The following is a 59,743-nucleotide window of genomic DNA, read 5'->3' as shown; positions in this document are numbered from 1 at the left end:
ATTGCAAGATAAAAATTTGGTTTAATATCTAGTGTGGAATAAAGTTTTAAGAACCGGTTATATGATATATTTACTAATGGTTTTGTAGCGGCGCGTAGCCTACGTAATGACGCTGTTCGATTGCAAAAGACGTCTGCTGTCCGCAGTTTATTGATATATTGATATTCACTAGTTAGGTAGTTTTATTGGTTTTTAAATTTCTTTTAACAATTAAAAATCTTTTTTCTTTTTTAAAACACACTCAATAACGCAAATAAATCCTTTAAACAAACACTTAAACCAAAGAAAACAAAAGACTTCAAAATGAATGAGAAATATTCCCTAGTTAGGGATTAGTAATTGGTGAATAACGAGCCATTTCGGACACAGCCTATATGGGTTCGTGGCAGTGAACCATAGTGCATAGAAGAGTATAAAGCATTACGGTTGCCTGTCAGCGCAAAATCACTGATCTAGGTTACGTTGATAATGAATTAATGAAAATATTAACGCCATTTTATTATATCGTAGAGTTGTGACAGCATGCACGAAATTACTAAGAAACAGACACTGATATCAGAGGATGACAATGAAATTTAGCAACACAATAAATTTAGCAACCAATAAGTTAAAAGTGGTGCCGAGAGTGACAAGTAATTGGAAATTACCAGAGAGAAAGGGTATAATGCAGTATTTAATCAAAGCTAACTTGTTTTCGAGCTAGCTCTCAAAATCGTAACGTTCTTGAATATTCATGTTAAATATATTGATATCAACTTATGTCCATAAAACTTGGCTAGGGATCTACAACGTAGCACCCTGTAAAATGACTTCCCTTGTACCATGTGATTCTTGGCAATTCACCTTCAACATCTTTGTTTCATTAGCGGTTCGCAGTCATCAGGGAATTATGGGTATTCCCCACTCTATTGTGTAGCAGCGACTCCATCTGGCTGATCGCCTGGTTTCTAGGAGTCTTCTGAATACATGCAGGTGGATTTGTGTCGCCTAGTACTCATGTAATAGTTTGGTTGCTCTCAGTGTGGATTCAGTGGAGTTCAGGAGCCTTAGAAATGGCTTTGTTAACCTTTCCAGATTTTGTAACCCTGTCCAGACTGATATCTTGATATTTTTTTCTCATTACTTCTGGAATTACATTTATTTCTCCTAACATCGTGGCATAGTGTGCTTCTAGAGATTTTGTGGTGACTACTTCACTCTGATGGTAAGGTTTAATCTGAGAGAAGTTTCGATTCAACATGGCCAGCTGCAATCAAGCCTGGCTGTGCTCACTCAGTGGAATCAAATCAATTAAATTGTGTTAACTGGTCGAGTAACTAAGGAGGCGTTTACTTTTTCCGCATGGGTGTTTGATAACTTTGCTGAATGTAATTATTAAAAAAAAAAAAACCTATATCCAATATTACATTTTGTCTAAAGATCTGAAACCATTCAATAAGACAAATATGCAATAAGAGGAAAATGGGCAGATAATGTTTCCATCACACTGCACAATAAGAACCATTAGAACACAAAAGCCATACAGTTGTTTAATTTCTTTATTGTCCAAGTACCTTTTAAAAGATAACTGTACAAGTCAGCACACTGAAGTATATCCATGGTACTAAATATCCAAATGTGCTGTTGGCTGAAGACACATGAAAATGTACATATTTACACAAAGGCATATCCAGAATGAGTTTATGCAGTGTCACTTAAAAAATGATAACCAACAATGCCATTGGGGGGGGGGGGGGGGGAACTAGACCCTGGATGCAAGCAAAGCCTCTGAAATTTGGGAATCGCATAAAAGACAAAAGAGATTTTAATATAAAGGCACTCCGTGATATACATTTACAATACAGCCATTTTACATTGGGATAGTCACTTAAGGGCTTTCACAGTAATTCTGCCATTTCATTTTCCATCACCTGTGACTAAAACCAACAGCATGCTGAAAATTACAATCCAATACAGAGACTGGAGAAAAAAAAAAAAGAAAAAAAAAACCTTGACAGCTTTGCCACATTTTTATTCAGTTCCTATTCTGATATTTTTGGATATTGAAGAGGAATAAATAAAGTTGGCATTATCAGCAAAACAGCACTTTTTAAAATGTATGTTTTAGTCACAGAAGTTCATTACTAGATGTTAGCTTTGTACAGACCTGCATATTAGGAAAAAAAAAAAATCAGTCTAAATAAATACAAAAATAGCATTTGGAGAACATTAAAATTTCCCTAAGTAGGATGCAGATATAGCATGTACCCCCGGTGATTTAGCACTCGTTTGATATCCTAATATTTCCTGCATGTCATTTCCCTAAATGCATTAAATATTATACATTCTACTGCTGACCCCTGTAGAATAAAATATATAGTACGCCATTCTCTTCACCTTTTGAACTGGGCTTTGAATTAGAGGAATATGACAGAAGACAAAATGAATTTATGCAGATATGCAGTACACAGAATCATGAAAATAAAACTTAAAAACAAATTAACTGATTACAAACACTAAAGTATTTAATGTATACGGTGCTCTTTGGTGTTTTATGATCCAGCAAAAAAGGTAGATTAATTTATACTATAGGTTAAATTTTTTAAACAAATGTCAATGTCCTCAGGCACCCAAATTTAGCCAAAACAAGTTGAAAAACGTAAGACTTAAGATCATTCAGTCCTTTTTTAATACATTAAGGTATGTGTAAACATGAATCGGATTTAAAAACCAGAACAACCACACATTTCACTAAGGACCCATTGCTCAGTGATCCAGCATACAGATGGCTTCTGTACAATGACTGATCAATCCTTTCTCCACACCACTTGCCAACTTCCCTAGATACACTTCACCTTCACAACCTGACATTTTCTACATTCCAGTCCCTGAACAAACAGAGACTCCCCCCTCAAACTCTCGAATTGTTCGGTCATGGTGAAAGCGCATACTTAATGTGTGAACAGCAATGTATACTTCCCAAGGACTACTCTTAAATATTGCTAATTTTGGTATTTATTTGCTATAATTGGCATGTTTGAAGAATGGATTCAGGGCGGTTTTGTTTTTGTTTTGTTTTTGTTCCCACTTTTGTGGAATACATTCTTAGAGATTTCCTGCTTATCTGCATGGATCTGCTTAGGGTAAATGCACTAAAGAATACCTGAATAGGGTACCTTCTCCATGCATGTGCCCCATTGGCACCAGGAAGACTGAAGTTCTGTGTGAATGCAACAATCCAAGAAACAAAATTCCCAGCGAACATTTACCACACCGAGGAAGTGCAGCAGTTACAGTCATATCCTGCTTCAACAGAGCAGGGAGGCAGGTGTTAAGATCATATTCACACAGCGGTTACCAGGACTTTCAGAATTACAAAGTGAATGGTGGTGTACCTTTACTTCCAGCAAATGGGACAATATTGGCTTTTGTGAGGGTCTTGGAGGTTTACAAGCACTTGGGAAAAGCCGGGTAAGTGAAAGGATATAGTGGCAGATGAAATACACACAGAAATTTTGGACACTTCAGATGAGCAGTTCAAAACAAAATAGTGACTGTGAATTGGAGCTGCCCATCCACTGAATGCACAGGGGTAAAAACCAATAGACTTTTCAAAAAATACTTTCATATATATAAACTTTTTTCTGTTTTATGTTTAAACAGAGGGCCTGTACACATCTGGTAAATTTAAAAGTACCTGTACATATCAAAATTACACGAAAGTATTGTTACATTACAAAGGATACTTTCCTTCTATTACATCATATCAAAAATATGCAGCTGTAGTAAACAGATTCAAAGTACAATTTTTCTAGTACAACTTTACAATGCTACATTACAGAGTTAGAAATATACCAAAGAAAATATAATGCTGCATCATTCCTTTTTAAATTGTCATTTTTCAAATTTTCCCACAAGAAGCAGTTTCCGCTGTTAAAGCACCATTTATTCTCCTAAGCACTGAGCAGCTGGTAAAGAAAAATATAACCTCTGTGCAGAAGTGGAAGCCTCTAAGTCTGTATTGGATATCCCACAGTGACACTTTCCAACCTCTGGTTCCTCCAGAATGTTCCCCTCCAGTTTACTAAGACATTCCCGGTTTCCTCATTCCATTTGACAACCCCCCCCCCACCCCCCCGATTTCCACCGGAACACATTCCCTTTCGCTCATCACAACATCTCGGCCCTCTCCAACAGGGCATTTCTTTCAGTGTGCCTCCCGCTTCACTCTTCAATCAATTTTTTCCACTTTCCCAATGATTTTCTCCTCGAAGATGGGCAGGATCGCATCATCTTCACGTACCTCTTCGAACACAACACCACAGTCAAACTCGTCGCTCACCTTCTTGAAGTAATACCTACCAAAATCAAGACAAAAAAAAAAAAAAAAAGTTTGTAGACCACTTAAATATGCTGATAATGCTCCCAGAAATTACATCCCTGAGATTAACCTTTTCAAATTCATACTGGCAATTATTGCCATTACAGCTGAGCTGTGCAGTTATTGCACTGGAGGACTTCACAACTTACACAGCTAGTATGCAGATAGACAGCAGGCATCTGATCACCCAGCTTCTGTGCAAAGAGACCCATCATCTCCTGGGACTGTTTGCACCAGCTGGGCGTAAAAGTGGGTCTTACTGTTAAGTCGGTTGTAGCTACATCCAACATTGTCTTCAATATTAACACCTGTTGCACCATCAAAAACTATGACTAAGCACAGCGAAGTCCAGCGTAGACAATGCGCTTTTATCTTGATAGCCATCGTGTGCGTGTTGCTAGGCTACAATACTGCTACAGCATGATAATGCAACTATATATATTTCTTTTATTTATTTATTTAATATGAATCTATTTTACCATTATAATATTGGCCTAATAAAACTGCAATCTTAATATTTAAGTCTTATATAAATATTCTTTTGAGCCTGAAAGCACACTGGTTGTACAATCTAAAAGCATGAAGTTTGTTTCTAATTTTGCCATTAAATTGTGTGTTACCTAGGAGAATAGTCTGAAAGTTTCACTAACGGCAACCCTGTATTATGGGTTGAATTTACCTCAAAAATTAGAGCAATACCCAGTTCTACAGGTGTCCCACAGGTGTACAGTATTTTTTAACATTGGACCTAACCATAGGACCGGGCGCATGTCCGGCTCATGTGACCGGCCCTTACTGACCATTCTCACGAACACAAACATACCGGACATAGCCAAGGTTTGATTTGGAAAGTTGGACACATCACAGCTCTGAGAGCCATGTCTTCAGCCTGAGTATGTGGTCACATTTGGTCTTGAATTAAAATTGTCTACAAATGAGTGTATAACATTCGACCGGATTGGCCAATTGACGACGAGCATGAAACGTGGCTTCACCTGTAGCTCCCTTTCTTAGTCAGCAGCTCCTTGAACTGGCCGAGTGTGACTATCCTTCCTTTGACCGACGTCCTGTAGGGGATAGGCTCTCCACAGAAGTAGTACGCCACTGTGATGTTCTCACAGGGCAGCTTCTTCATTGTTTTATGCCTGGAAAAGAAACATCATCCATGTTAAGCGCAACCTTGAAAACACTGTACCGTAACTCCTGCCATAAAACCTACAGCCATGAACAAGTCATCAGGGGCCTCCAGACACAACAAAAGCAGCTTACTCAAGGACATGATGCCACAGAATGACATCACATGAGGGAGGGGGGTTGTGGGGGAGGGGGGGGGGGGAAATCAGGACAGTTTCAATTGTGAATCCAGACACACTAACCGTTCCACCGTTTCCTCTGCCCTGCATACTGGCATGTGGGACACAGTATATTCGGAGGGATTCATGAGAATTCCCCGCAGGCTTTCGCGCAGAGATCAAACGTCAAGGAACCAGCTGTAAACGACGCAAGCCGAAGAATTCGCTTCTCAAAAAAAGACGGTAGGCGACCCTGTTCCGCGAAGCCAATTTCATCTCTCCTTTTTTTTTTTTTGGACGGGTGATAAATCCTTTGAAACGGCTTCAAAGTAACGCAGAGCGACACCATCCCCGCCACACTTCTGATCATATTTTATGAGCTGGTGTCAGGGCTCCTGGCCCTTTAATGCGGATGGGGGAAAAGGCATTAAAAAGTGGGGCGATGGTAGGGTGCCGCTTTGGTCCTGCTCTGTCCTGCCAGCAGGTAGCGTGTTCCTCAGCGTCCCGGTCCCCCATGAAAGCGTGGCGGGGGGCCACATCAGAGCGCCGAGCCGCCCAGTGGGGCCCCGGCGCATCCAGGCTGCGGCGCTTTCATCAGCTCATTATGGCGGCTCTGAAGTCTCCCAACATCATAAAGCTGCCTGTCTCGAGTGAGGACGTGCCTTTGGAGTCTCAGAGGGGGGTGGGTGGGGGTTTACCACAGCCCCCTCCCGCAGCCCAAAATCCATACACACCATATCAAAGCCTCGCTCTCAGCCTCAGATTGATCAGTGCAAGCATAAGCATTGCCCTCGTGTTCTCTCAATATCTGGATAGACAACTTGAAATAAAGTGAAACTAAACGAGATTAGGCACTACTGTAAACAACAACAAATGGGGTTAGTTTACTTTCGCAAAACTTTAACGTTAAAACAGCAAAATTAATCACACAGAAGCTCAAGAAAGCCTTTGCTTCTTCTGCTAAGGCTCATTATATCTATTAATATTCTGCAGTCATGTATTGGCAGATTGACTGCATTCGCCCTTTACGAAGTAAATTCATCTTTATCACTCTTAATTTAGTAACAGGAAATGACTCAACACATATACAAACATACACACTTGGGGGTTTGTTTGTTAGTGCACTACGAGAGTAAACAAATCGCACTAAAGCTCTTGGACACCAGTGTATATACAGAGCGTGGCCTGTATATTCACAGCACTGGACAAGGACACTAGCGGAGGACTGGACAAGCACTACAGGAAGGTAGTGGAGTAACGTACTGGGACTCGGAGAGGTCGGTGTCGGAGACTGCAGGCACCACGCTGAGCGGTGGGAACAGTGTGGGCCTGACAGCAGTGCGACCCCTCTGGATCACCTCCATCACATACCTGAGGAACAACCCCGGAGTTAGAGACCGCCTGTGGGGTCTCGCGCGGTCGGCCTGAGGTGCACAAACACGCACATACATACGTACATACATACATGCAGCCTGAGGTGCATACATACATACAGCCTAAGGTGCACAAACACGCACATACACACATACAGCCAGAGGTGCACAAACACACATGTACATACACACATACAGCCTGAGGTACACAAGCATGCACGCACGCATATGCACACACACACACACACACACACACACACACACACACACACACACACACACACACACACACACACACAGACACACACAGACACAGACACAGACACAGACACACACACACACACACACACACACACAGGCATGTGTACACATGCGTACACACAGGTGCAGAAATGTAAACGCACCCTCTCCGTCTTTAACACACACACACACACACACACACACACACACACACACACACACACACACACACACACACACACACACACTTCTGAACATACACAGACCCTTCTCTAATCTTTCACTGCGATAGTGAGATCGCTGTAGCAGCATCTGTCATATTGACCCCGTGCCTTTGCAGACGCGTACTGCTTAAGAATTTCACCCAGGAGACGCATCCAACACTAATTCAGAGCCACAAAGATTCTCTGTGAAAAAAACGAAGAGCAACGCTAGCAGCACAACCACAACCTGCCGCACGGACGCGTCTCATCCACGTCCGCCTCACGGAAAAGGAACACCCTTTGAGGAACGGACGAATCCCGCGATCTCCGCAAAGGCGCCGGGGATCAGAACCCTCACCTCTGTTTGGTCTGCAGGGTGCCCGACTTCTTCTTCTCCTCCTCAAGCCGCCTCCGGGCCTCCTCCAGCTGGGTGAGCGGGTTGGGCGCGGGGTTGGGGGGCATGGTGGGGTCCTGGATGAAGGGGTGCGAGGGCTGCACGGTGTTGCGGAGCTGCGCGCTGATCCAGGGGTGAACTGCCCCGGGGCGTTCCACCGAGCTGGGCCGAAGCGCGTCATGGCTCAGGGTCTTCTTGGCCCCAGCGGCGCTCCTGAGGGGGGGCGAAGAGCAGGAGAGGGCTCCCGTTTGAACTCGGTACAAACCGGCTGCGCCTGGCGGGGGCCGGGCTTAAGCCGCTGCTACACGGTGTTCACACGAGCGGGATGAAAGGAGTGGGCGGGCACGGCGTAATGAAGCGCCTCCCTCGCTCTTTAACCCTTTCAGGTGTAAGGTCATCTGAAATGAACACTCTACTGCTGATGTAAGCAACACTTCTGGTGATTGAAAGCACCAACATTGAAGCATACTACAACCATACTCTTCAAAGGATTAGGATTTTGAAAAGAAGATTAAAAAAAAAAAAAACCTACTCTACAAAGGGTTTAAATTGTGAAAAAACATTGCCAGAAAACACAAATCTTCAAAGGCTTAAACTCACCCGTAAGGAGCCTTCTTGTGGCGGCCTGACTCTTTCTCACCCTCCATCATCCACTGTAAGATCTTCTGGTTCCTCTCCAGATCCTCCGTGGGGATCTGCATCTCAAAGTTGCGGACTTCCTCGGCCTTCCCGGGCTCCGCCTTCTTCGAGGTCCGCTTGGACAGTGTGCTGCCTTTACTGCTGCAAGGACAAACAAAACTGTTGGGACCTCTCTTTTCCCTACCTTTCTGCTTTTTTTCCCCCAATTTGGAATCTCTATAATTATACCCCCAAGTTACTGCTATGCCACCAGAATCTATGCAACAACGACACTGCTGCTGCCTGCGTTTGCCTGCAAGCTTCAAACCGGGGTCAAATACATAATGGTCTTGGATTCCAACACTTTAATGTCCTCGACTGATCTTGCCTGGAGCAAGTCAGCCAACCAAGAAGACCAGAAGGCAGGGATTGCACTTTCTTAGAGCATTTCATAGCTTTGAATACACCAGACAAGCTCAGTAAAGTGTAGTCACAATTACATATTTGACCCAGGTCTGGTGTGCACTTTATATCCTACGTTTCACACAATCCTACAGGAGACGACATGTGCCAATCAGTGGAGAAGCGGATCTGTCGCTAATGGTAACAGGCAGGCTGTAGGTCAATTTAGAAACCTTATAAACGCCCCTAAACATAACTTTATGTTTTTCCTCAAAAAATTGCTACACAGATTCCTTTTAAAGAATATATTAACTGAGCAGAGATTGAAAAATAAACTGAGGGAAAGGTAAAGTGTTATTAACAGGACAGCAAAGGGTGCATACTTGTGTCCCAAAGACTCCATGGGATTAGGGGCCATGTTGTCGGCGTAGCTGCGAGACTTGGTTGCATAGTGATGTGGCTCTACATTCCAGGCAAAGTTGTTCTGCACCCGCTGCATAGCCTCCGACTCGATCTGCTCTTTGGGTTTGACGCCACCCGTGTGGTGGATGTGGTACACGTGCTTGTGGTGGTACATGCTGCCCGCGTCCGGCTTGAGCCCCTGCTTGGCCAGGTGCTTGCCGTGGCCCGGGGCGAGAGGCATCGCCAGCCCGGGCATCTTGCCCGACAGGACGCCGTCGGGCGATCGGGACTTTGGAGAGTGGCGGCCGGTGCCGGGAGACTGGCAGCCGGGCGTCCTCATGACGCGCTGCACGTGCTCGTCCAGGATGGACTCGGGGTTCTCCTCATGGGCATCGCGAAGCTGCAGCCCGTTGTAGGTGGTCTCCGAGTAACGGGCGTTGTAGGGTTGGGGGGCCGGGGGCAGCTTGTGGCTCGCCAACGAGGGCACCGTGGAGACGTCGGCGTCGTCCCCTTCCTCTTCCTTCGAGGGAACATTCAGACGAGAGAGAATTGTTGTGTCGGCATGAATATGAATGGCAATACTTTCACAACTTCATATTACTTTCTAAGCAGTATGTATTCCAATCCTCCTAAATCAGGGGTGACAAACTGAAATCCCAGAGGGTCGCATTGGCTGTGGGTTTACATGGTCTCCTTTCAATCAGCTGCCATTGAGAACAAGGTTACTAGCCAATCAATGACTTAAGGAGCACAGGTACCGAGATCCTCCTGAAAACCCTCCAGGACTGGAGTCTGAGACCTGTGTCCCAAATTTGTTGTTTTACACACATTTACAGTACATTTACATTTAGGATTTATTAAATGCTCTGCGATTTACAGCTTACTTCTTAATATACATTCAAACCCTTTCAACACAGCTGAATAATTCCTGGAACAATTCAGGTTAAGAATCTTGCCCAAGTCTACAAAAATAGTGCCCCATTGGGAACTCAAACTTGCAACTTTTAAGAGGCAAGCTCAGTTCCCAAATGAATGTACTCGACTGCTGCGGAGTAGGCCTGTTTATTCAACTTATTTCTACTTGGCACCCAACAGACTGAAATCCACCCCCACAATGAACAGTTATGTCACAAGCAGTTACTCCACCAACTTTCAACCAAATCCAGAAAGTTTGAATTGATTTTATTAACAAGATTCAGAAAGGTACACCAACCTAAACAAGACGGGTAATCACATACCGCAACCTCGACTCCACTCCGTGGAGGCAATTAATTACTTGAAGGTCACATATGTTGAAGGTTTTTTTTTTGGTGATATGCTAAGTTTTGTCAGAGGTCCTACCAGCAGAGGTCACCCTGCTACATTATTTATATCCCACTACCCCGTCATGATGACTGCACCGGTGCAGAGAAAAGACAGACAAAAGAAGCGACGATCGGGTATGCACACCCTGACATTACATACACCACTTAAGACTTTCACCATCATTAAGGCAGGTGCAATTCAGGACTGCATTCATTTCCCACAGAGAATCTGCCATATGGCCCGTCCTTTCAGCAGAGATGAAAGAAGCTTGGCAAGTACTGTTCTTGTGTTCGGCTGTACACGGAAAACAGATTTGCTACCTGAATTTCACTCATATTTGTACTGTAGTTTTTCCGAGTCCCCGGACAGCTGTGCACAGTGCCTTTCTCCAGAAGCACCGAGCCACTGGCCGAGACAGCCGCTTCACCTGTTCACCCGTGTTTGAAGTAACCTGGCGTGGAAGCCTTCGGCAAATCGCAGTCTGAAATTTATGTGCCAGCTGCCTTGATGCAGACTCCAGGTACAGGATTCTGAGGCTGTTTGATGAGCGGCTGGCGAGCAGACATTTTCTCATACGAGAAGCTGTGGAAAACATTACTCCGTGCTCTCATTTTCACAGTTCATTTTGACAAAGGGTAGAGATGCCAAATTGAATCTTGCTTTTTTGCATGCATGCAGTTGGCCTCTTCTGAATTCATTTGAGAATACGAAACACGTAGGAGAATAATGAATTTAAGGAATGTGTATTCATGAAATTCAACAGTTCACTGTGGCCATATTGGGATTACAGATGAACAACAATATTTTAGGCTTTGTCAAGCTACCAGACAGTTATGGAGGAATAATCCAGTCATAATTCAAAATGGAAATTAGCAATTGCATTTTGGCTCCATTCGATGTACGTAGGAATCATGACATAATTCATATTCAAAACCAGAAGTCCACTCTGCGTTTCATTTTGAAGTCAATGTATGCACTTTATCGGACAATTTGCCTTTTCATTTTCCATACGTAGAATTCATAACCCAGCCATAATTAAAATGCAAATGGCAACCATCAAATCTGTATGCCTGATATAACATTTTCTTATTGTAACCGCATGATTGATGACAAAAAATAATTAATCTTGTTTTGCATGTTTGAAGGCAGACAAATGAAAATCCATTGCAGTTCTGCAGTTTGCAATTTCACCACTGTGTAATCATGCATCTGCCTTGATGAAATTCAAATAATAATGCAAACAGTCCTTCATTTTCATTTTCAACGTTAAAACATCTGTCAGTCAAAGGACAGGGGCGTTTGTGTGGTGGTTCAACCACCAAAGGCCCCCTAACAAACCAAAGATTGGTATGTTTTTCAGGTATAATTAAATATATATACATTTTCACTAAAGATAGCTAAAGTTTACACGGCACTAAAATTCAAGTGGATTATAAATAATGCCTGCCCACCAAAAGACGCTACTCGACATTGGTAATACTGGCTCACAATTAATGAGTAGGAACTTTAAGAAAAATGTAAAAGACGCAGCTTTAGTTCAAGACTATTTTCAAACTGGAATGCAGTTGAAGACATTTGAGGAGGTAGCATTTAGACTACAAGTCAAATACTCTTTTCTAAAGTACGGCTGCCTGGCTCATTTTCTCTTAAATGTGCATCTAGTGACCACTGTCGGGTGTATTGTCAACAGGCTTTATGGCCTGGCCATCCATGCTAGCTACCTAATGTTATTTAATTTAGCTACCAATTCCCGCTTGCCAGCATTTAAAGCAGCAGCCTCAAAATTACCACCTTTACTTCATGTTTCATGTATGAATTGGTTCTTCATCTTGTTCCAAGAGCTTCCCAGGCTTACAAGCTTATATTTATCAGATAAACTTGACTAATGCACCTTTCTTCAAGCTCCAAGCCTACGTAGTTTGATTAACATGTCTTTCGACTTGAAAAAGTGATTGCCAATGAAGGATTGCATTTGCATTTGAAATTTGGTGGGGAAATGCATGACAATGTGAAAATGATAATGATAAATGATAAATGGAAGCAATGACATTGGATTTGATTAGTCACCCTTGTGCTAGATAAACATGAAAACAAAATGTTAAATAATTTCCTTTTTGTCATGGCTCTTGCAGTTACAATAAGAATCTCAGAAGAATGATTTAAAATGAGAAGATTTATTCATATTTTTATGTTTTTAATTTTCATTTAAATTGAAATGGGTTGTCTTAGAGGGTGAGAAAATAAACTGTTTACATTAACTTGAAAATGAAAATGCAAAGCGGGATTTTGCATTTAAATTTGAATTGTCATTATTTTTTTGTGCACATCGAATGGGAGTGAAATGCAATTGCGGATTATCATTTTCATTTTAAATATGACAGGACTGTGCTTTCCACAAAGTGCTTCATTGCAAGCATTTTGATTACCAGCCAGCTTGTGCCTAACGCTTTTATGTCATTTTTATTTTTTTTAAAAGCACAGACATTAATTCAAGTAACAATCACAAAAATGCCAAGTGCTCAGCTCAGGTCAGGGATAATTGTAAAGGATGCATAAATCATCTTCTGCAATCAGTGCTCATCAGAGTGTATACAGAGAACTATCCTTAATGGAGTGTTCCACTGATTCAGTGCACTTGCCTTAAAAGCCAGACGTGGGCAAATTGTAACCATTGGATTCATCAGCATTCATCAATCCACTCCAAATTACTCTGGGCTTTTCACAGATGCCAAGTCAATATATCCAATTCAGTGGATACCATTTCTCTCCATTTATCACTTCACAAACCCAGCGGAGGCCCACTAGTACCGCTTCAGGCCTTGTGAAAAATCCATGCACGTACAACAGTAAATGAGGAGTGTACTGGTTTTCCATATACCATTTGTGTAAATAAATAAATAATAGTACCCTTTTTTTTTTCTTTTTTTTTCTTTTTTTACAAATGCTAAAATCTTCAGAGTAGTACAATAACGGCAAATATAATTCTAAGAAAACAAAAAACTCCTGGGCTAAAGCCCTAATGGCTGAAATGCACTGTACCGTGACACCAACTGCAAGACCAGGAGGACTAACACTATAATTTATCTGCCTTGAGACTTAACACCCGGCTTTCTGTATTGCAATAATCTATTTGTGGAGTTTGTTGGCATTTCTTCACGCCCTGTTGCAGTTCAAACAAACCTATTACACTGTGCTGAGCTCATGAGTGCCTCAATCTGCAGGTGTTCTACCTAACATTGAAGACAAAGTGGACACAAACACACAGAAATCCTTGATCCGCCAAGTTTGGAATTCCACTGAATAAATCACAATGGCATATTTGCCATTTTAAAACAGAAATGCACATTACTGAGAACCAAATGGCTGGCAGTCTTGATGAAAACCACAAAGTGAGAGAGGGCTTGGTCACAGGCAGCCACACACACACCATTTATGGACAGTTTAAAAACAACAGTACTTTAAACGCTACCAGTGAGCTCATTCAACTCAACAGCAGTGAGACCGCTGCCAAACACAATGTAATAGAATATAAGGCCATGGGGGCTATTTATCAGTTTATTTTGGTAACTGCATCCAGCTATAGAAAACAAACAAAAAATAAGGTCAAAAGTTGAGAATAGCTGGAAATAAATGACCAATGCAATATGTTTCCCTGTTACACTGATCATGCAAATTCAATGGATGACTGAAGGGGAGAATAAAACAATGCGTTTTATTTTTATGTTTCTGACACAGGGTTAAATTAAGATGGACTTTTGAATATTGCATATTCATGTTTCAATTTTTAAAATGCATTCAAGCCTATTACTTATACAAGTACACAATATGTTTGATGCCTCATCATGAATTTATCTCCATAATGCGTGAAAACATTTAATTTCCATAATTGACACTTTCCTTTTCATATAACGACTGTAGGACTGTGGTAGTTTGAAGGCTGAATGTATGCATTTTATGATATACGCACATGCACGCAATTCATGGGTGAACAATGAAGGTGTAAATCAGAACCGGCTTTTCAGCTGGGCTCCCCTTGTCAAGGTTACACTTGCTGTTTCCCAAGGTCCCTCTAACAAGCAGCAGTAATCAAAAGCAAAATGACCAAGCATATTCTCATCTGACTAGATTTCCGAAGCTTCTCAATTTTGTGCAGATGGCCAAGCACAATTCATTATAAAACAGCGATAGCTTTCACTTTCAAACCCTGACCCTGAATGACGATTGAACCATTCATTCGATATGTAGGCTCTTTTAACATTGATTGAAAGGGCCAGGTTTTAACACCTTTTCTAGAAAAGTTTCACAGTGACACAGGGAGATTTTTGCCAATCACCTTTTCGGTTGTCTGACACAGATGATCTTTGTTTTGTTCAATGTAGATGGCTAACCAAAAAGAGGGGAAAAACAAGCAGCTGAAAAGGGCTTCAGCTCAGATTGTGTGTCCCTGACGAAGGCAAAGGCATCAACAGCAAATAACTATTTACTTAAATGGAGATGCTTCCGTGACTACAGATTTAGAAGTTAATCTGAACTGACGTACTATTGATGAAATGGCACTTCACGGCTACCAGCAGGCCATCAGGCAGTTTTGTCTTGCAGTTTTATAAACGTGGAGAAATTCAATGAGCCATTCATAATTTACGTGATTTTGAGCAGGAATCAAACGGCAGTGGAAAATGGGCGCAATTCTAATGGATTGTTATTAGGCTTTTTTTTTCTTTTTTTTTTTAGTTTTGAAGATGTTTTCCCCAGTCTAGGCGCTCTTGCAATTCAAAAATGCTTTAAATATATTTACCATTTTAAAAAAAGGTGCTTTATTGTGCATAGAAATTAATTAGGCTGCTTCTATCAGACTTAATTAAGATCAGATAATTCACCTGTATATGAAATATGACTATAGGAATAAAGAGGCAAACAAAAGTTCTTAAATTTGACCCTCAGTGCAATACATCTAAATCCAAACTGAACCAAATATTTGTTTAGAAATGTATGTTTATGCTCCATTTTCATGTTGTGTCTGCATAGACGCAGTCATTTCCACAACAAGGTTTAGAATTCACACGTCTCACCTCAAGTGACCTTAAAACAATTCCATGCAGACACACAAATTCCAAGTACACATACAGACACACACACAGCCCAAGAAAACATACCAATCGGACTCTCTTCAGTCTCTCCTCCAGCTTCTCCTGGGCCTCTCTGTCCCGCAGGACGCCCTCCAACCGGCTGATCAGCTCCGCGGCAAATTTTTCCGGGTCGACGTGAATATCCTTTGGCATCCGGTATGTGCGCTACAGAAAGACAACTGTCAGCTTCAAGCAGTTCAGGAAACATTGCGACATCCAAAATGTCAGGTTCAAAGGCTCTTATTGAGGTTTCTAAACTCCTCTGAACAGCCTACGCATTTCATACCACATAGGGGTCCTGGTATGGGAAAGACGCAATAGCCCCGTTCTAATGCTGGAACCGAAACCATGCAGAACTAGAGCCGCAAACCAAAGGCCTGGCAGGGCTCCAGTTCATGTTTCTGTTCCATTTCCTTTCACAGCACCGCTGACGCCCACTGCCAGGCCCAGCTCATCAGCGGAAATTGAGAGGCATCATATTTCTTCAACAAGATGGTGGAAAATGGTATGAAGAGCAGAAAGGTAAATAGTTATTCTTGGAGAAATGTCAGGTCTTAGGTTGCATAATTTAAAAAAAAGTATTTATCTTTGATCCATTCTGAGATTACCAATGTGTAATTCAGGTTCACAGACTTCTAAAATTGAAAAACTGTTCGCCAGTAAGTCTGCTATGGCCAAAGCTACTTTTGACACCCATAATAGACCACCCCGCCTCTATCACTAGTGTTTAAAACCTTCAGTTGCCCAATTGGTGAGATTACAAAAAAATGTAATGTGTGTGGGGAGAGACAATAACTAACTTTGTAGAATAGTCCCAATTTTCCTAAACCTCCACACAATCCTAAACTAAACTGCACACTCATTCATTAATTCATTCAAAAATAGGGGCCTGCCAGCTTTCAGGTAACTGGCAGACAAAATGACCGATCTGTGTGGATTAGATCAAAGCATCTACACTTAGTACAAGAGAGACACTGTGATATTCCCCGCTTCAATATTAGCAGGATTCCTCCAACAACAAATCCCTAAAATAAAGTTTCTCTGGAAATAGCTGGCAGGAAAAAAATAAACATTTTACAAGAACACTCGCCACAACGGTGTTCCCTTCCAACTAGCAAAATAGAAAACCGAAAATACTTCAAAGCGCAAACATGCTTAGGTTTCAATTAATCTGACAACCTCCCCCCCCAGACAGACACACTCAGCCAATGGCTACATGTCTGCGTGGTTCATTTAGCTATGGTTTTATATTATCAATAACATATCCTGCTATAGTAATATTGTCTGCACAAAACCAGTTAAAAAGGCATAGCTCCTGATGCACTATGAAGACTGATGACTATGAATTTAAGACCACCATATTTTGAATGGAATACATATTTATTTGTAACTATAGCAGGATCTTGTATGAATGAATAATGCAAACAATCAAATACAGCAGGAGCTGCTGAGCTATGGTGTGTGCACTGCCATTTCAGTTACACAGTCAAACAAAGAACCGTTGAAGCTATTTTTACTGTAGAAAAAGTATTCTCCCTGATAAAACAACAGCCACTTCTGTATGCTGATGTTGCTAAAAAAAAGAAAAAAAAGAAAGGGTTTTGGAAGTTTGTGTTAACAAATGGTAAAATTATTACAATTCTCCTACTTGTCTCAATGAGAAGGCAACCATAAAGCATACCGTTTTCATATGCATAATTTAATAAGGGAAAGTAGAAGGTAATAGAGCACACATCAGCCATCATTCTACCCCCCCCCCCCCCCCCCCCCAAACTCAGTTTCAAAACTTGGAGCCCCAATTAGGCGGGAACTTCCACACTGGGAGATAAAGAGGGAGTCAGAGCAGTCAGAAATGGCTCAGATCTGCTGTGAAAGGAGCAGTTTGGGCTTGGGCAGAAATGCGACTGAGAGCATTACGGCTCAGTTTAGACACCTCACTCCCTGCATCAGCTATTCACAGCCAGATGATCAAAGAACTGCGCCTACTGTTGCGCATCTTAAGAATGCAGAATCTCATTTCAAGGTGGAGCCAAGAGAGAGGGGGGGAGATACAGAATGAGAGAGAGCGAGAGAGAGAGAGAGAAAGAGAAAGAGAGAGAGAGAGAGAAAGAAAGAGAGGGAGAGAGGGAGAGGGAGGGAGAGAGATGCCTTTTGTGCTGCAGCTCTACGTCAAGGATGGAAATCTGCAGAATGGCCACAAGATGCCTTGAGAAATGTAATGCTGTAGTTTTTCATGCGACTTAGTGCGAGGGAGAGGGCCAAGCAGGTTGTGTTGTTTGTGTACGGTCTTAATGCCATTTGAGAATGTCTGCTCTGCTGTCTATCACACCAGTGCCGCGGGCAGACTTACAGGGATATGAGGTAGTGGCACTCGCCCATTTGCTTTGGCGCTTTCCTGCATCTCCCGCCGATGCTGTTTGCGGTACCTATAGGGTGGAATCCCATCTCTGAAAAACACCATAAAGCACATTTCTATTAATATACCATGTCAAATATTTGCTTTGTGAAAGTACATGAATATAATGGCATTAGCCTGGCATATATCTCCCACCAGCTCACATCTCACAAAGTGGAACACTGCTTTTGGTTACTAGTCTACAGCTAACAATAGTTGTAACTCTGCCTACGATAAAAACTTGGAATAGCTTATAAATAGTGACTGCATTTTGTTCCTTGAGACACAAGAGCATACTGCACAACGAAACGGTGGCAGCACAGGCATGGCTTCATCACACACAGCAACCGCACGGTTTAAACTTTCACAATTTGAGCATCTTTGCAATTCCAATTATGACTTTCCCCTGCTAAACCTGCGTTGGTCTGCCAGTGGGGCTGAACGTGTGCTGACTGGGCGCTGTGGTTCCATCCCACAAGGAGTGACTCCTCTTTGTCAGAGGCTCTGTGGCAAGCAGCTGATAATGGCCTCTAATCTATCCTGCTTCAAACACATGTTTTTGTCCTGCTGTGCAGCCTTTGATGTTTCTCTAACTTAATTCCCCAGTGCCATTTCTGAACTTAGCACACTTTTTCACTGAACACTCTCTGGCAGCTCATCCCGACTCTACTCTTTCAAAGGAAACACTCTTCCGGGCTGGCTAAAGAGGGGGGGGGGGGTTGGGGCAAAATTACGGCATTTGTCCAAAAGCTAATAAAACCTTACAAGTGGTGGCCAACTGCTGAAGAATAACCAGCATGGAAAAAACTTCTGCACAGAAGGACTTTGCTGCTTTAATTGGGGGGACTTGTTCTTAAATAAAAAGAAGAGCTCATAACTTTACTAAATTAACCCTCCTATTATGTTTGGGGTTAATTGGACCCCATTCTGTGTTTGACATTACTTAAAAACCAGTTAACATTTTTTTTTTCCACTTGATACTGTATGTTTTTTTTTCGTTTTTTTTTCGTCTATTTTGGCAGAATTAAATAGTAAACATGCAAAGAACATAATGCTTTGTTTTTAGAAGTCTTGTACCAACTTTGCATGTGTTGTATGGGCTTATTTTGACCCTCTGTCACTGGATAAAATGAAAGAAAATATACAACCATTTTTATTTTTATCTCAGATTTCTTTGTGGATGATTCTGGTGGCACTTTCCCATACAGGTGCCAAACTTTCATTTTCTGTACCTCAAGCTCTAGAATGAGATGTTTCTCACATTTTTCTCATTTATGGATAAAAGGCTAGTAATTTGGGAGACAATAAGAAGCAACAGTGTCCAAGTTTTTCTTTGCCGCTTAACTGTTGGGGTCAATTTGAACCCAAACATAAAAGCGGTCATAAACTCTTAACATAATAGGAGGGTTAAGAAAAAACAACATGGAAAACAGCAGAGATTAATCAATAGCATTAACTACTGGTTCTCAATGGACTCGGTCGAGGACAGCAGCAAAATCCTTGCAGTTAGATTTTACCTTGATTTGCATTTATTTTTAAATAATTAACATGGGATATGTTTTTTAATACATCCAACCCAGAATATCAGCAACAATAAAGATATTGAATGATTGTGAAAGGGCCTCAATATGAACCTATATTTTAACTTATTTTTATTTATATTACATTACAATTATATTACAAAAAATAAAAATCAAGAGGAACAAATCTCATCCTGTGCATAATACAGGCAAATACCTCGCTCTGACTAGCTGAAAAATGTCTAACTACACAGCAAGAAAATATTTCAAAAGTCTATAAAAAGCAATAAAAAGGATGAGAATAAAAAATAAAAATCTCTGTTGTTTTCTATTGATTAAAAATTTATATTCCTGCAGTTTTGGGCTTCCTTTCCTTCAGCCCAGTAGACTAGCTGCTTGTGTACTGAAGTTCAGCCTTGCGAAGAATTAGCCAAGTGGGGTTTGTGCTTGCGGACGGTTGTACGTACACACTGCTGTCCGTCAGTGAGAGGGTGTCTGCGTCGCTGGACATGCTCTGCTGCTCGCTGTCGTTAGCGCTGGTCGCAGGAGCCAGAGCATAACCGGTGTTGACGTAGTAAGGGTTGATGGGCTCCCTCCATGCCGACTGCCTGCAATGGACAATAATCAAATCTCAGTTTTCAAGCAAGTGTACCTAAGGACAATCACACCTAAAAGAAGAAATCAAAAGGGGGCATTTCACAAGCATCGGGAGAAATGGGGAGAGAACTGAACTACTGCGTCAATAGCAGTCAGAAACTATAAATCAGTTTCAGACATTTTGCTGCATGATTCTTGAGGTCTCAAATGTACTGGAAAATAAAACTGCTTCTGGTGAGCTCAAAAACAGAAAGAGATGTACGTACAGGAGAGGCAGTGTTACAGATAAAAGCACAGTCTTTCAGCAGGAATGAATGGCCTTTATAGTTTAGCACAAAATCCCAGTGGATTTCTTTCATAGCCTTGATATCACCAAAACTGACTTCCTTCTCAAGTCAACTTCTATTGAAGGTGGGGAAGTTCAATTAATTGCTCTTCAGTACCTGAGAGGGTTCCTGGACTTGCTTAAAATCCCAGAACGGCATCTTTTCATGAATTATAGATCGTGATCGGATTCTTTTCTTTGTGCCAGAAAAACAACCCTTGGGGAATCTGCAAACCCCCGAGATGTTCTTTCTGACCAATGCCTGAGCACAGTGATCCTGACAAAAGGTTAAATCCACCATTTGTAAGAGTCGATCAATATCAAAATTTCAAATGGGAAGAATCATTCAAAATGCAATTGTGACAAATTAAATCTAACTAGCCACAACCACCGTCAATTTCCTGAAAATATTATAATTGGGGAAATCGGTATAAAACATAAAGCGACTGCCTGCAGCAGAGCAGTAATACTTAGCCGTCTGCCAAATTCCCACCTAATCACGACTGGCCGCCTACTCTCATACCATTGAGAACACATTTACGTGGATCAACCTTTACTGCAAATATCCTTGTCATAACAATAAATGCTATCATCTCGAGAATGAATGACTTGAGTTTACAAATGGTAATGCTTTTTTCCCCCCCTCAGTTAGGTAGGTAGTCTGCTAGACAGCTAGTTTGGTATATTGGAATTTGATTTAGTTAGATCAGAAACACACTGGACAGGCCAGCATGCTCATCGTCTTTATTTCTGGCAGCAAGTAAAAATGGAAAAAAACTGATGCAACTTGCATAGCAACAGTACGCTCAGGTTAACATCACTGCGCTAAATTCGCAGTTTATTGTGCATGTAATAGAAATGTTTTATTCCACCTGCCATAACAGCAAAGTTTTACTTTGAACAGATTTCACTTTTCTATTACAGTTTTACATTTACATGCTCCTTTCTCCTGCTTTGTCTTGTGACTGTTGATTGTAAGAATGGCATAAATGCTTTTACAATGTGCTTTTATGCCCTTGATGGCTTTCTGTGAAATATCATTTTGGCCTTACTGCCTTCCAGTTCGCCTTGGTTCCCTATAACATTTGGGCTTCACCAATATCAGAATGACCTTGCCCAAAAAATGAATATAAGGCCTGCTAACGTTAATGTTACCATGTACTAGACGATTAGCTGGCCAATGTTAGGCAAATTAAATTCCATGTTATTTCTCCAACTAACTTTTTCTCAGTTAATGCTGTGTGTCTACAAATTGACAATGTTAATTAAACTTTGTCTCTTGTAATGCGACTCCACTTCTGTTTATTAACAATTGATTTTAGATGACAGGACATGAGCAAACACCAATGGCACACGGCTGTATAGCTGTCATTTTACGAATGGCAAAAACGGCAATTCTTTGTAATAGTTGGTACCTCTTGAAAACTGCTTTTGATTATTGTGACGAGTTTCATGCAAAGCACCAATGCGGTGACTTTCTAGTGGAGCCATTTAATTCTGTTACAGCAGACGGCAGCAAATGGCTTTAGAATGCCCAGACTTCAGACAGACATGGAATTCTTCTCAACCCTCTGTGGTGGAAGGCAAGAGACCAAAACACCCAGACAAGCCAGAGCTACAGTACGTCAAATGGCTGCTGAATATTACAGTAACCCCTCTTTCTCATGTTGATGGACACAGTATGCCATGCATTGCTACTCTGTGCTTTTGTTGCCAATTTATTTTAAGAGCAATCCTCAAAACCTCAGCCCATAATAACCACGCACACTGAGAAAGCCTGCCCATGGACGCCCACAAAAACTCAACTTGAAAAGAAGAATAAACTGTAATGCTTTAAAAGGATGTGAAATAATCCTAAAGCACATGGAGGATGTAGGTAGGCAAGTCAGATAAATTTCACAGCATACATGGATCAGCTGCTTATTTGCCCCTTATAAATGTACAAAATATGAAGGAGGCCATGTACAGAGCCAATATGCACATTTCTGAGGAATCCATGATGAAACCTTAAAATTATTTTTTTTCCTGTGCAGAGTCATAAGGAAGAACTTGTTTTTGTGTGGCCTCTAACCATTTACTGGCTAAAGAGCCAATGGTCAAGGGTAGCTGCTAGGTGATTCTCACTCGTTTCCAGTTGTTGCTCATTCACAACCAAGCTTTTGATAATGAAAAGCATTTTCATTTCATAACCTCTCAAGCGCTAATCAGCTGGCTAGGCAGTTGCCTTATCTTGCTAGATAACTGGCAGATTTCCTTCATTTATGGTTGAGAAATGTGGCACATTTGAAGGAAGCAAGAATAAACAGTAAAAATTGGTTGAGATTCTAGCAACAGAAGCTAAAGGTATAGATTCAGTGAAGCGAAAGCATCAATTATCAATTAGGCCTAAGAGCAACGGACACACCATTTAATTGTCAAACTTCCTCAGGTCCCAAAAACTAAACCAAACATTGTTTTCTTAATGCATTTTCTCTGCCACTTTCAAAAGGGAGATGGAGTCGGTTCACTAGTTTGTCCCTCACAAAACTCACTCATTTTAACTAGTAGTTCAATTGTTTTTCTACAGGGATCCTCAAACAAAGGCACAAGGGCACTCAAACAAAAGTCAAACACCTACTTTCACAATTTAGTGGCTAATTGCGACATTTACAGAAACAACTAATTGACCTAATGGAGTGTGTAAGCAAGAAAAGTGAATGTTGGTAGACCAAATCTACTACAAAAGGCATGCCTAAGTGAACCAGTGCAACAGTATCTGTCTGTCATTCCTAAATGGTCAGTCAATCATTGTTTGAGTTTAATAAGCAGCAATTAGATTAGCAACATAGATGACAGGGGGTCGTAATCAGGATAACCAATTAACCATGTGGATAAACCAATAGCCCATCAACCTCTTGCTGGTGGAGTAAGCCCTGGCTAGAAGGTGCATTTCATTTGTCAATTGCAGTTACTTTAACATGGACCATGTTAACAACCCACAACCCACTGCAGCACGCAGACAGCAATATTACGTCCAATGTCAGCGCAGAGCAGCTGTGCATGCCCATCTTCCAGGACTCCCAACCCCACGGACGGGTTTACCGACATGTTCAATCCTCACAAACAGCTCATTATCTTTATAAAGTCCGGCCTATGGCTACAAAATACTAAAGGAGAATTTAATTATCAATCAATGAACAACATGGATTGACTTTACACATTAGTCACAATGAAGTATATGGTCACATACCAAATGGTCGTAAAGAGCTCTTTAGTGGGGGATACGGACAGTTCAGAAATTCAGTCTGAATGTTAGCAAACCCAACCGCTATATACATACAAAATTAATTAACCTCCCTTATCTCCCCAAAGGAATATACAAAACAAATAGGCAGCCATAGCAAATTGTAATTATCACAATTGTCCAAATATACATATATGCTCCTACATGGAAAAACTCATGCTCTCAGGCTTGTTTGTGACATACATCATAAAAGTGAGTCTAAAAATAGGCAAAAGATCAGGAATGAAAGTTCAAAAGAGACTGAGTCTGTCATTGTCTGAGCAGACTGAGACAGCAGAGGGTACCACTGGCTCCCATTTTAGGCTTAACATTTAGGCTAGCATTTTATATTTATTTATTTCATTGATTTTAATTGAAGGGTGGAATTTCAGGAGTACTGACGTATTTATAATTGTTCCCAAAACATTAAAATGATTTTCTAGACTACACAATCATAAATAAAAATAAAAAAAGAGCTTGAACTTTTCCCAGAAACAATGTGGCACTTGAAGGGCAGCGTTTGGAATTCTCACCGCCTCTTTCACTTCCTAATGTTCCACTGCAACGTCAGATCAAAGGCAGGGCCATATGCACTGGCTTTGTATATCGGAGACCACACACAATGCAGCCTCAGACTCACAGTGGGGTGGGTATCCATAAACTGCAAATGAACTCAAGACATCTACAAAGAGACTGCGTAAACTGCAGGGACAATCCGCATTGAGGTTATGTTTCATACCCGATCTTCCCATTAGTGGCAAGCCTTATCCCTATGGCGACACTTGAATTATGAATTAATGTTACACCCATTATTTAATTCTTCTCATTTTAAAGTTGCTTGAAACTTCTTAGGCTAAATCTCTATTACTACATGGGACAAAAGGTAAAAAGGGCAAGGGGGAAAAAAAATCATGAGCAACTTTACAACATGGATATGCCAAAAATAAATGCACTATAGGGCTTCACACTCATTTGCAGGAGGGGAGCATTAACACTGGAAGAACATGAGAATGTCAAAGGTGATATAAAGGTAAATGTTGACCCTTTAAAATCTATCCATGATAAGGAAACCACAGTGAGGCAGTCTTCTGCATTTTCAGACTTCAGACCACACTTAATGAATTTAAGTTTCTTTACCTTAGAACGTAGGCTACAACCTCTGTGAAATGGGGCAAAAACCCTCTGAACAGAAAAACATGTTGAAGTACAAATTCTATTTAACATATTTTTAGAACAGAATATAATATCTACTTCAGATTATCTAGTTGCTTCATAACTGGTTCAGCTGAGAAAGTACAAGCAGACCTCAATACAATCATACACACAATTATAGCCTACAGTAGGCCCATATTAAAAAGAATACTGACCAACCTTACTCATTGTATAGGATACCAACAATCTTTTCTTTTCTTTTTCTTTTTTTACATCCAAGGAGCATAGTATTGGTATGTATTCATCAGGGGGGGAAAAAATCTTTCATTTGTTTAGCACTTGTCTTTTTCATGTTTCAAAGATCAAAAATTGCAATGGCCCTGTTGTGTCTGAGCCTCTGAACCCCAGGTGCCTTGTGTGATTTCAAATCTGCATTAATCATTTGAGCGGTTAAATTGAACATGACATATCTGAGCTGAAAATGTCTTTCACAAAGCTCAATGAAATGTTATCTTGTACTGAAGAGATACTGTGCAGTTCCACAGGCACATTCGGTCGGACAGACTGCTGCAGACAATAGTTCAGCAAAATGTATTTGATAAGGTTGTGCTAACACAAATCGTCTACAGCAGGAAATAGCTGATTGTACAGTGCAATAAATGTTTTTAGTATGATTTATTTTGTCCTTGGACTGTCATGCTGTAATTTCTGAGAATGCTCTAATGGTTATGCCAGATGCAGTTGGAACTCTGGGTACAGCACAACGTTTCTTAAACTGCAGCATTTATTTGTTTATTAAACTCAAGGGGATAACCAGAATGCCATGCCTTTAGTTGATCAATAGAATCGTATGCCCTTCGAAGCAGGAGAGTTTAGCAGCAGTCTACTTTAACTAGTTCTATGGAGGCCTAAAATTGTAGCTAGCAGCAGATGGAGTACACACAGAAACATGGACTCACTGAGCACTTTATTAGGAACACCTATACACCTACTTATTCATGCGATTATCTAATGAGCCAATCGCGTGGCAGCATAAAATCGTGTAGATACGGGTCAGGAGTTAATGTTCATCAATCATCCGAATGGGGAAAAAATGTGATCTCAGTGATTTATTCCACGGCATAATTGTTTTTGAGTATTTCTGTAACTGCTGATCTCGCACAACATTCTCTAGAGTTTACTCAGAATGGTGTGGAAAAACAAAAAACATACAATGAGTAGCGGTTCTGTGTCCTTGTTGATGAGATTTCAACGGAGAATGGCCAGACAGGTTTGAGCTGACAGAAAGGCTACGGTAACTCAGATAACCACTGTACAACTGTGGTGAGCAGAAAAGCATCTCAGAATGCAAAATATGTCGAACCTTGAGGCGGACGGGCTACAACAGCAGAAGACCACATTGGGTTCACTTCTGTCAGCCAAGAACAGAAAGCTGAGGCTGCAGTGGGCACAGTGGGCTCACGAAAATGGAAGACTGAGGAGAGAAAAAAAAAAAAAAAAAAAAAAAAAAAAGGTAGCCTGGTCAGATGAATCTCGGTTTCTGCTAAGGCACACAGATGGTAGGGTTAGAATTTGGTGCCAACAGCATGAATCCATGGACCCAACCTGCCTTGTGTCAGTCCAGGCTAGTAGTGGTGGTATGATGGCGTGGGGAATGTTTTCTTGGCACACTTCGGGCCTGTTAATATCAATCAATCATTGCTTGAATGCCACAGCCTATTTGAGTATAGTTGCTAACCTTATGGCCACAATTTACCCATCTTCTAATTGCTACATGACAATGAGTTCAATGTTCTTTGGTGGCCTTCCCAGTCACCGGATCTGAATCTAATAGAACACCTTTGGGATGTGGTAGAACAGGAGATTTGCATCCTGAATGTGCAGCTGGCAAATCTGCAGCAATTGTGTGATGCAATCATGTCAAAATGGAACAGAATCTCAAAGGAATGTTTTCAACATCTTGTGGAATCCACGCCACAAAGAATTGAGGCTGTTTTGAGAGTGAAGCGAGGCCCAACCCAGTATTAATTCCTGTGTAGTTGAAGTGCTCAGTGACTGTATGTACAGTGATTACTTGTGCAAAAAAAAAGTGAATTGCACTCATGCAATTCTGAATGTTTAAATGGACTGACATGTTACACCACAAAGTCCTTAATCAACTATTCCGCAAGGTAGCTTCATAAATGTTTTAGGCTGAAATAAATTCAAGACTTTTACCGATCAACATGTGGATAGAATTATAAATGCAATTATTTTGAAAAAAAACATCCTACTTGTACATTATCCCTTGCATAGTTGGCTGTGACAAAGAGTATTTTTTTTTTTTTTGAAAGTTTTGACCAGTGGACACTGGGCCTCAATCCTTGAAGCTGAAAACAAGTCTTCAGCTTCAATCACAAAGAAAATACACCATTATAAGCAACACATTCTGAATTATGAGTGCAAGGCTAAACTTGACTTCATCCGGGGAGCAGGCTTACTTTGTATAATGCGAACTGTGCTCAAATAACACTTAAGCTTCGACTGAAATCCCTACCACGTATGACTCAATAATAATCACTAGGCTGGGGGCAGATCATTTTCCTGACACTTGCATTCATCACGACCAATAAAACCTCAACATTTATGTCTGAAAAGAGAGCCTTATTGACATACACTTTTTACTTAATTGAAGAAAAAAAAAAAAAACAATTGGACTGGCCAATCGTGTAAGGTAAAACTGAGGTAATACTGAAAATTAAACAAAACTGCAGTGCACCAATTTCCGCCTTCAAAATGCTTCAATTAAAAGGATCTCCAAGTAAAGATGTAAACGAGTAGAATTTCAGAAAAGGGAGAGTCCAGATAGGAAATCCAAATAAAATATGCAGCTTTGGGGGTGCATTCTACCTAAGCACGGGGCATTTGGGATGGCTCATGAACACTGTCAATGAAGGAAAGAAAAAATCTGCCTAAGGATTACAGAAGTCTTTCACTGAATATACAGATGAAATTATCCAGAATGTTCTTATGGTTTAGACAGGCAGGCAGGCAGGCAGGCAGGCACATTAAACTGTAAAGATTCCCAGGAATGTGAATCGCAAATTTAGGGATTTTAGGGAAGAAAATTCTAAACCTTTCCCAGAGCCTCAGTCATGCTCATCATATTCCTTTTTCACAGCTCCATATTCCACATATTAATTACATTACAGGAGATACACTCCCCTTTGCTTATATAGGACAAAACATGCTAGGTGATTCAATGTGACTGTGCATAATATATGCATCATATATGCAGTGTCTGAAATAAAATATATTCCTTTTTGTTGTACATGCAAGCTCCTTCATTTTTCCCCTCAAACAATAGGGCTTCAGTTATGCTGTGCATATAAAATATTAAAACATGCCCCGGTACAAAAACACATCCCAAGCCTTTAACTCCACACATGACTGGAGAATTTTCACATCTCGCATTTTAGATATCAAAACATGGCTTACCCAAACAGGACTTTCAAAAGGACACATTTTTATACTAAATTACCTTCACAACTGGAACTTGTACAGAATTTTCTACTGAATGCGTTTATGTGGAGTGGAGACATTCCTCACTAATAGACAAAAGACGAGAGCAGTGCGTAATGAGGAGAATGTGTACTAACCTCGTCATTTGGGAAACGCCACACGGGAAACTGTCGGTAAAACCTGAGGGAAGGGGTTGCCCTGCTTTGAGCTGGTTTCTACCATCAGCGGTGATCAAATCATACATTAATGTGCTAGTCCTCTGGGCTAACAAGCACCTAAATCCAGTAGCCCAGCCCGGATAGGACAACATTCTGCTAGACTTGTACATAGGCAGCATATGCATATGTGTTTAATAGCCAATGTTAGGAACAGCATATCAAGAACGTAGGCCTTATTTCATGATTTAGCTTCTTGTTGTCTGTGCATTGAATTTATATTTTTTATTTTTCAAAAAATAACATCACCAATTTGGATAAGTGGAACAATGACATCAAGATTGTACCTGGGATGTTGGTCCAGCCTGTCCGTGTGCTTGTGCCTTTACAAAGTCTTTTTTCAATTACTTGTGCCCAAGAGAATGATTACCACCTTCCCAGCCATCCTGTTATAACTCTAACAGCTCCTGCCTTTGGAATCAGACCAACTGGATTTGCCAAAGCAAAAATCATAAATAAGCACAAATGCAGGAATGAGTGATGTCCGCAGGTCACATCATGCACCGTTTCCACAGGCAACTTAACGCCTTTCACAGTGTTAGCAATGAGATGGAACAATGATCGACCAGACTACAGGTTTCCCGCAATTCATGCTGGCACTGGCAAGCTTAATAATGAAGAGCACCAAACAAACACACTTGGCAGCTTTTCTGATTAAAAGTGTAAGCAGCAGGTCTGTTCACACCTTTTATGGTGATGGAAGTTGAAATGTTTCCATTTGAATCCTTACCCCTAGCAGTGATTTCTTAAAAACATACTTGCTTTTGAATTTTTAGCAGCCATAACGGCATCCAACTCACTATAGCAATTCCACTCCCACAAACACCACTATAGGCAGCAGCAGCCTATACGCATCCATGTAAGCCATTAAGAATAGTGTGTTTAACAAAAATTCAGTTGCACATATTTAGCAAATGCTGGCTTTTTCTTTAAGCTTACAGTTGCTATTTTTTGCCTTGAAACACAAAGAATGTTTAGAATGAGTTGGATGTTAATGTCATGCTCTAGTGAATACATAGCAAACCTACAATCAAACATGAGATCCCAGTACGTCACATGCCAATATGAGTTAATGGAATGACTTGATGGAATCAACCTTAAAGTATCTTTGACTTGTCTGTGTTATTTTACTTAAAATACATACAAAAAACACACCCAGAGGTTGTGTTAATGCAGAATTCTGCATTTCACGTAGAGAGAGCCAAAACTCAGGAAAACGCATATACTGCATTCTATAAACGCAAATATTCCAAGGTCTTTTTTAAAGATTGCAACAGGCAATGACCAAAAAAATGAACCGCAGCAATAAAATTACTCCCGTTTCTTTGAGCCAATTGTCTTATTATACATTGGTATTATTTACAGATCATAATAGCTACACAGCCATTGATAGCATGGCGAAAGAGAAAACGCTGCATTTGAATGCGAAATCAAAATGAGACGTCATGTTGTTGGTAGCTTTTATCAGAACACACGTAAATCGGTATAAAACAGACTGAAATATCTTGCGTTCCAAAAAAACACTACACTGGCTAGCGTGGCCACTGCGTGGCCTAACCATTTAATTTCACAGGGATTATACACTACAGTCCCCTCCAAAAGTATTGGAACAACAAGGCCAATTCCTTTGTTTTTGCAATAAACTTTTGAGATAAAAAGCCCCTTCAATCTCCGCTTCAGAAAGTGAAATGCATGCTCAATTGGGTTACGGTCCGGTAATTGACTTGGCCAGTTTGAAACCTTCCACTTCTTCTCCCTAATGAAGTCCTTTGCTGTGTTGGCAGTGTGTTTTGGGTCATTGTCTTGCTGCATGATGAAGTTCCTCCCAATTAGTTTGGACACATTTCTCTAGGTTGGCAGACAGATTATTTTTGCAGACTTCTGAATCCATCCTGCTGCTACAGTTACATCACCAAGGAGAAGAAGGAGCCATGCAAGCCCAACCTTTCTCCACACTTTGGTTGAGGTTAATCCTGGTCTCATCAGTCCATAAAAGTTTATTCCAGAACATTGGTGGTTCATCTCTGTACTTCTTTGCAAATTGTAATCTCGCCTTCCAATTCTTACTAATAATGAGTGATTTCAATCTTGTGGTACAGCTCCTCTATTGCTGCTTTCCAAGTCTTCTTCAAATGGTTGATTGAGACACCTTCACCCCTGCCCTGTGGAGATTGTTTACATTTAACATTTTTGTAATTTGGCAGACGCTTTTAATCCAAAGCGATTTACAAGTGCATAGGTTCTTCCACAAGTTAAAGCATCACATCCATAACTAGTAAAATACACATGAAGTGTTGTTCTAAACATACGGTCATATTAAGCGCAATTTTTTTTTGGGGGGGTTAGACAAGAGGGATAGGGATATCAGAAAGGGGGGCGGGGGAAATCAGGAGGTAGGACTAAGGTACAGTTTCAGTACCTATAGTTATAATGTCACTGACTGATGTTTTGGGGGTTTTCTTCACAGCTCTCACAATGTTTCGGTCATCAACTTGTTTTCCTTGGTCAAACTGTTTGATGTCTGTTGTGCCAATGGTTTATTTCTTTTTCAGGTCATTCCATGTTGTTGTACAAGCTATCCCCAATACTTGAGCAATGGCTCTGATCAATTCCCCTCTTTTCTAAGCTTCAAAATAGCTTTATTTTCTCCCAAAGATAGTTCTCTGGTCTTCAGGTCAGTTTATCTTTTCTAACACAAATGCAGTCTCCACTGGAAAAACCCAAGGCTAAAATCAAGAGTAGACATTCAGAACTATTTATTGTTTAACGAATTAAACAGGACACATCTGGGCAACAAGAAACTCCGGTCAGTCTAAAAATCAGATGGTCTGATACAAAATGTGGTATGTTCTAAGTTGTTTAACAAATCTAGAAATACCAGGAAATAAAAGATGAAATTCAGATCTGTCATCTCATGTCATCTTTTGACCTCAAACTCATGTCATCTTTTGACCTCGAATTGTCTGTATAGCAAAAACAAAGGCATTGACCTTGCTGTTCCAAAACATTTGGAGGGGACTGTACTTAAAATGATCAACCCGCTAGCTTTCAGGATCTTTCCCTAACAGTTGGAATTCTGTTGAAACATTAATAAAAGCTATGTATAAAAGGTGGTGTTGTAAATATACAATTATTCAATGATTCATTAACTAATGCCTCAGTAACCCACTGCTGACATTTTTGCACAGTAAAAATTGAGAACACTTAAGCACAGTGCACATGCATATCACATTTGTGGCAAGTCATTTCTATGCAGAAGGCCTGTATGTAGCTCAAATGTAGATGGGTAATACAGCTTAAGATGATATATGGTTCCTTTTTAGATGGGCCTAAAAGTAGTTAAAAATCCATACAACGAATACAACATCTAGCATTCTATTCAAAACGATGTTCCAAGGGATTGAAAAAACATTACCAAGAAATAGAATAATGAAGTGCAAGCAAGCAAAAGATAACAGTAAGGAAATGGCACCAATCAACAGCCACAAGCATTGTTTACAAGATGATACAACCAAATTGTAACCGGAACGGAGTTTGGAGACAACTAGATAAAAAACAGATATTAACAATATACTGCCACACAATATAAAAGCACATGCATGTAGTTTTAAAAATAAAGCACTCAATTTAAATTGTTGGTGTGAGTTTGTGAAGCCTGTGAAAATGCTCCTAAAATGGGTGCTTTCGAACTCTATGTGTGATTTATTATTCGATATTGCCACAGAAGTAGCTATTATTAAGATGTTTAAAATGCAAGTGAAGCAGGTCAAAATACACATTCAAGTAGCCCTCTGTGACAGATTGATTATTTTAGGGAGCATTAAGATTAAAAGGGCCCCTATCAAGCACAACATGGGGCTTTTATGTTCAGAAAACAATCAACTGGTGGATATATATCCAAAAATATAATTATCATTGCTTCTGAGAGGAATACAACCACGTCTTTAAACAATATAGCTTAAATGTTTTCCTAAGAGAAAAGCGTAATTTGAGGACATATCATTCTGCAAACCTGAATCACTGCACTACAGAATTCCAGCAGCAAATACCAAGAATATTTCTTTAAAATCTGGGGAGCAAAATGAACCTGCTACTCCCCAAACCGCCTCGCAAAGGGGTGTAAAAAAAATTGTTCAGTAACGACATTAAAAGTGCAAAATATGGAACAGGAAAAAGCCAGCCAGTCAGCCTTTGTAACATTATCAGTAGTCCAAAGCCTGGGAATCGTTAGTAACATCCTGGGCTTCCAAGCCAGCCTCAAATACCAGTTGGTACTTGGACTTGAGCTTTTATGCAATAAAACGCAAAAAATCCTATTTCCGTCAATGAGGTGAATTTGGTTCCAGCGTATTCATACTGTTCATTTTATAGCTTCAAATAATTATTTGTTTCGCCAAAAGAACACAATGCTTCATAACTAATTTTCCCCACTGTAGGGCTGCAAACGGGATGCCTTGCCCGGTTTAGGCTTAGGTGGTTTGCATTATCTTTTTTTGTTGAGCAGAATGAGCAATAATTCTAGTGATGAAAATTACAGACATCAAGTGAGCCGTGGATGGAGTCGACAAGCTGCATCTCTTAAGTTGTTTCTACTAGTGATAAAGTTGAAACAAAGCAGCACACTTGTCTTGCTGAAAATTCCACTTGCTTTCAAACTAAATTAATTCAAATTAAAGTGTAAAACGGTTATAACTCTGCAGAACCTTGGAGAAATCACAATATAACCAGCCATGACACAAAAAGATACAAGATACAATATCATGATCAACATCTCTTGATTTTTTTTTCTTTTTATAAAGAATTCAACACAGGGACCTCGACCGAATGTTTCAACAGTGGTGCTCTGGCTCTTGTGTCTTCAAAGCAGAGATATGGGCAGTGGGGGGTGGGGGAATTGGTTACGGAGGAGGGCAATGGCGCATTTTGCACCTTAAGTCATTTTGGCAGCATGAAGACCACCCACAAAAAGTCTTCAGACAATAAGAGTTAAGAAGCAGAAATAATTAAGCGATGAGTCATTTAAAATAGTATTTTCTCTGAACGGACAGCCCAATACAAAATAGGTTATATATACTGATTAACTCAACAAAATAATCATGGTTCAGTATGCCCCTCCATTTTGACTTCAGAGTTCAGTACATTTTCGGCACAGATAAAACTGATTTTCATTTATTATGAAGTATCTAAGTAGTCACAATTTCCTACTGAACAAAATTTGCCACAGTAACAGTAAATCAGGGTGAACTTGGGACTTTTGAATTTAAGATCCACACTGAAATTGAACTTGAACGAAGACTAATTGAACTGAACCAAAAGTCCGGTACAGGAGAGAAAAGAATTTAGTAAGCGCTGATACTTTTGTGATGTTTCTCCTCCATGTTTTCACAGAAGCAAGGCCTCTTCCCTGATTGCAAGAAGCAGCAACAATACACAGGTGACACTGGCTACAGTGGCGAGATTGAGGGAACAGAGTGGCACACAGCCACAGTTACATTCTTAGGGGAGAACCTTGCAAGAGGAAGGCAATAATGCTGTACTACTTGTGTGAGCTTGGGCTGTAGGTCATGACTGGTTACAGCTGGAAACATCAACTGCAGCAGTTTCTCTGCATTTAACCATAATACAGAGCAGTGAATAGTTCTTTAGGACAGTTCATGTTAAGCAGATGATTCCACCATTACATCAACAGTTATGAACCTTTTTAACATTTGTATTTGGCATGGCACAATCAACATTTCAACCAAACGGGGGTGACTACTAGCCTTCTGAGATGAGTATTCGACTCAGTTTCACTCACTCCTTTTGTTGGACAATAATTCCATTACTTTCACACCACAGTTAAGCCCAGGTTCTCTGTTAAACTGCTCAAGAGAAATCATGTTGAGCTTTTCACAAAGAAACCTTTATTCTATTTTAAAAGCTTGCCTTTCACAGAACACCTGCAAAAGGTAACACAAAGACCTTGTGGTTCCGCCTTCTAATAAAAGGCAAAGCAGTTTCTCCAAACCTGTAACAGAGTGCTTCACAGTCACAGACAGTTAAGAGTGATGATATCAAGACCAACACTGGTCTTGTGTTCCGATGCAGATATTCTTCGGAAACCCAATACAATGTAAATCTTTGGGAAACAAGTCATTAGGGAAGGTGAAAATATTAATTCCTCTCCAGCTAACCTTGTGCAGCTTTTGATTTGGACAGAGAGCTCAAACATTTTAAGTAGAGCATCAAATATAAATTACCTGTACTCCCGGTTGTCCTGGTATCTCTTGTTAGTAGCCGCCCTCTGTGGGACAGTCTCCATGAGCAGCTTCTGGGTAAGCCGGTTGGTGGGTGTTGGGTCACACTCCAGCTGTTCATCAGGCTCCTGGTCACACTTCCATTCTTCATCCTCATTCAATGTCGGTAAATATCCAGGCAAAACCTTCCCATTCCCTGATGCAGAACTCTGGTCACTGTATAACTTGGGGCTCTCCCCGCCAGTCCTGGTGTACTCCAAATAAATGTCTGACTTGAGAAACACAGGGTAAGTGTTCTCTTCCATCATAGTCTGAATTTCTGTCTGAGCCTGGTCAAACATTGCAGGGTCGATGTGTAGCTTCATCACGCAGTCCTTGATGAAGCTTTTAGTGGCTGGCTTGATCTGCCTCGACACAATCCCATTGTTGTCCAGGATGTACTTTTTGTAAATAGCTTTTGCCAATTTCAGTTTCTTCTCCTCGTTGCTCTCGTTCGCCTCGAGCTTCCGGAAGCCACTGCATGCAAACCAGAAGTCCAAAAGGTCTGCGCAGTCCTCCTGCTTGAGGAAAGTCCTGAACAAGTGGATCCCATCTTGGTCATCCAGGAGGGAGTGGAGTGACTCTGCCCACTTCAAATAGGGTGGTGTAGGAGAGGCACTTCCCTCGGGCTCGTAGCCCAGGTCCAGGTCCGGTCGCCGGGGTGTGGCTGTGGAGGCCTCACTCTTAAGGCTCTCACACTTGACAGAGTAGAAACTGTGGTTATACTGCCGCACATCACTGGACACCAGCTCTCCCTCCTCCCCAGGGACTGGGGGTCGAGGAGCATCTTCAGTGAAGTTGCCCCCCAGATCCACTGGGTACTTCTCTCTCCCACTCATAGTGAAAATGTCCACTTTCCCAGTCCCAGCACGGCAAAATCTTCAATACAATTAAATCCAGACTTCTACTAGTGCCGCTGCCAAAGAATTCCTCCTGAAAGCGAGAGAAAAAAAAAAAAAAAAGAACACCCATTAAGACCAAATCCATTTTAAACTTGCACCAGAAAAATTATGCATGCTTAGGATACCAATTTCAGTTAACATTAAAACCATGTAACCAAAAAAGACAAAACATTTCAGAACGCACGCATTCTACAGTACATCTGATAGCAAATTTCACGAATGAAACAAAGACATACCGATAGACATAAGTGAATCATAAGTTGTACCACAGCTCTGCTGTGTGATGTGGAAAATGACCATTATTATTAAGCAACATTACAAAACCCAAGTCAAGATATGAGCAGTGTTGTATGTACACACTATATGAGAAACTGTTTCGAAAACTTAGGAATGATGAAACAAAGAACTTTGATTCTTCATGTATTCCATTACACCATGTGTTTACATATTCTGACAAGAGTAAATACTATTGTCTATTTCCAATTTCAATAGATGTTTCAGTCATCTAAGCTAACTTAAACTACGCCTTAACAGCAGCCAGACCGCTTCCATGTTATCAACAAAAAGACATATGATCATATGATCACATTTGAAACTGCAAGGCCATAGATAAGTGATAATGTTTTGTGTAGGAAATGGCCCAAGTTTGGAGGTTCACCAATTCATTTAAGATTAAAGAAAAAACAGAGTCAATACCCAACAAGGCAAAATAAACAAATATATTGTCATATTTAATACAATATACACTAATTATTGTTATGGTTTATTGCCCAGCCTTACTTGCCGTGAAGTCTTCATATTTACAACCAAAACCGTAAACCATTATTTCGCCAATATCTACACCGTATCCACTGCCTTTTAAGTCAGTCCAGCTGGAGCTTTTCACATCAACAATAGCACAGTTTAGCAGAGATGGTGAAACCATTTCAATCGGTTATGGATCCACTTACAATGAGTAACAGAAGAGCAGCAAAAAAGGATGACCCCTGTGGATGTGTTCCAGAGGGATTACTTCGGTATATCAGGTGTCTGCTTTCAGTGTCACATCAACATGCAGCCATTGTGTTTGTGTGATGTTGGCTGCACATTACAACTGTGAACCAGATTCCTGATTTCCTGGTTTCAGTACCCCTCACCCAGAAACGACGAAGCCACACAATTTGTTTTTTTTTCATTCTGAAATGAATGTACTGAAACTTTCAATATTTAGTTGCTGCTCAATCAGTGCTTTTTGTTCTACATTTACTCGAGCAGTTGCTGGGCCCAGAGAAAGGATTCCCTGCATGAAAATTAACACCTAAAATATGTACCGAAGGGATTTCCAGCTGCAATTCCAAATGGAAACACGCATGTCAGCTTTGCTTTCACCCCTGTAGAGAATACTATTTAAAACCTTAAGACGTATTAAACCGTCAATGAGCTAGACCTTGCAAATAAGAATTGACCATTTTCAAGGTTAAAAAAGATCACCACAATCTACCATGACTGTGACGGTGCATCAGTGAATTCAAGCACACCAACTGATAGCATCGACATGACCTTGGTTAAAATACTTTAGTCCCTTTAGGGCAGTGAGACAGCATGTAGCGGGACAGTAGAAAGGAGATTCTGTCAAAGAAAACCAACTACACATAAAAACACGACTTTAAAAGATCAGTCTGGAGTTTATGCAGTTTCATGATGCCTTGTGGTGTGAAGTTCTGGAAAGCTTGCATGTGAACACCATAAAATGGAAGGGTGATGGGCAGATTAAAGGATCAAACTAAACAAGTTTCCTGTTACTCATGTGTCTCACACAGAACATTTTATGTCTACTGAGATACAAAACAGAAATGAAAATGAAATATGACTTTACAGTCCATCACACTTTTTAAACTTGTGTTCAAGAAATTGTTAAATTATCTCTAATACTCATGATTTAAACACCGCAAAAATAAACCACTTACATGCCATTTATTGTATTTGTTGAGAATAACTTCAGTATGTTGTTACAATCCAAACAATGTCCCATGAACATATACATTAAAATAAGGGAAACAATAATTCCTAGCCCTAGTTATGTTACTTTCATAACTGAGCAGTTTCAACGTATTAAAGAGCTTGAGAATAACAATAAATTAGCCAACTGAAATAATACTGTAAAATGATTCAAAGCATCGACGACGTTGGGTGAGGGGGGACTTTACAATATCTGAGCATGTAGGATAGTCAACTAGAGAACATCACCGTTTGGAAGACATGGTAAAACGCATTGTAGATGATCATAACAATGAGGTAGTCAAGCGATCTTAATAAAAAATGCATTGGCTAGGTAGATTTTATTACAGTCTGCAATTTACCATTGTCATTACTTTTCAAAATCCCGAGAGAGCTTGTTGTGTAGTCAACAAAACATTTAAATTAGCCATCTAGCTAATACATTTTGCAAAGTTCAAATTGAAGTAACTTATTCTAGACTAGTATTTCACAATGTTGCATTAGGAAAATTATTGACATTATTTTGTTAAAAAGAACTAGTTATCTAGCTAGCTGTTACAGACAAAACAACTAGCGTAGCTAACTAACATAACTGATTAACAAATCAATACCACTGTCGATGGGTCCTCCGTAAATGTACCTCAAGCATGCTGCAAGAAGCTACATAAGTTACTCGGTAAGTTACTACTTAAACGGTAACTTAGCTGGCAAGCTACTTTTGAATATAGTCGAGTTCACGCATCTCCGCTGTTTTTCTTGACCCAAAAGAATATCGTCTATGAAAATACCATTCTATAGCGAGCTAATCCAGCCATACTTTGCACTTTCCAACCATATAAAGGATGTTCACTTATCATATAGGGCTGGTGAGCTAATTATATTGACTGTATCGTGTTTTAAAACAACCGCGAAATCAATTCTTCAACTTGGTAAGCCAACCACCTAGCAAGCTAACTTTAGCAAGCTGGCTACCTGCAGTCACAGACCGTTCGGCTTCTCCACATAATCGTGCTCCATACGCCAACAAGCAAGCTAGCTACACAGGGCCGGTTGTTGGCTAACGTTAAGAGCACGAGCAAGTTGTATTAATTTAGCTAACGGTATAAAGACTAGCAAGCTAGCTATGCGTTCATCAAGCACACGAACAGTATTAGCTCATTTTCATCGCATACACTTCTAGCGATCTATTCATAAACACCGATCGATTTATTTTAGCAAACCAAGCGTTTTCGTTGCTTCCTACTAGCTAGCTAGCTACTAGTATAACACCCCCCTTCGCTACCCTCCCGATTGCTTTGAAGTGAGCCCCACATTGCATTCATGTCTTGGCCTCTTGGAGTCTCAGCAGCAGAAACGGATGGGGGAGGGGAAGCAGAAACAAACTCCACACAGCCAGGCCCTTCCTTCAGCAGACCGACAAGTACACAACTTTGTAGTTAACATTATTTAGGACTACGGAGTACCACAATATGCGAAATAACCATCGATAATATGCACTGGTCATAGATCATACGCTTCTTCGATCGATCAGGTCTCACGGCCCAAATCCATTCGATCTAGAATTTGAATCAAACACAGCAAAGCGAGGGCACATTTCATCCTTGACTACCGCAATCCTAAACCCCGTGCTGGAAAAGTTTCATACTGTACCTCTGAAAGCCTGCTCCCCGTTTTCGAGTGCATCGGGGATCCTGGCGTTTACAGTTCACCGTGAATCGTGTCATAAGGACGAGTTACAAGAGTTTAAAAATAACAAAGAAAACAATCCGTTCTCCTCCACCTCCCCATGGCTGTCTCTCACTCTCTTATTCCGAGTCGGTGTCTGTGAGTGTGTGCATGTATGTGTGTGGAATAGGTGCTCAGCAGCGCCGCGCGCGGTAGCAAAAAGCACTGCGACCTGGGAAAACAGAAACGCCTAGACGCGGAGCAGTCAGGCACTGCTTGCTTCTCCAAAATAAACAGAAAGCCATTCTGTTCAGAGAGGTCACTGTAGTACTCTGTAAATACAATACTGAATTCTGGAGGTACCCATCGATCATGACAGAAGATAAGATGAATATAAGTTCAATTAATTAAAGTAATTTTAGGAGGAATAGTACAGTACAATGTCAGTCCACAGCAATAATGAAGTCCAAATACTGCAGACCACAAAATTCAGTGAGTTTTAGGTCCCAATGCACAGGCATTTCATAGTGAGTTATCCCCTAAAGTGATCATGTCAGATAGTATATTGCACGTAATTTCACATTTGTTTGAAAATAAACATGTTATACATTGAACAAACATATAAAAACACAAATAGCTATATCAACAGGAAATTATGTCAGGAAATTATATCAGTTAGGAAACTGCCACTAAGTCCACATTTAAATTAAGAGCAAGTATTTCCTGATCTTTGGTGGTTCCTCAACCTATCAACTGTATTAAGTGACAACCATTTGCTCCACAACACTTTGTGGATTATTAAATCCTCATAAATAATATTTTGGTTTGGTAAAATATAGTAGATCTAAAGTTTGGAACAAAGCATTACCGTACCTATTGTAAATTGTCCTGGGAACTATGAAAGATAAGTAAAAATTGATACAAAGATTTTAAAATATTACATTTAATTTTCTATATAGCAATAAAATACTAAAGGTGCTGTCATTCTTTTTCAAAATGTTGGTATTCTATGTACACAGGACAATTCAATATGTGCATGCTGCTGTATACAATATGCATACATTTCTCTCTCTCACACACAATATGAAATAAAATAATTGTAAAATAAATATATTATAAAGCTAAAAATATTATGCACAAAACTGGTGCCTATTCTGCGTGGAAAGTATCAAGATGGTAATTCATTTTGCAGTGGAATGATTACACTGAAAAAAACTAAGTGAAACCCCTAAATAAATCCCACCTCTTTTTCACTTAAATTATTTTTTATATATTGCACTAAATCAACTAAAATTACATCTATAATAAATCTAAACCCAAAAATACACATTTAGAAATACACTACAACCAATTTTTTCAGTTTTCAAGTTAACTTGTTGTAGATTCTTTAAGCAATAAGGCTACAAACAATACAAATAGTGGTGACCTGGGTATTATGTATCATACATGAGCTTTCTAATGGTCCTTTTGTCCCTAAATGGCATTTCCTGTCTTGTACCAAGGGTACTATTTGTATTGTTTGCATCTGGTACAAGACAGGAAATGTCATTTAAAAGTTCTTATCTAGAGAACCATTGGAAGCTCTTGTATGATACACAATACCTGGATTTTACAGTGAAATACACCATAGTATCCAATTACTTGCCCCCTCCCTCAACATCTAAATGTCTACGTGTGGAACTAAACCTCTCGCCTGATTTAATGTCTTCATTATAAATTTTAAGACATGCAAAGACGAACCTCAACAGTGTGGAATATCTGTCATTTCTCACTAAGTGGGAAGCTTTTGCCGCATATGGCACAGCTGACTCTACCTCTAACATGGGAGGAAATTAACTTTTCATTTGTCAATAATCACTCTAGAAGCAAAGAACTGTCATTTTAATACCATTTCGAAATTTTGAAAATCTCAACATGACAATATATGCATATCTAAAGATTCAATCTCCACAAAGTCCATCTAATTTTAAAAGCCAGCATTTTATATAATATTTCTACTCAATAGCTACATGGATATTTTTGTTCATTAAAAATAATTTTAATGGTCTGACATATGGGTGGTCTGAGGATAACAAATGACAAATAGCAGTCACTGGACCTACTCAGAGACTAAGGATATCCTGAGTCACTTGGTTTTCTGAAAACAATACTACACATCAATAGCTTGGGTCTAAACATTGGTGACATATTTTAAATAAATTGGAATCAGGAGACAGCACAAATAGTTAAAACTATAATCGCCTAATTCTGTCATCACCCAGCCACAAACCCTTTTTTTCTAGAAGCAACAATTACACATAACCATGCAGTTTTACACAATGTCCACATTCAAACTTAATATTGCATTTAAATGAATAACAACTTATCAGGCAGGAGAGGCTCATTCAAATACACAGGGCATGTCTGTTGAAAATGACCTGACACTGCACCATAAGTAGCATAGCCTAAAAGTATGTAAGAAGTATAACTGTGCAATGATATGCATGTACAAAAAAATTGTTTACTGGTTTAACCCAATCTACAAAAAAAAATCTGTCATACATTTACTATAGTGCCACTCTTAATTTTACAATCCATAATAATTTAGACCGTTTCCATTATTAGCCGAAATCTACTATATTTGCAGGGGCAAACAACATACCAAAATGTATAATATATTATACAGTAGTATTACCTAGTACATATTCATTCATTATAGATTTAGATAGATGGAATTATATAAAACCATCCTAACAGTGTGCAGCACGAACCAATGTGTAAATACCACCTAGGATAATATGGAAAAACAGGAAACGCAATAAAAACGTTATTTCAGCAGGTTGAGAAGTATACAATAAAGTAAAGGTTTAGCCTAAAACTTACTTCCATAATGATAACTACGAACAGTATGTCTAGCTGCAGTCATTTGGAATGGTACAGCTACATCATAGGTCAAGCTGATGTTTCTTGCTAATCTTTTTTAAAATAAGATATTGTTTACTGATAATACATTAATAGCTATGGCATTAATATAAGATACATTCAAATACATTGTTCAGTAAGGTTCTCGAAAGTTTCCCACTCACACAGCACAGTTAACATAACAACACACAACGTCGAATATTGGAATGTGAATAGCAATATATTTACCTGTTGCGATCAAACAAACGACTTGGACAGCTACTTCAAAGAAGCTCGCTTCTCACGGTGTAGAAGTGGCCATATGTAGAAATAAATCCAAGATTTGCAGCATTTGGGTGTTGCATATCATAATGTCAAACGTGCGTCGCTACAATCTATGACTTCCAGAACGTCAGGTACACAAAGAGCAAAACATTTCTTTATCAATACCTTCACATTGCCGCTGCAACAGGGGTGCTGCCTTCCCATCTCCAGACCTGACAGATACACGCGGATAGGCAAGCTGTTTGTTCTCTCGTGCTTTTGCACAGACTGAACACTACGGGTGCAAGTGGAACCGAAGTGATTAAATAAGGAAACGAAAGTTACCCCACCACTGTTGTGAATTCAAATTTAACAACCGAGGGAGACTGACATTCATATAAATGTAAAGGTTTCGTCAAAACGAATATGGAAAAATAGGACAAAAACTGGTATCGCCAGGTCAGAGGAAATAGCTACGAAGCTTCTTTTCAGAACGAAACTAAAATGTCAAATTCTTAAGTAATCTACTAGCCAAAACGAACGAAAATATATACAATATAGTATGCAACATTCAAATCCATTACAATTCGAACCTGATCCAAACGTATATTCAATGAAAGAAAGCTCTCAAGAGCATGCTTGCTGAGAAGCCCAATGTCTTGTGGGACATATGGGTCAAGTGAAGGGGACACTGCGTTTTAATAAATCGATCGAAACCCTGAAATAGACAGCGAGTCGACGGAGGAAACAAACGGTTAAACTCCATAATTTGTTTCAGCAATTCACTTTTAACATTTCTGGTATTTATCCATAAACGGGCAGCATCCATTTATGACTGCATTTTTCTGTTATCTGTCGTGCCGTCATGTTTTGTAGCATTGCGGTCTGATCTAAGTGATATCCCTGAAAGCTGAAGATTTACCAGGATGAAAACTGTTTGATGCCCTTCACATACTACAGCTGATATTGGGCCGCCGGTGCTGGTTATACAAGCCATAGGCTAGAAGTCTTCTGTAATTCTGTAAAATCTTGCATCTGCACAGTTACTATTATTTCTGCTTTAAATATGAGTGCTGAAATCATGATTAATATACTGGTGGTTCAAATAGTGTTTTTTTTCTTTCTTATCACAAACTTGTTTATGACAAAGTGCACTGTTAACCTTGGACTTGGTGGTCCTTAGCATAGTCATTAAAATAACCAAAGGGGTGTTTATGGTGAATAACAGCCATAGACATATTTGGACAAATGTGTGTTCAAAACATATTATTATATTAATATTTATTATGGGCAACAATTGAGTGTTTATGGGCACAGGGATTGGCCGCTATTCTTTAGATATGTAGCAGTGATACGAAGAGCCCTGGATGAAGTGGGTGAATTCACTCTGAAATAGCACTGATCATTAAATTACCCATAGCTGAAGAAGGGGTGCTGGAGTGATTGCTGTCATTTTTGTTTGAATAGATACAGTGGGGTCCCTAGGCACCCTTAATAAAAATAGAGAAAGAATGCTGCAAAATATGGATAATTATTTATATTTTATGTTTGAAAACTATATACTTTTATTTCAATACATTTGCTCTCATGTTTCAATGTTTTTTTATTTAGTTATCTCATTTTCTGTGAAAGCCACTGGTAACAAAATCATTGGCACCCCTAACAATTATTGTAGATGAAATCAAACAAAGTGAAATTGGCAATACAATTTTACTTGAATTTAGTTAATCTCAGGCTAACTAGATTGTGTGATTCCATCACTTCCTGTTTGACTAGAGTATAAAAAATGAGGTACCAAGCATGCAAAATCCCTTTCTCAACCATTAGCATGGGAAAAGCCAAAAAACTGTCAATTCAGAAGACACAAATGGTAATTGACCATCACAAGTCGGGTAACAGGTACAAAGAAATACAGAAACAGTTCAACATTCCACTTAGCACAGTAAAGGCAATAATAAAAAGGTGGGAAACATATGGAATGGTTCCAAATTTGCCAGGAAGAGGATGCATTTTATCCCCACGGATGGTGAAGAAGATGGCGAGGGAGGCCATAGGTACTGTAACCCAAGTTGAAAAGAAAAGTAAAAAAAAAAAAAGAAAACTAAAATGGCACCTCCATATCAGCAAACTCTGGTATGGCACAAACAGGGTGGCACAAAGACAGCCCTTACTGAGCACAATGAACAAACCCAAGCGTATTGAGTTTGCCAAATCCCCTTATAATTATGACTGGAAGGGAATGCTATGGTCAGATGAGGCCAAAATTGAACGTTTTGGCCATATGCACCATCAAAATGTTTGGCGGCAGAATCAAATGCATTCAAGGAGAGGCACCTTATACCTACTTTGTAGGTATATTTTATATCGTCAAATTTGGCAATGGGTTATTGATGTTTTATCCATCCATATTGCATATTCATCAAGGGTGCCAATAAATCTGGAGCCCACTGTATAATCGCATGGGCTGCAAAAACAGTGCCTGAAATAAGGTGTTGATTTTTTACTGTGGGTGTCTATGCTATTCATTCAGTTATTTACAGTAATCTATAATGATGCATTTCAAATTACATAGGCCTGATAATTGTAAAGTTCATCACTAACCTCTATCAGATATCATACTGTCTTGTGTAGAATTGCAGAAGCACATTTTTGAATTGACTGCATCTAGTTTTTATACCTTGTATGTAATCTATATTTTGCATGCACAGCTCATTCTCTCACTCTGTTTCATGAAATGTAAAGACTGAATGGATTCAGTCTTTTGGTTTGGTTGCCTACATGTAAATAAATCTCATCAGAGTAAACAAATGGAGCAGTAATATCTGTAAATATGTTGTTAGATTTTAGCATTGCTCATATGTTCAAAAACTTCTTTTCTATGTTATGTTCACAAGGTCTTACACAGTCATCGTGTTATGAAGGACACTCCTCTGCAATTCCTGTTCTTCAAAAAATATATTTTTTTAGAATATTATTTTTTTCCATTCGATAATGGCATGGACTGCCAAACAGTGCTTGAAATAGTGTGTTGACTTTGCACTGTGGGTGTCTATGCTATTCATACCGTGCACTGTACACCTAAGGACCCACACACAGACCAGCTGTCAATGTATAGACTACAGGTGTAGTTATTTACAGTAATTTAAAACAATGCATTTCAAATTACATAGACCTGTCAATTGTAAAGTTCATCACTAATCTCTATCGGATATCATTCTATCTTCTGTAGAATTACAGAAACACATTTTTTCTTAGCTCACCTACTTTTTATACCTTGTATGTAATCTATATTTAGCATGCACAGCTCATTCCGTTTCAGGAAATGCTTAATGTAAGGACTGCATGGATTCAGTCTTTTGGTTTGGTTGCCTACATGTATATACACCAACTTGTCTGGTGAAACAAATGAAGCAAGAATATCTGTAAATATGTTGTTAGCAAAATCACATTTTCCATGTTATGTTAACAAGATTAACACTAACAGTGTTGTCTGGACAAAATCAGCCTGCCAGAGACAGGATTAGCAAATGTACAATAAGGATGGGCTTCCATCAGAACCATCTCTTCAATAAGGGATTTCATTAGCTCATTTAGATTTCACAACTCCTTTACATCAATAATTTGAAAAATGAATCTTATCAAATAGGCCTCAATAATGTGGCTTATACACACACTTTATTAGCTATTTTATCTTTTTCTTCTACAGCTGTAGCCTGTCCACTTACAGTTATGATGTGTTGTGTGTTTAGAGATGCTCGTCTGCATACCACTGGTGTAATTTGTGGTTATTTGCGTTACTGTCACCTTCCTGTCAGCTTTGACCAGTCTGGCCGTTCTCCTCTGACGTTACTCATTAACAAGGCGTTTCTGTCTGCAGAACTGCAGTTCACTGGATTTTTTTTGCTTTTTTGTACCAATCTTAGCAAACTCTAGAGACTAGTGTGTGTGAAAATCCCAGGAGATCAGCAGTTCCTGAGATACTCAAACCACCCTGTCTGCCACCAACAATCATTCCACGGTCAAAGTCACTTAGATCACATTTTTTCCCATTCTGATGGTTGATGTGAACATTAACTGAAGCTCCTGACCCATATCTACATTATTGTATGCACTGCACTGCTGCCACACAATTGGCTGATTAGATAATCGCATGAATAAGTAAGAATAAGTAATAACACATTTATAGTTTGTTGGCCTGTAAAAAGTAGAGCACAGTTTGATACTGTGATACCACTAAGAAAAAAGGTAGTGGAATCCATTACAGAATGTAGTGTGAAATGTAATTTGATTTCTTATAATATAAAAATAATTTAAATGACAAGTATCATACCTCTATGTTCACCTTCTGTAGAAGATAGCTACATGGTTTTATTTTTCTGTGTTATCAATGAAATTTCAGAATTACTATATTTAATGAACAATATCAGCTTCTCAATTAAATGTCTTTTACATCAAATATAGTTCAAAGATCACCTATATTTGATGAAAATATCATGTAAATGAATTAATAAATAAATATTCTTATATACTATAGTAATGTTCCTCAATCAAACAAAGGAAAATCATGCAGCAGTATGTGTGGTAGATGTAGGCTACTCCTGAACTGGATGAATAGGATGATTAGTGCAAACGTTACGCATTAAATACCAGTCTTTTGTGCAGCAGAAGGTGAAATAAGGCATTATTAAATGACTAAATAAAAGATCGATTGTAATCGCTGCCCAGGACTACTGCTGAGAGCTTGTGCGGCACACATTTCAACCACTGTATCTCTTTCTACTGCCATGTAACTAGTTTACTTTGATTAAGGGGCGACATGGCTCAGGCAGTAAGAGCAGTCGTCTGGCTGTCGGAGGGTTGCCGGTTCGATCCCCCGCCCGGGCTGTGTTGAAGTGTCCCTGAGCAAGACACCTAACCCCCAAATGCTCCTGACGAGCTGGTCGGTGCCTTGCTTGGCAGCCAATCGCTGTCGGTGTGTGAGTGTGTATATGAATGGGTGAATGAGAAGCATCAATTGTACAGCGCTTTGGATAAAGGCGCTATATAAATGCCAACCATTTACCATTTAAGCATGCCAGAGAAACAAAACAATCTATAGATGCAAGAAAGCCTGCGTCATGTTTGTTCTGCTCTGCAGGCAGCTGAGTATCTAACTTAGAATGCGAGGGAGAAAGATCTACTATCATCAAATGCTCATATCATAGCAGCAATGGAATTTAAATCTTATCACTGTGTTCAATCAGCTCACAGTGGAGCTGACCAGAGAGACTGGAGTATCTCCTGAATATAAAATGGCCCCTTTGCATGCTCCCACTCTAGTATGGCTTTATAGAAGATATGAATCAAGGTTTGCACTAGACTGGATCCCTCCATCACAATGAGAATGAAAAAAGATAAAATTCCATCAGGTGGTTTTTCTTGAATCGCTGTATGACTGATTTTTAAATCTGTTCCTGGTAGAACAAATGGTTTGTAAAACAACTATGCAAAGAGAAGTTATCAACAGTTTTTAGTTCCTGTATATCTGGCTGTAGATACTGTGCCAAACAATATATTCAATTTTCAAATGAAGGGGACATTGTGCAGATGAAAAGCTATAGTTTTTTCTTCAGCTACTTGAAGTAAAGAAACGACAGGCCATAAAAAAGCTTTTGGTTCCAGAAAAAATGGCAACATTTACATTATCTTCCTATATAACATTTTTAGCATTTACTATGTTGGAATATAAAATGTTTTAATGAATGATATTAACTGTCACCTGCAAACAGTTATGAGTGTAATCTCGAGGGTTAAATGTACAAAGCACTTGGAATTTAGAAAACTATTATTCTACTTACAGTAAGTGATTAAATTGGATCATTATACACAAATAATGAATAATAAAATACAAGTAAAGAAAGAGAACAATACACATCACATCATATGAGAGGCAACCAAAACAAATTCAGTTACAATAATCTTCACCACTAGTCTACTCATAGTATCTTTACAATCTGTATATGATAATCCTAAATATACCAAATTCACAAGTAAGGGTAAGGGGGATTAATGTTACTTACTTTTTCCTTTTTTATTATTTACAATCTGTAAAAAATTTAAATTAAAAAGTAATCTTGCTTTAATATTTGAAGAAATGTGTCATGTTTTACTTTGTACCATTTTGAGGACAGGTTCGCTTCCAGTATAGCTCTGTTTTTAATCGTCAATGTAAAAATATCTAGGAAACAAAATGTAACAGTACTAGGTCAATCTGTTTAGTGTGTTTTTTTTTTCATTTTTTCAAAGGTCACAGAAACAGGAAATACTAAATGATGGAGAATAGCTGATAGGAAGGCCATGTTCATTGTTTCCATGTTTGACCGAGAAGAGTCTAACACACTTCATTCCACTGCTATAACCTGTGAGAAATGGTAGGTTGCATGCTCAAAAGAGTATTTCATCCAAGAATCACACCCACATATTGAACATAATTAGTTCTGTCTAATTTTAATAATGCCCAGTGCTCCCTCAATGGCTACTACATTTTGCCTGGCAGCAAGACAAGTTATGGAAGTATTGTGCACAAATGTTTTCAGTATATGTGGAAAAATAACGGCCAATAAACAAATTCAACACAACAACATTTGATTTAGAAAATATTAGAAAATAATGTTGTATGTACTTTGATCTTGATCAAGTGGGCCGCAACCATCTGCCGAACAGCTATCTTTTTTATATAACTTTCTCACACTATGTATGTATGTATTCTATGGATAATGTGTGTGTTGCTTCAACAGAGCCCAACAAAGACCACATTCAACGCAGCAGGCTAGATTTAACATTGAAGTGATCGCTCCATCGGTCATCACTGTAAGCGCATAGATCTTTCGTTTGTCACTATTTTTAAATGAATGTCCAAAAAAAAACATCATGAAGAGAGCCTAAATGAACGAATGGTACATCACAGGAATAGGCTTGCTCAAGGCAGACAGCTGAGCCTCATTAAAAACACCATGCATACTGCATTAAGTCATAGGCGGGAGGCGCAGGGGGTCGGCTAACCTGACTGTAGGCAGGCTAAAAGAAATGCTAGATTGTTGAAAATGAAATTATGAGAAGTTTTATCAGGTCCCCTGTGCTTTTTAATGAATCCAGCCTTTTGATGGACAACATTCAATGTGTGAATGCATATATTTTATATGGTTTTGTTCTCTGAATCTTCTGAAAAGCAAACTCCACAACCTCAAGAAACCATTTTTAGTCGGGTCACATGTGAGGTGATAAAGTGTGCCGTTCTCTGGGCAGTAACACGTTTGTCCTGGTGCTTAATTTAACATGCTGCCTCTTTCAAGGTTTGAGCTGTTCGATTTTCTAAAAAGTTGCTGTGAAACAGTATGGTAATTAAAGCCCTTTCTCTGGTCATGCCTCCCTGTGAGTTCTAATTTAAAAAAATATGCAGGCTTGACACGTTGCCGACTCTTCCAGGTATAGCTTCTTCAAAATAATTGAGCACCAGCGTTCACTCTGGAATCATGGGCCGAGCTGTAATGCCCATACAGACACAGCCCATGGCTTCCTCACACATATGTAATGAGTATGACTATTCCACAGTTTTATTTTAGAATGGCAGCATAGCAGCGCCAAGAATAAACACAAATTAGCAGTCTTGCATTTCCGAATGCCTGGCATGGCTTAAGTGATTTGTCTGTAAATCCCATTTGAAAAGCCCTTGTTTTTAGCAAAGTAAAGACAAAAGTGAGCATTAATACAATATTTAATACTCAATTTTGTTATCAGAGTCATAGAGCACTGAAAAGCAGCATACATATCATATGTATATGCATGTTTGTGTGTTTGTGGGGGGAGGGGGTAATATATACCATAAGTAAAAATAAGTGTCTTACCTCAAAATAGCTGCATTTTTGCTGCATGGATTGTGACTTTCCAAGCATAAATCCACGAGTGCAGGCTTCCATTCCTGAATCATTCCACAACCCCAGTTCCAAAAGGGAGAACATCTTCCTTATCAGTAACCGGGCAAGTATTTTCACTGTCAGCGGCCCACCCTGCCATCCCAGGCTGGCTCTCCTATCCATTACTTTCTGAAACAAAGGAAAAAAGAACACCTGTGCAGTCATTTTTACACCTGTCACTTTTAGACAGAGAGAGAGAAAAAATATGCGTGGCATCTAGCATAGCTCTGTTTACTTCACAAAACAGTTGACATCCGCAAGGTCCCAGCTCACCCTGCAGCTGATCATTGCACTGGCAATCACTGATGTTACATTGACCCTGATTTATCTTAACTTTCATTATTTTTGATAAAAGGACCCTTGGAAACATATTTGAGGCCTACCAGGATATGTCAGTTATTAAAGTAAAGTTAAAATAACTGTCACAATAACAATAACTTTCTTTTTACAAGCCCTGTTTTGGATCTACATGTTCTACGGATGGAATTTGAAACAATACAAAAAAATTGAAACCTCACCTTAAGACACTACTGTAACAATTATTTAACCACAATTAATTTTGATCGACATAACACAAAAAATACTGCATGTAAATGTGTGCTTATCAGAGCTGTCCATTTTCTAGCATTTCCACCATTCTTTCCTGTTGGAGCCCCCTATTAATCAGAAGGTCTTCATTGATAATCTTTACCATTTTAAGAACAGTAACACCATGTTAATTTGGCCACATTACACAATAGAATTATACACTGTGTTGTCATTGTGAGAATACGCCGTATACAGAGCGATATTTCTGACCTTTACAATCACGGGAGGTGTTTCCAGCAACTTTGTTCTCATGAATAATAATGGCGGTGGTATGTGAGCGGGATCTGTGGGTGACATGCGAGCGAGGAAGGGATTGACTTAAAGCAGCTCCCTGCCAGGGCTGCTCTGAGGAGCGGGGTCCAGACCCCTCGCCGAGGGAAGGTCACCACACTGGGGAGCCTGGGACACGCCCTCACCTTCTGCTCCTCAGCCATCATCTCCCTCGTCCTCTGAACCCCCTGCCTCCTCCTCCCTCCTCCATGGGGGGGGGGGGGGGGGCTGTTTTCTTTTCCATATGGTTCCTCAGGTGCCCCGTGTGTTTGGAGTACTGTGCATGCCGGCCCAAGGTGATGGCGACTGTCTAGGGGGTAATCTCTTATGCAAGTTTGAGGGCTCTCATGTAAATGCGCACGAAAAAAAGCTAACTTTTCCGAAAAAAGTTAATTTTGAAATGTATTTCTGTCAATCAGAAATGTCAATTATAAATACACATTTGCATACTGTACTTTAGTTCACAGAGCATGTTGTAATTTGTGTGCAAGAGCTGTAATGATCCAGAAACCATATAATCCTAATGCCAATGCAACCAATGGCATTGTTCCCATGAAAGGGCAATTATCTAAATGTCAACCCGTATTATACCAATACCATTATAGCTATCAGCATTATAATTACCCAACCCAAAATAAATGAAAATGTATGAATTCAAATGTCAATGAATCAATCCAAATGAGCAGATAATTATTTTCCAGAACAGCTCTCAATCCCACCATGGGAGGTTTGAAAAATATACCCTTCTAAGCTTATAGCCGAAGTCCAGTGAATACAGCAAGATCAATGCCATTGCTCTTCTATACTGCAGAGACCCAGCCAGGAAAAGACTCACATCAGATGCCATCAGCATATGTTCCTAGAGAAGCCCTTTACTTGCCCTTCCTCGGGCCTTCCTTTGATGGCTGGGCCCCCCACAGTGCTCAAACACAAGGCCTCTGGACATATATCAGCTCAGCTCTCTCAGAAATAGAGCTACTCTTTTAAAAAGACAAGACAAGAAGAGAATATATATACACACACAGTGGAGTCCATAATTATTTGGACAGTGACACAATTTCTGCTGTTTTGGATCTGTGCTCCTGCTTTGAAATGAAACGGTGAACGTGAGCTTAAAGTGCAGACCATCAGCTTTAATTTGTGGGTATTTACATCCATATTGAGTGAACCATGGAATTGCTGGAATTGCAGCCCTTTTTATATATAGTCCCCCCATTTTGGGGGACATATACTGTATATGTACACACACACGTATGCTTAAAATCACGAAGTCAGCGTCTGGGTTTGAGAGAACACATGCCATATTCAACATTTTCCGGCTCTTATCTTAACATAAGATCAGGCCAAACCATCAGGGACCACCATTTTGTGCCGAGCACTTTATCTTATAATCTAGCACAGCAGCACAGAGGCTTTCCAGTTTAAAGGCTAACACTCTGTTGAATGAGAACGCATATTCTTTTATGTCTTGCCTATTATTTCATACATGTTCTCACTTTAAAGGAATACCAATACCCTCGGCTGTGTCTTCCTTTTATGTTTGTAAAAATAGCGCCTTGGATAAACCCCAGTAACAAAGCAAGCAAGAATCATTAACAATCTCTAAAACAAATCTGACCCAATAGCAATTATTCTTCTCAGTGAGTTCTCAAGTCCATGATTCATTTTTTTTTTTTTGCGTATGTGCCTATGAATACCATGCACTAAGGCCTTGATATGCACACCGCTAGAGGAAACTATTGGAATAATCTGACAGCTGAGTTTGGCTGTGAAGCACCCCCTGTGACTGATGGCTGCAGCTGCCAATCAGTTGCCTGTACTCAGGGTCTGATTGACAAATGAAGTGACAGGTGCAGTTGCAGCTTAAGTACCTGCTGCGTTGCAGGGTTGCAGGGGGCTGGGAGGGGGGGGGGGGGGGTGGTGGACACAGGAAGTAATTGACAGCTGGAGCTGTCGGCTAAGTAGTTTATCCTGGTGAGTGCATAACAAGTGCCAAGGCATCTGTTCCTCTCACATCTCTCTCCCCATCTTTGCTGGCACCAGTGCTGCCATTCTAATAAACCGGCAGGTTATAGATGACATTCCACAGAGGGACACAGATGCATTTATACAAACACACAAATAGATAAGCGCACACATGGCATATGCAGCATATGCACGTGTGCACACACACACATATATGGAGGAACATACTGTACTGTACACGCAAATATGTTTCCTGATAAACTTTCCAAAAACATGCAGAACACTTCCACTATAATTGGAATTTACAAAAGAATACCCTTCTAATAATCCATTTAATAATCCAGGCTGTATTAAATTACTTACATCATAAAACCTGAAACACTATGCATATAAAACAGATAATAACATATGAGTTCAGATGATGAGTAGATAGTGACCAAGGGCACTTACTCCCAAATGTGCCCTGAAGCATATGTATGTAAACCAATGGCATCAATGGTTCACTTTCAGGGGGAGGTTCTTCTTGGCATTGAAGGGAATCCACCTTCTGGACAATTCAGTTTAAACATAACAGGACTCATCTGAAAGCAGAGGCCTGTGTCAGGCAAGCTCTGCCCTTAGCTGATGCATTTATATAACCATAGTGGCACTCAGTAGAGTGTACATACCTCCGCCACCCACAACAGTTTTAGCAGCCTTAAACTCTCCTAATTTCACCCTGCTCCTAAATTCAAACAATTTACCAGATTTTGTGCAAATCCGTTCCAGTCTTTACAGTTAGCTTGTCAATGGACAGGCAGGAGGCACACACCCCACAGGGGCAATCGTGTAGCTTCCATTTACTGGAGGTAAAATCATTACAATTTACTGTGCTGTCTGAGTGATGCTCCATCTGGCTGTAAATGCAAGAATGATGTATGAGAACAGCTGTCATATGACCGCTTTTCTTCAAAAGGAAGACTTATCAATTTTACTCAGTATACCCATATATGTCCCAAACTACCTCTCCTACATAGTTATGTAAGCAGGCAATAAAACCAGTCCAAGAACACTTGGTGGGTTCACATGAAGTGCACACACTTGTGGACATTTTACCTTTGCATCTGAAGTGGTTATTGTGCAACCAGAGTCTAATAATCAACCCCAATCACAAGGTGATTACGATCCTCACTTCCAGGACAGCCAGGCACTGGATCATTGTATGCTAGCCTATCGGTGAGGGAGGAGTTTTTTCAAGGGCGCCTCATACCATAAAACCTGTTGCAAACCAGCAGGGATACGTGACATACTGCAAAAAGTCAGTCATAAAATCCAATGTTTGATGATGTCATTCTTCTGCCATAAACTACACTCCTTGAACTTTAAACTGATTGTGCATCATTTCCGAGTCACAGAATGTGCATTGTATCTCAAAATAAAAAAACTTGAATAATAAAAATTCCAAAATATTTTCACATTAGTTTCAGGTTTTTGCCTGAAACTGAAACCCTGCAATTCTCAACTGGCCGAAAAGAATAGATACATCTTCATTACAGGTAAAGTCTGACACAGCGTCAAAATGAAAACCATGCATGGGTTATAAACAACAGTGAAATGTTATTTGTGCATTCAAGCACATTCTCCTACCATAAAGCTAAAAGTGAAGTCATGGGTCAATGTCCACAACAGTACAGTACAGTACAGCTCTAAAGGAACTTTAGCACATTGTTTCACAACAAATAATGTGATCTGCATGATCTCAAATGGATTGGAAACAGCTTAGAGACAGGGGAATTCACATTATGGAGGAATATTTTGGTGATTTCAGGGGAAGGAAACAATAAGACTGCCATGCATATAAATCCCCATATAATTCCCCAGTCGACATCTTTGCTGCAGACATATCTGAAGGAATAAAATAACTATATCCTGACTAAATTTCTTGAAACCTAGATAATAAGGTCAATGTTTTTCCATGTTATTTTGGGTCTGTGCATCTGACACTAAGTTATTCCTTCATTAAATGCAAGAGAAACCTCAACAGGGCTTAACACATCTCATGGGGACCCTGAGTTTTCCTCTTCCCTGGACTTTTCAGCTCATTTGTATTGGTAGCCAGGATTAGCAGAGTCCACTAATTCCCATTAATTTGATCCCGAAAGACTTGCTTACCTATAACTGAGAGATAAAAAAAAACATTTTCATGCCTTTCACAAAGAAAATACACTAAAACACTAAAACACTAAACACTAAAATAAACATTTTCATTCTTCTTTTCACAAGATTCAGCAGGTTTTCAGAAAATACACTCTTAGGAATGTTCCCATGATTCACAGTGAAAGCAACACAATACTAAAATTCCCAATACTATAATGTACTAATTTGCACTTTTACTATAATGAAATTGCTTTAATGAGACACTTTGTTACATACTTTCCATTCAATGGTGTTTTTATCACATTATTATATTGTTCAATACTATATGCTCCTTATACTTGAAAAGTTTTGACTAAATCATATTTTTGATGGTTGCCATTTGATATTGTGATGGCATGGAGCGTAAGATTAAAGTATTGCTTATGTATCAAGCTTGTCATTCAATGTACAGGGACAGCCAGTCTGATTAACTGGATTGGACCGCATTGATGTGTATAATACATTACATTGAGCTGAATTTACTTCTCTCATTTGACACCATTTCAAAATGTTCTGTGCAATCAACATATATTATTCCATACATTAACTACACAGCACAGCTAAGAATAAAAACATGGCTAATAAGCAAATGGCCTGGGGGCATCTTGATGCATCAAAAATGCATCAAAAATACAGCCATCATTCACAAAATGCAATTTTCTGTTGTTAACATGGACTCATCCATATCACTTAAGATTCTTCATTTTTATTGATCCCAGTCCTGACATATTTTTTTCATTTGTTTTATGTATTTGGTCTATTAGCATAGACTGTATGTGTTGTGTTACACATGAATACTTGACCACACACGGCAAACATATACAATATAATGATGATTCTTCATTGTGATAATGGCTAGGCATATTTCAAGAACACATCTACAGTACATTATCCATCTAATTCATTTCATCATATGCATACTGTATGTTTAGAAACAGGGATTGGAAAATGTTTGCACCGTTTCAGGGACAAATCTGACCCCCATGGAAAAGTGATACTTTTGGATATGAAATTGATCAGGACTGGATTACATTCTAAATGTATTAGCTATATAATTATTTTCAATATCAATGAAATGTAAATATATAAATACTTTAACTGATTTAGATAAATCTGTTTGGGCAATCTATAGTATCAATTAACTGAGAAAACAGTTAATATTCTCATTGGCTCTGCATCCACATTTTCAACTGAAGGGTACTGGAACACAGTCTGAAAAATGAAAGGCTGTTTACACCTTCTGTACAGTATTCTCCCAGGTCTTAAACAAAAGAAGCACACTGCAGCAAGCCTGATCTCTTTTCATTCTATCTCTGGGATAGACATATGGCACTGAATAAGAGTACATTCAATTCAAGGCACATCTTGAGGTGTTTAGCCACCGTTGAAAAAATATTTTGATGAACACTTGAAAAGCACATAACACTCTTCTTGAAATGTTGGTGCTCTTACATGTCTAGGTAAATCTGGTTTGTAAACCTTGTAGACCCATCAGCATTAGATTTGAGGAGAGATATGAGGGCAGTACAATGGTTGCATTGCTAATAAGGGTTTGTATTTGCTTTGGCTCACGCTGTCATTGAAAAACCAATTCAAAGGAGAACAACGTCATCACTGACAAGCTGTGTCAGAAGTATGCTGAAGCAGTGTTGAAGCCGCTCATAAAATGAATAATGTGGGTGCAAAAAAGGGGGTGGGGGGGTTGCATTAACTAGCTTGAAAGGCAGTGAGCTTGTAAACAGTTTACAAGTACTGGAAGGATTTAAAGGAGAGTAACAATGTCAGCCCAGAATGATTTAGACATGGAAAGAAGAAAAGGTCAGATGAACACATAAATTAGCACTCCACTCGTCTGTAGGAAGAGTAGGTGGTGGAGTTGCAGGACGATTCAACTCTCACCTCTGGGAAGAGGAGTCAATTCTGACCTGGAGCACTGCACGAAAGCCCACTCAATCTCCTCTGGAAAATGGCAAGCCACCAGCAAGAGAATGAAAATGAAGACAAATGAAAGCAGTGGGCTGTCAGGACAAGAGCCTTGTATTACGTGGCTGGAGGCGCTTCCCAAAAATTCAATTTTTATAGTGCCTTTCCGACGAGTCTCCTCTCAAGCTCTGAGACGAATGGCTAAACCTACTATCGCTGGGATTTGGAAGTGAGGTCAAATGGGCAAGAAGAAAAAAAAGCTGAAAAAAGCAGCGATTTGTCAATACCAATCAATGTGAGAGCAAGCAGAGATTGGAGCTGGTCAGTTCAGAAGCAGTGTGGAGACACAGAGCATCAGGGGTCAGTGAGTAAAATGTGTACTGTGTGTGTGTGTATGTGTGTGTGTGTGTGTGTGTGTGAGCGTGTGCACGTGTGTACACTTGTACACTCAGTGAGCACTTTATTAGGTAAACCTGTTCACCAGCTTGTTAATGCAAGTATTTATAGCTGCCAATCATGTGGCAGCAACTAAATGCATAAAAGCATGCAGACAAATGTCAAAATGGGGAAGAAATGTGATCTAAGTGATCTTTGACCATGGAATGATTGTTGGTGCCAGACAGGGTGGTTTGAGTATCTCAGAAACAGCTGATATCCAGGGAACAGTCTCCCGAGTTTGCAGATAATTGTACAAAAAACATCCAGTGAGCAGCAGTTCTGCAGGCAAAAACGCATTGTTAATGAGAGAGGTCAGAGGGGAAGGGCCAGACTGGCCAAAGCTCACAGGAAGGTGACAGTAACACAAATAACCACATATTACAACAATGGTATGCAGAATAGCATCTCTGAGCACACGCCTCAAACCTTTAAGTGGATAGGCTACAGCCACAGAAAACTTAATAAGTCCTAATAAATAAATAAATAAATAAATAAATAAATAAATAAATAAATAAAGAAATAAATAAATAAATAAATAAATAAATAAATAAATAAATAAATAAATAAATAAATAAATAAATACCTAATAAAGTGCTCACTGAGTGTGTGTGTACGTTTGTGTGTTAGGGATCTCTCCAGACTTGGCCTGACTGACAACCAGGCTGTTGCTTAGTCTCCTCACTCCACAGAACACTCTCATCCGCAATCAATATTCTGCAGGCTCTACAAATACAGTCCACCTGAAAGAAATGGGAGGGGTCTGGAGGAACCTCCCCAGGCTTTTGCGCACTTTCAATAATATTGGTGAATCATTTTAGTTTCACATGCAGGCATGATATGCACTCTGTTTGATTATTTAAGGTTCAGGTTATGCATTTTAAATGCACAAAATAACAGCCGAAGACATGAGGTACTGAGCACATTCAACGTCTGTCACTTAATATGTGACCCCTCCAGCAATTCACTGCAGTTCACAGCTGGTCAGCATGATAAGGTAGCTTGCAGACCACAGCTTTCATGTTTTCCTATTGTTTGCAACCTAACCATCTGCTCCGCATTTATCACAGCATGCCATTAAATCACTTAACAATGCAATCTGCTGTCTGAGTGACAGTATTAATGCCTTTTCTTTCTCTTGTCATGGCTAAAGTAACACTTTTGCACGGGAAGGGAAACTATTTACAAATCCTAGTTAATATTGGTTCAGCCTTTTCTCAACCTCGATTTGTGAAAATGTTCCTTGTTATGTCTGAATGAATTGCGAGGCTTTTTATTTCAGCCTTTCTCATCTCTCCTTGTCTCTCACTACGCTCTCATCAATGCAGCCCTTAGAGGACCTCATTCATTTAGAGCCAGCTTTGCCATGACAGCTCATCCATAATGACAAATATTATTCATTCACCGTTATGAAGGATTCATTCAATATGGCACTGTCGGTGTAAGAGCAAGGCCAGGCAATTTTGTACAATGTCAGTAAGAAATTAACACCGCAATATATCACACATACAAATCTGACACAGATTTTCTATAGCTTTAGTGAAACATTTTGCTTTTAATTATTTAAACTAGCGTTTTAAGGTGTAAAAGGCCGATGCAAATCGAATGGTTCCATATTCTCCATTTTTAAGGTCATACATTAACTGAAATACTAAGCTATGCAATAATATAGGGTAAAAATGAATAGACTCGGAATTTATTACATGTGGAACTGGAAACTAGAAAAAATTCAATCCTTCTTTTGGGGGGGGGGTACAGTATATCCAAAATTCAGGATCTGACCATTAGTT

General features: G+C 39.6%; 1 protein-coding gene across 3 annotated transcripts; it reads right to left on the bottom strand.

The window, feature by feature from the left end:
* Window positions 1-1,520: 1,520 nt before the first annotated feature.
* Window positions 1,521-39,643, bottom strand: LOC133122805 (axin-1-like). 3 transcript variants are annotated; one of them, XM_061232976.1, is made up of 11 exons: window positions 39,487-39,643; window positions 34,922-35,890; window positions 20,098-20,238; window positions 18,066-18,162; window positions 15,743-15,880; window positions 9,266-9,804; window positions 8,463-8,642; window positions 7,827-8,075; window positions 6,916-7,023; window positions 5,356-5,505; window positions 1,521-4,337 (listed from the first exon to the last, which is right to left on the bottom strand). In XM_061232976.1, exons 2-11 carry the CDS (start codon window positions 35,794-35,796, stop codon window positions 4,211-4,213), a joined length of 2,604 nt encoding a protein of 867 aa, XP_061088960.1. In that variant the 5' UTR covers window positions 35,797-35,890; window positions 39,487-39,643; the 3' UTR covers window positions 1,521-4,210. The 3 variants fall into 3 exon arrangements, with proteins under 3 accessions (XP_061088960.1, XP_061088961.1, XP_061088962.1); XM_061232977.1 differs by having other exon boundaries at window positions 8,463-8,639; XM_061232978.1 differs by lacking the exon at window positions 6,916-7,023.
* Between the last annotated feature and the right edge of the window lie 20,100 nt (window positions 39,644-59,743).

This window comes from Conger conger, chromosome 2, assembly GCF_963514075.1.
Source record: "Conger conger chromosome 2, fConCon1.1, whole genome shotgun sequence".
NCBI lineage: Eukaryota > Metazoa > Chordata > Actinopteri > Anguilliformes > Congridae > Conger > Conger conger.
The sequence above is the reverse complement of the archived record's forward strand: the minus strand, read 5'-3'. Positions and strand labels throughout refer to the sequence as shown.

Coding starts and splice junctions, on each gene's coding strand:
- LOC133122805 (XM_061232976.1), bottom strand. CDS start 35,796: ATGAGTGGGAGAGAGAAGTACCCAGTGGATCTGGGGGGCAACTTCACT. Junction 20,239..34,921: donor CAGGACAACCGGGAGTACAG/GTAATTTATATT, acceptor TGTCCATTGCAG/GCAGTCGGCATGGAGGGAGC. Junction 4,338..5,355: donor ACTAAGAAAGGGAGCTACAG/GTGAAGCCACGT, acceptor TGATTTTGGTAG/GTATTACTTCAAGAAGGTGA.